Genomic DNA, 71,557 nt, shown 5'->3' with positions numbered 1-71,557 from the left:
AGTCTCAGGATGTGTGAGGACTGTTTGCTCTAAGCTGTGGGTAGTGAAGGATAAGGATGGACAGGGTTTCTGGCCTGTGTTTTAAAACCATTCAGGGAGAGCATATTGTTTCCTCCTTTTTCCTGTTTAGGAACCCTAACCTAGTCAATCCTACCTAGTGAAAATAGGCCCAGCTAGAGAAAAAGTCCCACAAAGCACTCATGGATGAACAGGCTGGAGCCAGGTTCTTCTGGCTCTGAGTCCGGAGTTTTCCCCTCCACCAGGCTGCCTTTCCTTCTCACACGGGGCTCCCCATACCCTGGCCCCTTCCATGTGCCCCATATATGGCCTACCCCCTCATTCTTTGGGCTCTCATCTGCCCTCCAATGTACTCCATGCACGTACAGACTCAGTACTCTAAGGCAGCAATTCTCCTATTGAAACGTGCATCATATTACAGGATAAAATACAAAAGCACCCAGGCCCATCCCAGAGAAAGAGAGGATGGGTCTGGAGTAGGGCCTGCAAATCCACATGTAGCTCGTAACCCCGAGTGATTTGGATGCTGGCAGTAGTCAAGAATCATAGTCAGAAGGCAGGCTGCTCCACAGTTATGCAGTGGGTCCTGCTCAGCCCCAGCAGTTTCTGAAGCTTCCATGAAGATTTTCCAGGCTGAAGATCAAGGAATTCCCACTGTCCAATGCTGGGCACTTAGAGCCTCTCCTGACATTTATCCTCCAACTTCTCTCTTTGGTGCTGTTCATTTTGGAATTGTTATCCTACAACTACATCATTCCAGAAGGGTTAAAGCTACCATATACCAAGTGACATAGTATCATGTGGATTCCATTCTTGGCAGAGCTCTAGGGTCAGAGGTGTCAGAATGTTTTACTAAGCACTGATGCTAGTGCCTGAGGATGGGGAGCTGGCGTTCTGTCTCCTCAGAGTATGCCAAGAGGGCTGAAGGAAAGCTGCAGTGAAATCATGTCAGGGTGGCCAGGAGGCCTTTGTGACTCAAAGGTTGCAGAAGCCCTGGAGCCAGCACAAAGAGCTAAGCTCACGCTGTGGCCAGGTCAGAAGGCATGGAGAACGTTCCCAGGGCCCAGACCCGCCTGTTTGGGAGGACTTGAATGGAAGAAAGGTGGGGAAGATGGCTCTGAATCTTTCTTCCCAGGCCTCAGTTTCACTGACTGCAGGATAAATAAACCCTTATATATATCTTGGTCAGAATCCCCATCATCCACCTCTCTTTCCTCAACTCTGTTACGTTTTCCCAGTCTGACCCCAAAACCCCTCCAAAAAGTCACCTTTGATCAACAGAGGCTGAGCATTCACACCCCTGGGGGCAGTGTGTCTCCCTCCGTGGTGCAGACTCCTCACGATCGCTGTATGTCTTACTGTGCCATTGGCCTATGTGAACTCCCCAAGAGCCCAGAGCCGGTCTTCTGGGTTCATCTGTACCTCCTCCCAGAGCCCAGTGGCACACCTCATACGAACACCACACACACACACACACACACACACACACACCCCATCTGCAAAGAACAGTGATGGGAAGGAAGGGAGGTGACAGAATGGCTGATTCCCAGCATCCTCCCTGGAACCATACTTCTACCCAATGGTGAGAATGCTCTTCTCCGGCTGCATGAAGCCATGCAGATGTAGGGCTGGCAACTGTCTTCCCTAGCAGTGTTCTGGGTCCTTTACATCTATTGACTCAATCCATAGAGTAACTCAATAAAGTTAATTCTATTATTGGCTCCATATTGCAGTTGCTAACATTGAGGCACCAGAAGCTAAGTGACCTGCCCAAGGGCAATAGTAAGTGATAGAACTGGACAGGGTCTGAGCCTGGGCACTCACATTCCTAGGTATGTCCTCTGACCCCTACCACCTCCTGCTGAGATGCTGTAAGAGCAGTGAGGGCCACAGAGTTGTTCAAACAGAAAGACAGAACTTGAAGAGGAGGGGCTCATTAAAAACAAGAATACCAATGCTGCTGATTTCTCCTCTTGACAGAACTACTAGCGTCAGTAATGAGAAAGATGTCCAGGATCTAGAAAAAGCTTGGTTAGAGCTGCCCCAACCGAAACAGGTTGCCCTCAGGGAGGAATGGGTTCCCCAGGACTGTGAGTGTTTCACCAGAGGCCAGAACTCCACAACGTCCCACACACCGCCCCTCATGGTGTCTTGGGGAGTAATGCATAAACACTAGCTGGATGTTAGCACAGTTGGGGTCAGTGGTCGAGTTAGTCTCCCAAAAGGCTGGATGAGTCCAAAAGAACAGATCAGGAGATTGACATCGAAGCAACAGAAGAGCTAAAACAGGTTCCCGCTCTGTCTTCTTGTGTAGGCTAAAATTTAAGAACATCTAAAAGTACAAACAACGGGTTCAGGATTCAAAATTATCTTGACAACTATAGGCACGACCCTGGAAGAAAACGTGATAATTAAGTATGAAATTCTGCACCAAGACTCCTAAGACCAGGAAGGGAGAGGCCCCACTTAAGTAGAAACTTGTGAAAAATCGGGCTGAGCCACCCTCAGGCTCATGGGGTGCACAGTGTGCCGCGTCTAGGAAAGCCCCAACACTGCGCTTGGGCCCTGTGGCATCTACACCGGTATGGGTGGCAGTGCCGTGGTGCTGGGCAACCCCAGTCCTGGGCGGGGCCGCGGGGGTGGCAAGTGCAGGCAGATGGGGAGGGCTCTAGGGTGGGAAGCGTCAGGACACTTTGTCATATAAAGCCCAACACATTTAGGAAGTGAGAAGGCAGCCTTGGAACTTGGCCAGCCACACTCAAATAGCTACAGAGCTGTCAAATGTGAGAAGGAGGGAGAGGTTATTTCTGTGTCATTTCGGGAGTCAGAACTAGGAAAATGCCCGAGAGCATTCCAGAGATGCGGCTTTCTGGGTGAGCTTACAAGCTAGAGCCCCAGGCAGGTTTCCCACGACAATCCTGCAGAAGGAGCGGAGCGGTTCGTCTTAGCAGGGTGGGTGGCCTCCGGCCCAGTACCTGAGGCCAGAGCCGGGCCTGCACGGCCGGTCCCCACACCGTGTGTCTCCCAACCCCACAGATGACGGCAGCGACCCCCGGCGCGATGCGCCCCCGGGCGCCGACCCCAGGGAGTACTGCATGTCGGACCGCGACATCGTGGAGGTGGTGCGCACGGAGTACGTGTACACGCGGCCCCCGCCGTGGTCGGACACGCTGCCCACCATCCACGTGGTGACGCCCACCTACAGCCGCCCGGTGCAGAAGGCCGAGCTGACGCGCATGGCCAACACGCTGCTGCACGTGCCCAACCTGCACTGGCTGGTGGTGGAGGACGCGCCGCGCCGGACGCCGCTCACCGCGCGCCTGCTGCGCGACACCGGCCTCAACTACACGCATCTGCACGTGGAGACGCCCCGCAACTACAAGCTGCGCGGCGACGCCCGCGACCCGCGCATCCCGCGGGGCACCATGCAGCGCAACCTGGCCCTGCGCTGGCTGCGCGAGACTTTCCCGCGCAACTCCAGCCAACCCGGCGTGGTGTACTTCGCCGACGACGACAACACCTACAGTCTGGAGCTCTTTGAGGAGGTGTGGGACCAGGCAGAAGGCGGGGAAGGGGCGGGAGGATGCCGGCGCAGGGCCTCTGGTGTGGGGCCCCTTGGAATGGGCACATAGAGAAACCATAGGGTTGGGGTGGGGGTGGGTGGGTGCCAACTGGGGTCAGTGTAGACTGCAGGGAACCAGGAAAGGGATGGAAAAGAACTCGCTGCAAGTTTCAGCAGTCATCCCTGGTTAAAGGGAAGAAAGTGGGTGGTGGAGCTCTTAGACCAAAGTCTTTGCCTTAGAGGTACTGTCTCAGCGAAGGCCTCGAGGGGGTCTAGATTCTATGTGGAACACGCTTTCTCCGTTCTTGGGGTTTGTGAGTCATGGGAGCCTGGGGCAGGGGAAGGAGTCATTTTAGATTCTAAATTGGGAAGATGGAGGTTTTGCAGGAGAGAAAGCTGGGCTGCCAAGTCTTGTGGAGAAGCAGCATGTCAGCTGGGTGAGAGGTCAGGCCTTGTCCACAGTGAGGCAGGTTACCCTGTAGATGCCCACCATGGAGAATGCATCTGGAGACAGGGCTGGGCTGGATCCCCTGGCTGGATCAGATGGCCTGTCTGCATAGAGCTCATCGATTTCCCCTTCTCTGGGGCCAGACTCCATTCCCCATCAGCAGTCCCACGTGTCCTGACTCTGGATCCCCTCTTGTAGATGCGCAGCACCAGGAGGGTGTCTGTGTGGCCCGTTGCCTTCGTTGGTGGCCTTCGGTACGAGGCCCCACGGGTCAATGGGGCAGGGAAGGTGGTCGGCTGGAAGACAGTGTTCGACCCGCACCGACCATTTGCAATAGACATGGCTGGATTTGCCGTCAACCTGAGGCTCATTCTACAGCGTAGCCAGGCCTACTTCAAGCTGCGTGGCGTGAAAGGAGGCTACCAGGAAAGCAGCCTCCTCCGAGAACTTGTTACCCTCAATGACCTGGAGCCCAAGGCAGCGAACTGCACCAAGGTAAGCCCTCCCAGAACTGACTATAATGCAAGCTTTTTCCAGCCCATCCAAATCCTCCTACAGATCAGAGGGAAGGAAATAAAGACCTCAAAACAGCCCTGCAAAGGACCAGCCTAGAGCCATGCCTTCCTCAGGAAGGTAGTTTATCCTGTCAGAGGCCATCACACTAAAGTCAGGCAGGGAAATACAGAGGGTGGTGGTCAGTGAGCAGGGCCAAGGGTTGCCTTCCCTCCCAAACCTCAAAAGAGCTAGGCTCCACGACCACCCTACCAGACAAGTGTTCACGTATGTACAAACACATGCTTGCCTGGGTGCATGCACACACAGCCGGGCACACACATGCATGCATGCACGCAGACACACACACACTGCTTCTAGTTTGGATTTCTCCAGCTAGGGCCTGAATTATCACTTGGCTGAGCCAAAGCCTCCTGAAAATTCCTCCCTCTCTAGAGAGACCTATGAAGAAACAGGGGAAGACGAAAAGCAAGAGGAGATCTTGGAACTGACTTGTCTATCTTCTGTAGCTACGCACTTTTTGTTTCCAACAGATATTTTGAATGCATCATTTATGTATAAACAGCAAGAATGGGGGGTTAGGTAAAAATAAAGAACAATGGAGAAAATCTTGATGGAACAAGGACAGGAGGGGCAGGAAAAATACTTGCGGAGCGTGGGAGTGAACAGGGAGGTGGCAGGCTGAGGTCAGGAGGGCCTGCCCCATGTTGTTTCATGTCTCTGGACACACAGATCCTGGTCTGGCACACACGGACGGAGAAGCCGGTGCTGGTGAATGAGGGGAAGAAAGGCTTCACTGACCCCACTGTGGAGATCTGAGCTCCAGGATACAGGTATGGCAGGGATGAGGGTAAATCATACACGAGGCAAGGGCACATCAAGTTGGGATGCAGAATAAATCTGCCGAGGCTTTTCCTCTTGGCTTTTAATTGTGGGAGGTCAGGGCAAAGGGGGGCAAGAGCGGAAAGGGCATAGCTGAAGTCCCCGTCCCATTGTGCCACCTGGAAGTTAACGGGAGCCAACTTGCCCCACATAGCTGGGTCCTTCTGCCACCAGCAACTTTGAAGGCCTCACCTTCTAGACATGGCCTCATGACAACCTCCTGTCATTACTGCTATTATCTTGGCCATGACACCGGTCCTGTTGCAAGGCATTGCCATGTGCACGCTTTCTCCTAGGCTCTGTCTTCCCATGGTCTTCCGCCATGCTGCTGTGACAGGGACCCCTCACTCACTGCTTCTACCTCATCAAGCACGTCCATGTGTCTCTTAGTTGTAACCGTGTAGTGCAGGGGTGAAAGCACGGACCCCAGAGCCTAGTTCAGCCTCCAGGCCTACCACTTTTCACCCTTTAACTTTACTTTCTTCCTCTAGGTCTCAGTTTCTTGGTCTGTAAAACGGGCTGTTGGGGGCACCAGGAACAATCTTTGGTACACAAGGAGTCTTATATAAGTGTTGCTATTTTTAATTGAGTCTTTAATAAAAACTTTTGTAGTGTTCCATGATTCATACGCAAACAATGAATCATGGATCACTACATCAAAAACTAATGACGTACTGTATGGTGATTTACATAACATAATAAAAAATAAATAACTAAATAACTAAATAAATAAAACTTTCTATTGAAGTAGGCCACAGGACCTATCTACATTTTAGAGGTAAAGAAATGGTGTTCAGAAAAGCTAAACAAAGTGAATTGTGCCAGCTGGTTTTCCAAGTCAGGAATTGTCTATGGGCTTTTCTATGATGTCGTCACAGAGGTGGGAGCTCAAGACAGTGGAATACGTATCTGTCCTCCGGCCCCAGAGTTAAGCTTCAGTGTCCCTATCATGTCTGCCACTGTCCTGCCCACAGGAGACCACAGGGTGTCCGTCGGCCTGCTTTGTGCCCTGAACCAGAAAATCAGCTTGACCAGTGCTGCTGAAAATACACCAGTACAGAGCCCCGTTCCCTGCCTCCTCACCTGGTCACTGGAAGAACCCAGCCGCCTCGCAATAAGGGATCCACAGAGGACCCTAGGGGTTGGGCTCTGCGGAGCTCCTGGGTGAACTCTGATGGGGGCTCAGGATTGGGCAGTTTGGCCAGACTGGCTGCCCCTCACCTGCCTCCCCTCTTCATGCCTCACCCATATTCCTCCTCTCCCCTTCACAGGAGCCTCCTTCTCAGACCCTGTTCCTGGCCTTCCATCCTCTTCCCATGGCTGATGGTCCCTCCGAGGCAAACTCCTAAGGAATCACCATCACCCTCCTTTCTATCCTGAGGGCTTCAGAGAGAGCCCAGCTTGATGCCAGGACAAAGGACGGAGAACCTAAAGCACAGAAATCCCAGACCTGTTGTTCTCTTCCATCCAGCACGACCAGGGGCCCAGCTGCTAGTCGAGCCATGCCAGCCAGCAAGCCGGTGCCCCAGCATGCCTCCCCAGAGCTTCCCACGCTGACAGGGCCTGCGGGAGCAGACGCAGTGGGCACCGAAGCCCTGGAGTGATGCCAGGCTGGGAGAGAGGTGAAAAGACCCCGGATGTCCAGTGCAGTGTGGCCTTCCCTGGCTCCCTGCTCCTGGGGCCCAGCATGACCGCAAAGGCCATCCGGCCAGGGAATTCTGAAGACCAGAGAGCAGCCCCCTGCCCAGGCATCAGGAACACCCCCTCCCCTCCTCAGAGAGCTGTTCTCAAGTAGACATACCTCTCTGGCTTTCCTCTGGTTCCTATTTCCAGAGCATAAGGCTGTCTTTGATCCCAACAGGCGACCACCCTGCATGAGGGGAGCCTGGGCCTGCCATCAGGCTCCCCCATACCCCAGGCTGTGGTAGGAGTAGAGCCCCTTACTCTGGCCACACATCCCTCAAACCTGCTCCTTCCAGCACAGAGAAGGAGGTGGGCCCTCGAGCCAGCACAGGTCATGGACTGACCTGGACTAAGACCATGCAGGCCCCAGTCTACACACTGCCTCCCCCCTGCCCACTGGGCCCCAGGGCCCTTTGCCTGGGCTGGGACTGGGGCGGCCAGGAGCCCTCTTTCCAGAGCTCTTGACAACCACAGACCTCAGGGGCTGAAGTGAGCCCGGGGGGGCAAGGTGGAAAGAGGAGGGAGGCAGGGGCAGTTCCATACTCCTTTCTGCCCCTGGTTGCAGGGGATGGGGGCTTTGGGTTAACAGAGGGATTTGTGGAAAAGGGGCAGAGATCATTTGGACCCTGAGGGGAAAGGAGACCTGAGCACACACTACTTTGGAAATCATTCTATTTTAAACATAAAATGGGAATGAAAACCTCGGTTGTCCCTGAGTTGGGAGCACGAGGAACAAGGCTGCTGCTTGTCCCCTCTCCGCCTCCGCCCCCCCAGAGAAAGAACAGTGTGCATGTACTGCTTCCTGCACCAGGACAGGCCACTGACAGAGACAGCCCTCTTCTGATTCTCTCACTCATGCTCCTGAAAGTTGGAAGCACAATTTCCCTCCCAGGAAAAGGAAAGGCCCGAGCCTACTGAAGAGGTGTTTATTTTTTAACGCTAACAGCCCCCACTCCGTTTAAACTCACAGAACCGGTCTGAGGACCGCTGAGAACCCATTCCTGGGTGGGTGGGTAGGATTCAGTCCAGCAACCTAACATTCAAAAAATAGCATTGGCTGCCAATTTTGAAATGGATTTAACTTCCCACGGCATTCGTGAAACCACCCGACGGGATCGCATCCCTGAGAACCCTGAGCCACCTTGCAGGACGTTCCCCAGCCTCTTACACTTTCAATGGTGGCTCTGGAATCAACCCCTCAGAACCAAGTGGGGTGGCGTGGGAGGGGAGGGAGGAGGTGTGCACAGGGCACCCCCCAAACGAGTGAATTTATGCCCAGGCACGGCACTGCCTCACTCACCAAAACCAGCCCTGAATGCTCAGGTCAGCCTGGCTGGTCTTAGGCCACCTTCTTAGCCAAAAACCCAGGGCTCATTTTTCAGGAAATCGATAATGAACAACAAAATGGGATATCCTCCCTCTCTCTGTTTTTGTTTTTGTTTTTTTGGCGGATGCTATTTCCGTTGTTTTCACCTAATAGCCTCTCTTAGCTGCATGTGTATTTATTTATAATTATAACCCTGGTGGACTGCAGCTTTCATCTTTGTTGGGAAAGAGTTTTTTCCAAATCAGAGTTGGGTCCATGACTACAAGTTGTTTCCCAGACCCAGTCTGTTCCTGCCCCCCACCGCAAAGGAGTGAGGCTGGGGGCTCAGAGCCCCGAGAACGGAGCCGAAGGAGCTGCACCATCTGGTCGGTTTTAATTTAACTGTATTTAATTTGTTTCCAAAATTAAAAGTCAGACATGGTTTTTAACAGCCCTAACCCTCCGTAGCCATGCCTTATTCTCATATACTGTTTTAACCATCCAACAAGTAGTTATTTGGCAGGCATGATTCTAGGAGCGAGGACAGAGCAGCAAAAAACCAGAGCACTGGCTTCATGGAACTTCCCTCCTTGGGAAACGAGACACACGGACACTAGGCAAATCTACAGTATTTCAGATGCGATCTGGTCTAAGGAGAAGTATGAAGCTGGATGCCGGTGTCAGAGTGGAGCTGAGGAGGAGCTGATCCCTGCCCCAGGACCGTAAGAAGAGCTTCCCTGATAAGGGGACAGAGTAGTGCAGCAGTTACTTTGGTCAGAGCTTTCCAGAAAAGAACTCGCTCCCATGCAGAGAGTACTTAGCATGTTTAAAGATCAGCAAAAAGGCCAGTGTGCCTGCAAGTGACTGGCAAGGTGGGGGGGGTAGGATGGGAGGGGGGATGGACGCAGTTGGTGGAGGGTGTGGAATACGTTGGCCCTGGGAACCAGGGCAAAGCTTTCGGCTTCTCCCCCGAGGGAAAAGGGAATTGGAACCATGGGAGGGTTTGGAGCAAAGGACCAACACGATCTAACTGGCCTGTAAAGAAATCACTCCCCTTCCTGTGCTGACGATAAACAGAGGGCAGGGTAGGCTAGGGGAGGCCGCTCCTGCCATGATCCAGGCAGGAGAGGACAGTGAGTCAGAAGAGCAAACCTTGGGGCAGAGACAAGTGGTCAGGTTCTGGACGTGTCTGAGGTACAGCCAGGAGAAGCACCTGATGGAGTGGCTATGCAATATGAAAGAGAGGAGCCAAAACGAATCTGAGACACAGAATAGAACTGCCATTTTGTGCTACAGGGCGGAGTGCAGGAGGGATCACGGGGGAGTCATCGGAGTTTGGTGTCACACGCAGGAGAGAAGGTGAGTGGACTGTGAGTGGGCCTGGAGCTTGGATGGAGAAAAACATCAGAGAGCATGAATGTTGAGGCTATTTACAAACCCCCCAGTCAGTGAGGCCCCCCCCACAGTGAGTGTGGACAGAGGGAAGAAAAGGCCCAAGGAGCAGGCCTGGAGACCTTCAGCGTTTAGAGGTAAGGGTTATGAGGAGTCTTCTAAAGACTCTGTTATGAGGCCATCCAGTAGGAAGGTCTGGACAAACCATGAATAAACTCTGGAAGACGAGCTCTGCCAAGGGGCTTTGACAGAAGCTGCAGGGTCAGCTGGCAGATAAGAAGGTCAAGAACAGTGAGTTGGTGCAAGAGGACCAATGCAGCCCTGCACAGATGTGGATGAAAGCAATTCAAGGGGATTCTTCACTTTGCAAAAGGATCACCGTAAGATTCATTTAAACACCAGTGCCCTATCACATTTTCCAACAGAAGCCAGCTTTTACGTACACCTTTGTAAAATCATGCTCAGGTGTAAAGTAGGGTGCGATGACACACTCCCCAGTGCCGGCCATGCCCGAGCCCTGGTCTCATCCGAGTGTCAGCTGTGTGCCTTCCGTTCCAAGGCAATTCAGGAACAGCAGAGGAGTTTGAGCAAGACTGGGGACTTACCTGTATCTGGCTCCCCAGCCCCCGTCCATGAAACTCCCTTTCCTAAGCTCCATTTCTCTGCCCCTAGTGGACCCTTGGGCCCAGCTGTCTGTCCTTGACCCAGGCTCAGCTCTTGGGCCCAGTGGCCACACACTACAAACGCCCCCTTCCTTAGGCAGGCCCTAGATGGGAGCCATAGGGCTGCTGGGAGCCTCCAAGGCCTGCTATTCCCCAAAGGTCTTTATGGGCTCCTAGCACAGGCAGTGTTCCGAGGAGGCGTTGGCTATCTAACTTTGATTACTACTGAAGAGAGTCTGTGGCAGTGCAATCCAGATGTTACATTGAGGAAAACTCACCCGCTACCTCACATGGAGAGCTCCTGGCTGTCCAGCAGATTCTTACCACCTGCCTACCAGCACCAGAACAGATCTGTATAGGACTTCTCCTCCCCAAGGGCACTGCTGATTCACGATGACATTTCAGGCAGAATGAAGGTCGGGAGGGAGGTGGTAAGGAGACAGGGGCTGGATCATCCACTAACTGGATCAAGTCTGTCTAGACTCTGAGTGCCGGATGGGCTAAGTGGGTACCTGACCCCACGATGCCTTTGCCTGTGATAAACAGGGGCACAGACGGGACCAGGAAAGTATCACCAAAAAGGGTTTGATTCAACTCTGTTGCTTTATTGCAATTCAGGACAGGGAACCAGAGCTAACCCAGTGGATTCAATCCCCAGAACAAGCGCCTCAAATTTGGACAGACAACTGCAAAGGAAGGCTGCTTCTCCTCCCTGCTGCTTAGTTACAGGGAGTTGAGGGAGAGAGACTGAGCTGGAGGCAAGATCTGGACTAGGCCTGTGGGCCCCGTGGCTACACCAACATTCCGGGGAGACTACCTGCCCGTGCCCCCAGAGCTGGGCCTTCAGACCAGGGTGTGGTTCTTACTAGGGTCTGCATTCCCTCCTCAGCTGATGCTTCTTCTCATTGAGTTAAACTGGGAATACTCTCTAATTCAGGAAACTAAGTGGCTGAGTATTTCTGTTTCTCCTAAGCTTGGGTTGTCATCCTGTCAGATGCAATTAGAGTGGAAAATGAGAAGGAGAAAATGTGTGTGTCTCTCAGAGTTTCTTCCAGAATCCCAGAGAAGGCTTGGGGAGGGTTGAGAGGAACAAAGATGATTCAGGTGAGACACCCACCCGCTTCCCTATCCTCTACAAATGGTGACAAACCTTCTATTTCAGATGAAAAGGGGCCAGGAGGGGCGTGGTTGAGCACAGGCGAGAACATCATAGGAGCAAACCTGTGTCTAGAAGTTATGCCCAACTGAGGGCCCCAGGCATCATCACGTGGACATCTGATTAGACATTCCTACCCTAGAGAGGCATCCCTCTGTCCTCTCCCAGAAGAGAAGGGAAGTAGGACAGGTGCCAGCAACAAAGCCCAGTCAAGAAGCCACTTAGGACATCAAAAACTAATGATGTATGGTGATTAACATAACAATAATTTTTTTTTTAAAAGCCACTTAGGTAAGGAGGGCGTCCCACCCTCCTATCCCACTTTTCTTCTTCAGTTCTTCCAAGTTTAGGGTCTTGAACTGAACGAGTGGGCCTTGCTGTAGCCACATGGCTGCCTGAGGATGCTACTTAAGGAAACTCTCCTGCGTGGGAGGGTGTGAGGGAGCAGAGCACCAGGCTCCGGTCAGCTGAGGGGGACAGTGGTGCTCTCCTGCTTCCCGCCACCAGGGGGTGCGGGGCGGTGCTGCTCAATCAAGGTACTGGCTCCTGCCTAGGTGGGGTGTTTCAGTGAACTGTATCACAGGGCCTGCCATCTTCTCCTCGAAAACAATAACCTGGGGGAGAGAAGGGCTGGTGTATGACAGCAGCAAAGGTTGGTCTTGGAGCCAGATGAGGGTGCCTTAGGGGAAGGGATTGAGAGCCACACTGGAAGGAACAGGGACCCACAACTCCTCATCACCAAGGAGGAATGCAGAAGGGGCTGGCTAAGCCTTCTGCCCCATCTCCTACCGTAATGAGCCTAAATAGACTGTTACCTGAACCCCGCCCCCAGGAAAACATTGTGATACCAGGGAGGGCTGAGTCGAGGGAAGAAGCTGCAAGTGCTCCCACCTGGTTGGTGCCTTGGTCCAACCAGGCACCTGGGAGGTAGAGGGTCTCCTGGGGTCCAATGTTCCAGTAGCGTCCAAGGTTTTGGCCATTGATGAATACAACCCCCTTCTCCCAGCCCTTTAAGCAGAGTGGGAAAAGGATTAGTTGACCATGACAGCCACCGAATATAAAGTCACATCGGAAGACAGAGACAGACACATGCCATGAGTGCTTCTCTCAGCTTCCAAGATACCAGTGTGAATGAGTATTTCAACAGCCATGAGGTTAACACAAGGGTGTTCTATCTCCTGAATCCACTAGCTCTGAGCTCCCCAGCAAGGTACCCAAGAGCAGACCTGGACCCTGAGAATTACCACCAGGTGGTTCTTCTGATCTGAATCCACTCCCCCACCCCAGGGAGGCCCCAGGGAGGCCCCAGGTGCCCTTCAGAGAGGGCAAAAGAGAGAATCTCTGGGTGCAAGTGGTATAGAGGGCTCCAGCAAGGACAGGTACAGGGCTTGGGCTCAGAGCTCTCTGAGGGAAGACCGGAGAGCCCAGGCAGGGAGGGGACTACAAACCTCCAGCTTCATGAAGGTGTCAAAAGGGGAAAGGGAAATAGACAAGGCACCCAAAAAGAAAGCAGGGAACGTAGGTACTTCAGGGATAGGGCTCCATTTGTCGACGCTGAACCTATGAACAGAATGGAACACAAGAAAGAAAGGAGGGCACTTTCTCAGATTTGGACCTGTCCTGAATCTAATTACAAAGGCATTCCAAATACCCTCACCCACCCCCACCTGTTAACCAGGGTATCATGGAAATTCCCTAGTCTCTAGTGCTGGTACTGCCCCTCCTAACTTGGGCAAGTTTCTCTGGGTTCTGGGTCTGTTTACACTAGAGTGGGAGGGGCTAGGGCAGAGCAGTTCTCTGGGCCTTCCTGCCTCTTACTGCACCTTATCCATGGGTTCAAACACTTCATGCGGTGGGGACTCACCTCTGAAAGAAGCTCTTTTTCATATCCAGGCTGTAGATTCTGAATTTTTTCAGGGGAGAATCATTCAGATAGATATTTCCAATTAAACCTGTGGGAAGGAGTCAAGGAAAGATGAATGAGGTCAGAGGCAGGGGCAGAGCTGACCCAGCTAAGGCCCTGCACATACATGGAGAATTTCTGAAAAGTTTCAGTGAGGGTTCCTCCAGAAGTATATACTCCCTACAGAGCTCTTCATATGGCATAAAACCTTCTCTAGAAATCCCAAAGGAGAAAAGAATTAGTAACAGCAGTGTTTGCCAGGACCTCCCTAGGATTTGCATAGAAGACTACATCTGAGGGTAATGGGAGCTGAGAATGTCATTGGGTGAGAATAATCTCTGGCCTTTCTCTGAAGGGGAAGCTCCATTTTGGGGCCTAAAATGAGTCCCAAAGGGCAGATAATCAAGAGGTCACAGCAGTTCTAACTTAGCTTCAAGATCAGATTCAGTAGGGTCCCAGACTGAACAGAGCTATAATTCAGCCAGAAATCTTCTACATGACCTAGGAATAAAGATATATTAAGTATTTAAATTGTGAACAGATGGCAATATGACTTGGGTATGCAAGTCTGAGGACCCACACGCACTTGCATAGTGATTAGCTAGTGCCTTGGGGAAGGGGCCAGCAATGTTAGTCCTGGAGCAGCTCCCATGGCCCTCACAATCATGGAGCTGCTGAATTGCTAGAGAGGGAATCTGAATAGGCTGGGAAGTGCAAACAGGTTTCATAGAGCCTACAGACTCTTAAATTACAGGTACAGGTGTGGGGCGGGGGGAGCTCTTTGACTTATAAACACTGAACTGTTCTAGGGGATAAGTACTCCACAGTGAGAGTCCAGGGCACATCTTACTCAGGAACCTGGAGAGGCAAAGACTGAGAACGGGGTGAGCCTGGCAATCCCTTCCTGCCCACAAGAGAGCAAAGGAAGTGAAGATGGGCCTGGAGATGGAGCTCCTAGGGGAAGAAGCCAATATCCAGAGAGGAACACTGAGGGATTCTTTAGGAGAAAAGGAAGATAAGCCTGGACAGTACTAGAAGCTACCATGAGGCCTATCTGGAGAGGGCCAAACCCCAAGACCCAAGAAACCCCCAATGGCTGGGCTACAGCGTTTCCCAGGCAGGAAAGGAAGGGATGCACAAATTTCCTCATTACAAAGGCAAACACCCATGAGAGAGTTGGGAGGTCACCAGTATCCCTTACCATAGTAGGATTTATTTGTCTGAATTCTTATGTTATAACTTACATGAAACCACCGACATTTTGATAGATGAAAAGGAAGAGGCAAATTTAAGCAGAGAAGTTTTAGAAGGCCAGGAAAAATAAAATGAGTTGGTAGGATATTCCTAGGGGAGCATTCCATCAAGAGCATTTTGTTTACTGCAGGTACTACCTCTTCCTCCCCACCACAACTGAGATCATCAGTGGGTTTCCACAGTGGATCAAGAAAAGAAATTCTGGGACACTGGGGTGGCTCAGTCAGTTATGTGTCTAACTCTTGGTTTCGGCTCATGTCATAATCTCAGGGTTGTGAGATCAAGCCCTGTGTCAGGCTCCATGCTCAGCGCATAATCTGCTCAAGATTCTCTCCCTTTCTGCCCCTCCCCCTACTCACATGTGTACATGCTCTCTTTCTCTCCCTCTAAAATAAATAAATAAAAACTCTAAAAAAAAGAAAAGAAAACTTCAGTGTGGAGACCCAAGAAGGCAGGGGTCCTATGTATGCCCTTTTTGGCTTCCTGGGAATCCCCTTCCTTAAGCCTCACCACCCCAGCCCAGCCCCAGCAGATAGTCCCCTACTAAAGCAGACTACAACCCAGGGAGATCTGGAGAGGCTGGCTCAGTGTTCCCTGTGTGTTCACCATGGCCATGTGGACAACATGCATAACCATGTGGTCAGAACCCACATGGGCCTTTCAGGAAGGCCCACTTCCACCTCTCTTCAATAGGCTTCCATGAATTAGCTCCCTCCAATGGGCCTCTGCAATCCACCACTCTCCAGTGGGCCTCCATTACCCACCTCCCTCCAATGGGTTTCCATTACCCACCTCCCTCCAATGGGCCTCCACAAACCACCTCCCTCCAGTGGGCCTCCATGACCCACCTCCCTTCAATGGGTTCCCACAACCCAATTCCCTCCAATGGGCCACCATGACTCCACCTCACTACAGTCAGCCTCCATGACCAGCTGGTGCGCTGGTTTGAAGAAAAAATAGCCAGGCATTGCTGAGCACTAGAAGCTCTTCTCTCAGCACATGCTATGACCCACCTTTGCGCTGGTCATCAATGTTATCCCCGTAGTTGACTCGCCCGCGATTCTCCACCAAGATCCTCAGCCTGGTGTAACCCTGCCAGGAACATAGTGGTCGATGATGACCACCTGATTCCCCAGCCATAAGATCACAGCTGCACCTCACAGTTTCTTTGTGGAACCCCAGTTCTTCCCTGAACTCTGAGAATAGGGGTGAAAGAGTACCCACTGATCAGATAGCAATGTTTTGCCCCTCTTTCCATCAGCAGCTCTGTGGTTAAGGAGCTTCCTGTCTTCCAGGTCTTCCTCTTTGACTCCCACCAAACCTGCTCGGGAAGCAGCTTGGTGCTAGCCATCACCCAGCTCCCCAGGATAACAAACCTGGATCAAGGGAATAACAATCTTCTTCCTTTCATAGTCCAAGAATCCTACAGACACTGTGTTCACAAATACCTGCCAAATGAACAGACAGAAAGCATCCATGGGTCGACAGGAGGGAGGCATAAGAGGGATCTCTCATAAGCAAAGAAAGGGATAACATTATGTGTGTGCAGTGAAAATGAGGGTTAGCCAGGCATAGAGGAAAAATGAATGCCCATGACTGTAGCTGAAAAGGACAGCAGAGCTGATGGTGATGGGCCATTTCTACACACTGGTAACAGGCAGATATGTGAGCACTGAGGAGAGAGAGCCAGATGCATATGGTAGGGCCTGATGACCACAAAGTCACAGGAGATAAGATGCCCCAAGATTAGAGCACAAATCAACTGTATAGAAATCAAAAAAATAGTAGAACAGATCAAGGAAAATAGGAGCTGGTTTGTTGAAAGAATCAGTAAGATCAATAAACCCCTAGCCAGATTTATCAAAAATAAAAGAGAAAGGACCCAAATAAATAAAATCATGAATGAAAGACAAAAGATCACAACTAACACTGAAGAAATACACACAATTCTAAGACATATTATGAGCAATTATATGCCAACAAATTAAGGAATCTGGAAGAAATGGATGCATTCCTAGAAACATATAAACTACCAAAACTGCAACGGGAAGAAACAGAAAACCTGAACAGACCCATAACCAGCAAAGATATTGAATCAGTAATCAAAAATCTCCCAACAAACAAGAGTCCAGGGCCAGATGGCTTCCCAGTGGAATTCTACCAAACATTTAAAGAAGAACTAATACCTATTCTTCTGAAACTGTTCCAAAAATAGAAATGGAATGAAAATTTCCAGACTCAATTCTCTGAGGCCAGCATTACCTTGTTTCCAAAACCAGACAAAGATCCCACAAAAAAAGGAAATTACAAATCAATATCCCTGATGAACATGGATAAAAAAATTTTCACCAAGATACTAGCTAATAGGATCCAACAGTATATTCAAAGGATTATTCACCACGACCAAGTGGGATTTATTCCTGGGCTGCAAGGTTGGTTCAACATCCACGAATCAATCAGTGTGATACACAGCATTAATAAAAGGACAGACAACAATCATATGATCCTTTCAACTGATGCAGAAAAAGCCTTTGACAAAATAAAGCATCCTTTCTTGATTAAAATGCTCCACAGTGTAGGGATAGAGGGAACATACCGAATATCAAAAAGCCATATACGAAAAACCCACAGTGAATATCATCCTCAATGGGGAAAAACTGAGAGCTTTTCTCCTAAGGTTAGGAACATGACAGGGATGTCCACTATCACCACTATTATTCAACATAGTACTGGAAGTCCTAGCCTCAGCAATCAGACAACAAAAAGAAAGAAAAGGCATCCAAATCAGCAAAGAAGTCAAACTTTCACTCTTCACAGACAACATGATATTCTATGTAAAGAACACAAAAGACTCCACCCCAAAATTGCTAGAACTGATACAGGAATTCGGCAAAGTGACAGGATATAAAATAAATGCACAGAAGTCAGTTGCATTTCTATATACTAACAATGAAGCACAAGAAAGAGAAATCAAAGAATTCATCCCATTTACAATTACACCAAAAACAATAGATATCTAGGAATAAACCTAACCAAAGAGATGCAGGATCTATACTCTGAAAACTATAGAACACTTATGAAAGAAATTGAGGAAGACACAAAAAAATGGAAAAACATTCCATGCTCATGGCTTGGAAGAACAAATATTGTTAAAATGTATATGCTACCCAAAGCAATATAATTCCTATCAAAACACCATTAACATTTTTCACAGACCTGGAACAAATAATCCTAAAATTTGTATGGAACCAGAAAAGACCCCAAATAACCAAAGTAATGTTGAAGAAGAAAACCAAAGCTGATGACATCACAATTCTAGACTTCAAGCTGTATTACAAAGCTGTCATCATCAAGACAGTATGGTACTGGCACAAAAACAGACACACAGATCAACGGAACAGAATAGAGAACCCAGAAATGGACTCTCAACTCTAAGGCCAACTAATCTTTGACAAAGCAGGAAAGAATATTCAATGGAAAAAAAAGACAAGTCTCTTCAATAAATGGGGTTGGGAAAATTCGACAACCACATGCAGAAGAATGAAATAGGACCACTTTCTTACACCATACACAAAAATAAACTTAAAATGGATAAAAGACCTAATGTAAGACAGGAATCCATCAAAACCCTAGAGATGAATGCAGGCAGCAACCTCTTGACCTTGGCCACAGCAACTTCTTGCTAGACACATCCCCAAAAGCAAAAGAAACAAAACCAAAAATGAACTATTGGGACTTCATCATAATAAAAAGCTCTTGGACAGCAAACAGTCAACAAAACTAAAAGGCAACTATGAAATGGGAGAAGATATTTGCAAATGTCTTATCAGATAAAGGGCTAGTATCCAAAATCTATAAAGAACTTATCAAATTCAACACCCAAAAAACAAAAAAATCTGGTCAAGAAATGGGCAGAAGACATGAACAGACATTTCTCCAAATAAGACATACAAGTGGCCAACAGACTCATGAAAAAATGCTCAACATCAGGGAAATACAGATCAAAACCACAATGAGACACGACCTCACACTGGTCAGAATGGCTACAATTAACAACTCAAGAAACAACAGATGTTGGCGGGGATACAGAGAAAGGGGAACCCTCCTACACTGTTGGTGGGAATGCAAACTGGTGCAGCCACTCTGGAAAACAGTATGGAGGGTCTTCAAAAAGTTAAAAATAGAGCTACCCTATGACCCAGCAATTGCACTAGTAGGTATTTTCCAAAGATACAAATGTAGTGATCTGAAGGGGCACATGCACCGCAATGTTTATAGCCGCAATGTCCACAATAGCCTATGAAAAGAGCCCAGATGTCCATCAGCAGATGAGTGGATAAAGATGTGGTATATATGTACAATGGAATATTACTCAGCCATCAACTTGCCATTTGCAATGACATGGATGGAGCTGGAGTGTATTATGCTAAGCAAAACAAGTTAGAGTAAGACAAATACCATATGATTTCACTCATATGTGGAATTTAAGAAACAAAACATGAACATAAGGGAAGGGAAGGGAAGGGAAGGGAAGGGAAGGGAAGGGAAAGAAAAATAAAGTAAGATGAAAACAGAGAGGGAGACAAACCATAAGAGATGCTGAACTCTAGGAAACAAACTGAGGGCTGCTGGAGGGGAGGTGGGGGGTGGGGGTGGGGGAGGGATAATTGGGTGATGGGCATAAAGGAGGGCACTTGATGTAGTGAGTACTGGGTGTTATATGCAACTAATGAATCACTAAATTCTACCTCTGAAACTAATAATATAGTATATGTTAATTAATTTGAATTTAAATAATTTTTGTAAAAAAGAGAAATCGCCCCTACCTGTCCCCGGTCACGCACAAGACCACTGAGGATGCCCGATGAATCAATGGTGGTCTCGTACAGAGTGTACCCAAAGGACTGTCCATTTCCATTGTTTATTGGCAGGTTCTCCATATTGACTGGTTTTTCAGAATTAACTGGCTGTATAGAGAAGAGTAGGGGGAGATACAGGCTAGGAAGAGGAGAAAACAGGCAGCAACCTCATCTTGAGCCTTCTGGGGGAGTGCAAGGTAGCAGACAGATCCCCACCTGGGACTGGGGATTTGGGGGAAGAGGCCCTCTAACCTTTTCTTCTAGTTTGACTTCTCACTATACAAACATAGGGAGCCAATCCAGCTGATTGGCTCTTCAAGCTCCAAAATTCTGATTTTGACTTCTCATCTTATTAGCCCTATGCTGTCCAGGGTCACAGGGAAGGCAGATGTGTGATAGCAATGGAATGAAGCCCAGAGATGTACCAGACCTGTAGACTTTCAATCCACCATCATTTCTGCATCACGGCACCCCACTAGGTCAGCTCCAGGGGGGCACCCTCTTCTCAGAGGGGGGATACATCCCATTCACGTGCCTCTTCACCTTCCTCCCTGTCCACCAAGGCTGGAGAGAGAGACTACCTACTGTGTTAACCAGTTTTTCCTCAAATTCTTTTTGTTCCTTCCCAGTTCATACTCTAGCACAAGTTTATGCTCTTTCCTCTGAGCTCTAAAGTCAGGGAATGGACCTCAAAGCTATCAAGCGTTGGTTTTTCTCCGTCTACAGCCCCACTGGCCCACCTAGCTACTGCTCCCGCTTCCCTGCCCCAAGGCACTCACCTCCTCCATGTACTGCAGGGCGTCCCATAGTGACAGGTATAAATTCGGTCTCAAGGGCTCATACGCAGTCTTGGGAAGGAGGTCAGGTTGGGGAGGAAGAGGGACACCTGCAACACAGACAACAGGGCCAACCCAAGAGGACCCAAAAAGTCACTGCCACCTCCAGCCTCCCCAGCCCCTGGCTCCTGTCCACGGCCCAATGTGCTCCTTTATCCTAGAGCCAAGAGGGAAACATTCTTAGACCGCCTGGCCCTGCTAGGAAGGCAACATGGGGGCGGGGGGGTGCAGGGGACTTTACTTTCTCATATCTTCAGGAGTCTTAATGCCCATAGAAAGGCAAAGCTGATGACACACAAACCATGATGAAAACAGTCTCCCAAACTTGCCTGTCCTTGTCTAGGGACATTCTTGTACATAGGTCAACTAGGGTTGAGATGGGGTAGTGAAGAAGTAATTCTTCAGGGGTCTCAGAGCAAAAGCAAGGGCCCAAGTTGGTGCTTGAGTCGGCTGTCTGTCAGGTACCTGAGATAGAGCCAAAGAAACCTCGGAGCTTGAAGTACTTGGCTGTGTAATCCCCAGCCTCTGTCAGCACAGCATCATAGTCTGCAAGACACCAGGATGCTGTCATTGGTCACCTGTGTCACAGGACAGTGTCCACAGCAGCAAAAAGAGAAGGGAGAAGCTGGGGTATGGCAACAAGGTCCTCATCCCAGCAATTTGGGAGGCAGAACACTTCTGGTATGAGCCATCAATCAGAATACAATAAATACTAAATACTATAAAGTTCCACCAAAAGTGCCATGGCCATGGCATGACCCTCAATTTCCTGCACCTTGCCTACCTTCAGGGGACTCTCAACCTAAAGGGTTCAGGAGTTACACATCTCAAGGACCTGTGTAGGGAGGAGAGGCTGCCCTCATCAAAGGACCTTCCCTCATCCTGGCTGTACCTCTCACTTCCTCCAAAGACTTCCAAAGACTCACAGGCATGTGAGTGGGCTTCAGTCTCCTACTGCTCTAAAAGTTTAAAAGTAATAATCCGGGCAAAACCATCCCTTCCCCAGGCACCCTAGAACCAAATGCATTGAAGGTGCCAAACACTGCCCCTAAAGGACTCTGCATAAAAAGCCACAGACATGCTAATGTGGGATGTTCCAGGGAGGGTCAGCGTTGGGGAATACTTGCCGTAGCTGGTGACATCAGATTTATATTCATGAAAATGCATGGCTCCATTTATGAAGCCAAAGTTGGTACCTCCATGGAACATGTAGAGGTTGATGGAGGAGCCAGCATCAAGGATGGCAGACACTGTTTTTAGAACTTCTGCAGGAGGAGGGGAGAAAGGGGATGTGCAGAGCGAGTCAGAGCTTGGGACAAGTCACAACCTTGTTGGCCTCTCAGCTTTCCTGACCACCCCCCCCAATCCCATCAAATTCAACTCCATAGCTCTGCCCTTCAGCTTCCACTAGAACTGCAATCACAGAAGATGAGGTGTATGAAGAGAAAAGGGCCAGCACCACAGCCCCCGAGCTGCAGTCTTCCAGCTGTTGGTTCCATCATGGCCAAGTCTCCAATGACTATGATCTGAACAATGGCAGCCTTCCACCTCCACTGTTCTCAACACTTACACTTGGTAAGATGCAAAGAGTCACTGGACTCCTAATTGGAGATGTAATTTCTAACCACCTCCCCAGTCCCACCTCTATTAAAGAATTAGCCAAAGATGTGAAAAGATAACATCAAAAGAGAAATATAAAGTATTAATACATATACACACATACATACATATTGGCAATCAGATTGACAAATATTAAAAATTATTTTAATACTCAGTGTTGATGAATCTATGGAAAGTAGGTATTCTCATTTAATAATAAGAAGAATTGTTATAATCTTCCCAGAGAGCAGTTTAGTACATATATATCAAAATTGAATTAATGTAGCAATTCTGTTGCTAGGAACTTATCCTAGGACAATAATATGCCAGATTTGCAAAACTGGATGTTCAAGAATGTTCACTGCAATGGTGTTCAATTAACAAAAACCACTGGAAACATCCAATTGTTCATCAGTAAGAGAGTGGCTAAATAAATTGTGGTTTCATCACCAATACAACAGGGTTCTTTGCACTCTTTAAAACAGTGATGGATGGTGGGCGCCTGGGTGGCTCAGTTGGTTGGGCAACTGCCTTCGGCTCAGGTCATGATCCTGGAGTCCCGGGATCGAGTCCCACATTGGGCTCCCTGCTCAGCAGGGGGTCTGCTTCTCCCTCTGCCCTCTTCCCTCTCGTGCTCTCTGTCTCTCATTCTCTCTCTCAAATAAATAAATAAAATCTTTAAAAAAAAAAAAAACAGTGATGGAATCTCTAATAGTATAGAAGGCTGTTCATTCGTGTCAATCAGGGCACAGGCAGGTAACAAAGAGCAGCCGTGACTACGAGCATCCATATCTCTGTGTGCATGCAGGGCTGCAGACAGACACAGAACTGCCTGCACAATATACAGCTGACCCTCGAATGACATGGGTTTGAGCTGCACGGCTCCATTTACACATGATTTCTTACAGTGCAGTGCTGTAAAGTATTTTCTCCTCCTTACAGTTTTCTTCATTAACATTGTCTTTTCTCTAGCTGGTTTTATCGTAATAATACAGTACATGACACAGACAATATACAGAATATGTGTTAACCAGTTGCATGTTATCAGTAGGTTTCTGGTCAATAGTAGACTATTAATCATTAAGTTTGGGGGGAGTCAAAAGTTATACCCAGACTTCAAGCGTGCAGGGGGGTCAGCACCCCTAACTGCTGCATTGTTCAAAAGTCAACTGTTGGGGCACCTGGGTGGCTCAGTCGTTAAGCGTCTGCCTTCGGCTCAGGTCATGATCACAGGGTCCTGGGATCGAGCCCCGCATCGGGCTCCCTGCTCGGTGGGGGGCCTGCTTCTCCCTCTCCCACTCCCCCTGCTTGTGTTCCCTCTCTCGCTGTGTCTCTCTCTGTCAAATAAATAAATAAAATCTTAAAAAAAAAAAAAAGTCAACTGTATGTGTTTTCTCTGGGCTCTGGTGTTTTTATTTCTTCTTCCTACATTTTCTGTATTTGCTGGATATTTGCAATAGGTGTGCATTGCCTATATAATTATCAAAACATAATAAAGCAGTGTTAAGAGTCCTACCATTCACTTCAAATGTCAAGACACATGAGTCTGGAATATCAAGAGCTGACTATGACATGCAGATAATCCCAGAAGCCTTGCACCCTACAGCTCATTTACATCAATTAGCACGTTATTTGGAACTGATTTTTACTTCATAGGTCACATGCTGGGTGTAGGTACTGCAAAGCACTTACCAGAAGAATCCAGGATGTTGTGTGGGCCTCCCCACGAGTCAAACCACCCTGTCCAGTACTCCATCACCATCTTCGGCTGAACCCTCTGGGCACCACAAAATGAGAAGTTAGCTGGCCAAAAGAGGCAGAGAGGAGTTCTTCTTTCAGGGAAATCCCAGCCCTTCTACCCTCTCAACTCCTCCCTGGCCACACACTCCTTGCTGTAAGGGCCATCAAAAGCAGAGCGCAGGTGAGGACCAAATGCACCTGCACCAGCTTATCCTCCACATGTGCCTCCCCCTGCAGGTAGAAAGTGGAATGAACCACCAAAGCTGATGCAGGAGACCCTCATGCCTTAACGTGGCTTTAATGTTGCATACGGAGCTAGCAAGAAAACACAGGGATGTGTTCAAAGTCAGTCTGCATCAGAAGGCAGCATGTGCTCTGGGAGTCTTTTCCTACGTGGGTTTGCTTTCTGGGTCAAGCCAAGCTTTGCCTATCCCCTCTCAGGGAAGGAGAATGTTCTATCAGGATAATTCCATTTCTGATGGGCACCCCATGGATGCAGACCCCTCAGTTGCTGTTTCCCTTTAGCTGCAAGAGTCAGAGGGCTGTAGAGTAGGCCCCTCTTTGAGGTCTAGTTTAAACATTAGTTTACAAAACTGGACGAGAAAATCAGGGAGTTATTTAGCACAGCTATTCCAGTGCAGGCCCTGCAGCCGCAATATCTGGCTTCATACCTTGGCTAGGACGTTCGATAACAATTAAGTCTTTAATATTACTTCAGAATGCTGACTTTGGTGTGGGATTGCCCCAGGGATGCAGAAACCATTCCCAGAACCATGTTCTACTGTGCTGTGTTTGAAGAAGCACCAGAGCATCGAGGGGAGATAGAAGGACTAACACGCTGGTGTTTCAGGTTCCACACCAGAGAGCCGTCCTCATTCATCAAGTACTTTCTCTGTTAGCGGTGGCCTTACATTTAGAGGGCAACACATACAGAGCAACCAAATCTAGTCCACAGTGATGGGACAGATTTATTATCTGTTGAATAGAAGATACCAACCACGCCAGAGGAAAAGCCAAAGTAGTCACAATAATTTTTTTAGCAAGACTTGTGGCTTGGTTTTTGTTTTTTTTTTTTTACACCTGTCCACCTCCCAAGAAGGGGATACACTGTGCCATGTTTAAGTCACTAAGGGTGAAGTAGATTCTATGTGCCACATGTCAATAGTCTCCAGGGCTAGGAGGGGGCTCCCTGACTTAAGGGCGCCAGGGCCAAGGTACAGGGATGCCCACCAGTGGCCCAGGTCACTGCGCCGCACGATGTGGGTAAGAGCTGGAGCTCTGCCTCAGTCAGACGGTGCCGTACCCCCTCACCCGCCACTTACTGGGTGCTCTATTTGTTCTCCAATCGGTCTCCTTGACTGTACAACAGTAACCATGGTAGCCAGCTGACCTGGTTACTGGGAGAATTAAATGAGATAATGCACATAATGCCTTTCGCACACGGTGCCTAGCACTTGGGAAGTGCTCAAGAAACACCCACGTTAATTATCTTCATCACTGGACATGCACATGAGGGCCCAGCAGGGTGCTGTTGGACAGCCCAAAGTTGAGCAGAGCTGGGCCTGTCCTGTTTGAGCATTCAAAGCAGACTCTGATCTAAGTCCCCTTCCTTGAGGAAAACATCACTGAACGGAACTGCGGACAGAAAGGCCGTTAACGGTGCCAGTCTGTCAGCAGGATGACCCGGCCTGGGTGCACAGCTGTGGGGCCCCTATCTAAGGATGACCATAAAGGAGCCAACATGAAGCCTTGCTTTCCTGGGTGCTTTCCAAATATTACTTCATTTGATCCTCAAACAACCCCCTGAGCAGGACCTATCATTATCCCCACTTCACAGGAGAGGAAAGAGAAGCAGAGGGGTCACACTACCTAGTGGGCAAAGAGACAGCTCACGATATCCTATACCTGCCTTAGACAGCACTCAGGTACAATCCTCTTTAGTTGCTGGGCTATTGTTTATTTTTGTTTATTCCCCAGGTTGGTCACAAACCCATAAGGCAAAGACCTGCCATCTTAGTCACCACAGGGTAACAGGGCCTAGCCACATTCCACACACAGAGCAGGCACTCAGTCAACACTGGAAGGAAGGAAGGGAGAAAGGGGCTGGACCTGGGCCCACTGTCTCTCCCCTGCTCGGCCTAACAAATTCTGCCTGGTGTCAGGTCCCATCCTGCCCCATTTCTTCCTGGTCACCTTCCCTGAGCATTCCGCCTGTCCCTCTAAACTCAGATAGTAGCCACATCATACACACAGGTGGCCCTCATCCTCCACAGCTTCACACTCCCCTGGGGACTTCATATGGATGTGCCTTTGGACCTACTTCTGCTCTCAGAAATTAACAGGTGGAATGGAGAACAGCCCCCACATCTCTGAAGGCATGTACTCACGGGGGATACTAATGTTCCAGTGGCTCCCCACTAGGCCCGGGAAATCAATGCCTACACCTAATAGGTGGTGACAGTCTGGGGCATTCACACCCTTCAGCAGGACACGGTGAGGGATGGGGCCCCAGCTCTGCGAATGGGCTGCCACTACCGTGGCCAGATCCCATCTGCCTCCTTAGGAGAGGCATGTGAACTCAAGAGAAAAGAATCAATCAGAATAGGATTTAACTGTAAATTCCCATCAACCTGAAGGATGTGAACTTATACTCGGAAACTCCTCTCCTCTCTCCTCTGACCAGGGATGGCCCAGGCTTCCCATCTTGCTGATGACAATAATCTTTCTAGGCCCAGAGGGACCTTACGGGTTAAAGTCAGACACACAGTACAGGTCAGGAAAGCATTACTCCTCTCAATCCCAAGATGGGCATATCTGGGGCTAATGGAGTCCACAGAATTCTAGTCCAGAGCCTCTGTGAACAGCAGAAGTATGGCTGGGAGGTGAAAGGCTGAGCGAGCCCAGAGCCGTCCTCTCCCCATCCTGGAGCCCTGGGCAGAGCTGCAGGTACCTCACAGCAGTTCACACTTCCTGACAGAGGCTCCACTTGACTCTAGGACTTTCGACACTCACCCCAAGCAGAGCCGGAAGCTGCCCCTGGGCCAGACTTACCTGCACACTTAAGAGAAAGTTGGTTAATAACTGCAGTTCATGTTGTGACTGCAGGTTGATGGTGGCCAGCACTGTGAATGAAAAAGAGAAAGAGAAACAAAGCATTGTTTTAAAAGCCAGGGAGACTTTCTGAACTAACGCAGACCTTTCCCAATTTACCAGCAAAATAAATTAATCTTGACATTGTTTCCCACCTCCAATTAGAGTTTAGTTGCTCTGATGTCAGGAGATTTATCTTGTTCCTCTCAGAAACTCCACCACTCAGCTCAGAGCTTACAGGGCAATCACTCACTAGGCATCTGTTCTTGATTAATGTAATTTTTACAAGCAGAGTGTACATTTCTGGTAATTATTCTTTCATAGGAGCCCAGAGTCTGATCTTTGTTTTGCACCTCAAGCATTTAGTGCAAAGTAATGATCTAAATGAAGACTTCCCTTTTATTTCTTAAATGAGGGCTAATTTTCTATTTCATTCCATAATGTGTCCATTTTTTAGTTTAAAATTATATTTTAAATGGCATCAGTGAAAAGTATGCCCAAGAAAAATGTGCTACATTTGGCCTATATGGTCATGGACCTTTTAGCCTACCCCAGCTGCAGAACTTGGCTCTGAGGCTCCTTGCCTGCCTGTTGTCTGCTTGGACAGTAGGCCTCATATGCACTGGGCTTGGCCTGAGCTCCCGAAGGTCTGGGAATGCATGACAGAGACCAACCAGCCCGCCAAGCTGGCCACCCTGACACTCTCCTGGTAGACATAAGCCACTGATTACCAGTGATTAAAAATAAACAATAGCTGAGGCTCTATGAGGTTAAATAACTTGCTTCAAGGTCACACAACTGGTGAGCAGCAGAGTAATGCTGCAACCCAGGCCCATCGGACACTGACCCATTGTCCTGTGATGTCACCATCCCCTAGCAAGCCACTGGATAAGACCCTACACATCCAGACACCTCCTCACCTAAAGGAGAAACCTTGAAGACAGGATGCCTGTCTGAAACTGAGCAGGTAGAAATCTCAGAAGTGAACAGGATTAGAATGGCTAAAAACATGGCATCTATTCCTAGCCTTCCTGACTCCTCACTAATATAAAAATAAAGGAATCCAAAGGTGGAAGTCCATAAAGAACAAGACCTAGAGAGTAGACAAAACAGAGAGGAAGTTTCAAGAAAATCTCAGGAGGCTGCAAAGGGCAGTGGGTCAGTAAACAGCCTAGAAGAGTGGAAGAAGCTTCAACCGACTCCCCACCCTCCAGCCCCAGTCCTTGTCTCACGTCCCAGGCACTGTGCAGCAGGGAACACACTTCCGTCCCCTGCCTCACACACTCCTCAAGCCTCTTCCCCACTGGTGCCCCACCCTGGAGGACCACATTCTCTAGGTAAGCTGAGTGTCTCCAGGCTGGGAGGGATCAGCGCAGCAGACTGTGAAGTAAGAGATCTGCAGCTGGTCAGTAAGGGCCATCTCAGCCAAAGGATTACTGCCCATTACTCCTGTCTGCTCCCAGGATATCTGCAGCAACAGACCAAAGGATTCGTCTCTGGAAACACTTAATAGAACTAAAGACAGTATCTCCAAACACCGACATTTGGGCTTCCCTCCTGGAAATAGCACACCCCAGCCCAATCACCCTACAGGTGAGCTCCTCCTACACCTGCCCCAGCCCCTCCTGGCACTCAGCTCCCAGCTGGCCGTTTAGTGCCTCCTCTCTAAACTGCTCAGTCCTCTTTAAACTGCTCATTCCAGAGCCAAACAATTGAGGAAATCCCCTCACATGAAGATTGAGCAGAACTGGTAAATCTTTAAAAAAAAAAAAAAAGTAAAATATCCTCAGAGCAAAGTAAGAAAGATAGTGTCCATTTAAAAAGTATGCCATGTGGGGCGCCTGGGTGGCTCAGTCGTTAAGCGTCTGCCTTCGGCTCAGGTCATGATCCCAGGGTCCTGGGATCGAGCCCCGCATCGGGCTCCCTGCTCCGCGGGAAGCCTGTTTCTCCCTCTCCCACTCCCTCTGCTTGTGTTCCCTCTCTCGCTGTGTCTCTCTGTCAAATAAATAAAATCTTTAAAAAATAAATAAATAAATAAAAAATAAAAAGTATGCCATGAGAAAAGAAATATATTCAAGAAAACAAGACCCAGGAAATATGAGGATTACAAGACAAATTGAGGATGTCACCCAGAAAGTGGAACTAATGGGCAGGGATACATCAAGAAGATAAGCAACTTAGAGAATAGATAGATAGTCCAACCTACAAATAACAGGAGTGACCAAAAGATCAGAAAAAAGGAAAGCATATAAAAAAAAAAAATCCACTGACTGGATGTTCCACTGTTTCAATTCAAATGATGCCCGAAAGTTCCACAAAAGGAAAAAAATCCCACACCAAAGAACATCATTGTGAAATACCAGAATACCGAGGACAAAGGGAAAATCCTGTAGTTTTCTAGAAATGGGAAGGAAAAAAAACAGGAAGAACATATAAAAGGATCAGGAACCAGAGTGTCCTTGTACCTCAGCAGTGAGGTGGGTGCTAGAAAATCTGGGCACAGCGCAGAGAAGGGGGATTGGGCAGGAGACCCAGAGTTCACCTCGGGTAAAGCCGGGTAGCCGGCTTCCATCAGGTCAGGGGCGGTGGGGTCTCAGGCCCATCGGACTTGACATAGAGTCTGATATGTGCAGGTATTTGAAACACACGTGACAGGAGTTTGGAAAACCTTTGGTAAAGCGTTTGTTTAAAAGAGAAGGGGGGCACACCTTAAACTAACGTAACGTGTGTCAACTATGTGCGTGTCAAGTCAAATTCAAACAAAAAATAACGATGAAAAGAGAAAGGGGAGAGAAAAGAGAATTGAAAGACAAGAAAAGGAAACGGGACAGTTACACTGAAAGTGAAAACCAAGCCCAGCGAAAGCGAGTCAGCTCAGCAGCAGCGCCCCGAATACCGCTCGTAGGGCAGGGCGGCGGGCAGGAGAGGCATCTCCACGCGCACAAGGCCGGCCCGTAAAGCCAGTCAGAATCACCGAGGAGCTACGGTGCCGCCGGGATGCCGCGGGCCAGTGTCACGTCTGGGGACCGGGAGGAGGCAGCAGCATTTCTGCGACCTTATGCTACACCTGTGGATGCCTTAACTCTAGTTACGCTTTTAGGTAATGGCGAAAAGTCCTTCCGACAGCAGGCAGAGCTCCGGAGGTAAGGGTTGCAGGGCACCGGCAGGGGCGGCGCGGGGGGCGGCGCGGAGGCGGGGGCAGAGAGGAGGGGGTAGGGAGGGGGGCACAGGGGACGACGGCGGGGGAGAGGGGCACGGCGGGGCGGGGCGGGGCATGGCGAGGGGCGGAGCGGGCCGTGGAGGAGGACCTGGAGTCCCGCGGCCGGCCTCGTCGACTCCCTCCGTGCGTCGGCGGCGTTGCTCAGCGCGGTGCTCACGCGCTAACCCTGTGCACCCGCCTCCAAAGGGTCTTGCCTGGGGGCACTGGCAAGTGATGGGCCGGCGGAGGCCGTGGAAGCAGCCACAAGAAGACAGTGCCATCGCGTGGAAGGAGCGGGAATCGCGGCTGGTCCCTGAGGAGCTCAGTGGGTCTGGGGAAAGGGCCTTCTCTTGCCCGTTCATCCAACGAGACACCCCCGAGTGCCCCCCGCAGGCCGGCGCTGGCCTAGGGCTGCGGAGATGAAAGGCCCTATCTGTTCAGTCTAGTAGAGGGGAGGGCGACGCAGAAGGAACGGGAAGCCCGGCGTGCTGCCGCAGAGGCAAGCGGGTGGTGGGAGCCCTTAGGAAGTATCTGGCAGCTGATAGGAGGCCCTTCAACGACCATCATCCTTGCGGAGCATGAACCGTGTCCAGGCACAGGGGCACCGCCAAGCAAGACGGAACCCAGGCCCTGGTGGATCTTACCGCCGCAGTCAAACAGGTGAATAAAACAAAGAAACTACCCAGAATGTTAGAAGGCAAAAATAAAGCAGGGCCCAAGGGCTGGGGGAGCTCCAGAAGGAGCTGCATTTCAAATGGGTGCTCAGAGGAAGCCTCACTTCGAGGTGACCTGGGAGAAAAGTGGGAGGAGAGGTCTCTGCAGGAAGGCTGGGGGTGTCCAGTATGTTCCAGAAACAGATAGGAGGCCAGGAGGAGGGGGGAACAGGATGGCAGGGGGAGGGGGGCCAGGAGACACCTAGCCAGGTCACAGAGGTCACAGGTCAAAGGAGGCCCTTCGAGGCCTTTCTCATAACTTGTGCTTCAGTGTGAGGAAGGCTGGGTGTACCTGGAGTTAAGGTGAGGCCTGAGGCAATCCAAATGACATTTGCAAATGCTGCTATGTTGAGAAAAAGTTGTGTCGGAGGCAGCAGTGAAGAAAGGAGATCAGTTCAGGGCCGCTGCAACAGCCCACATAAGAATGATGGTAATAGCGGACAGGGTAAAACTTACTTGGATCGGGATAAATTTGAAGATAAAGCTAAAGATAAAAAGGATTTGCTGTGTGTCCGGCATACACAAGGAGAGGCCTGAAAGTGCCTACAAAGTTTAGGTCTGGGCAACTGGGGGAAATGGAGTTGCAATTTACTGAGAAAAAGAAGACGGAAGGTGGGACAGGCTCTAGGAGGGAAACAGACAAGTTCAGTTCCCCGCGGCTTCCACTGAGATCAGCAGCCTTCCCGGGGTGCTGTGCCCAGTAGGCAGATGCACACGTGAGGCAGGAGTTCAGGAAGGTCGCTCATGGAGACGTGCACCTCACACTCATCAACACACAGGTCAGACCTAAAGGCACCTGGATGACATCACCAGGGTGGTGAGTGTGTGGAGAGGAACATTCATTCCAAGCAGTGAGAAGTAAAGAATTTAAACATCAGAACTCAGGAACAGAGAAGTGACCAGCAGGAGATACCAAGTAGGAGCAGCCTGTGAGGTCAGAGAAAAAACAGGAAATTGGGTCTCAGACACCAAGGGACGAAAGAGATTGATGGTTGCTGACAAAATCTGAGAGGTCAGAGGCGACAAGGACGAGCATTTAAATTTGTAGCACGGAGGTCACTGGCAACCCTGAAAAGAGCAGTGACAGTGGAATGGTGAGGGTGGTAACGTGACCCCGATGGTTTGAGAGAGATGGAGAGGAAATGGACTGGGGCGGCCATTGAGCATGGACATGGGGAGATTTCTTGAAGGGGAGCAGAGAAACACAGCAGCCTCTAGATAGGGAAATGAATCAAGAGATTTGTTTTACAAGCAAGAAATAACAACATGTTTACATGCCGATGGGAATGACCCATTAGAGAAAATCTGATGACCCAGGGCAGAAGCAGGAGTTGCTGGAGCAATGCCCTTGAGTAGCTGAGGGACAAGGGGCTTGGTGCGCAAGGGTGAAGCTGGCCAGAGCCTCTACAGTAACAGGAAGAGACGCAGAGTAAGGGAAACAGATGGCGCTGATGGAGGGCCGCCACGGTGATCTTCTGTTCACTTGCTGCCCAGCCAGCTGCCATCACCACAGGGGCTACATACCCCCTGGGTGGTGGTCACCCATCTCCATGATTTTGGCAGCGTTTGAGTAAGCCACCCTCCCAGGACAGCCCATAACGCTTCATCTGCTCTGCCCTCTCTGCAGACATTCAGAGAACTTCCGTCTAGGATGACCAACTCACCATTCCTGTCCTGCAGTCTGCAGAGCACTATTAGTGTCCTGAGTGAGTGCTCAGCCCAAGTGGGAGACCAGAGATCCGTCTGCCACAGATCCTCCAACCCTCTGAGGCCCAGAGCTTCGGGCCCAATGCCATGCAAATAGGAGAAGCCCAGACATCAGGGAAACTCCACTTGCGACCCAGGCCATTTGGGGAAGCATGCAGAGTGAGGCCAGGGTGCTGTCTCCCCCCCCCACCCCACCCCGCCCCCGCACAGCATCCAGGCAGGCACCTCCATCCATGACTCCCTTTTGCAGGCCGTCCTTGTTGTCTGAAGTCAAGAGCAATTCCACAATACCTCGGTCCTCCAAGGCCTATGGGGGAAAAGAAAACAAGTCAATCTGTCGTTCCTCAGAGCTGGGAAGGTGGCAGCTAGAAGAGAAAGAGGGCAAGATTCAAAATAAAGCATTTACTTCCCCGCAAAAAGTGAACAGAAACCTATCCTGTCTGTGCCCAACGTGGTCAACAAAGCTCCTATCGGCTGAAGTCCAGCTGTGGCAGGGGTAGGGCTGTCAGGCTCTGGCATCCCTTGGCTGCCTCAGATGTGGTGAGGTGCCAGATCTGGCTAGTGCGTGCGCTCTTCTTAGACAGCCCCACTCAGGCCGGCTTGCAGGGTCTCCACAAGCAGGCCAGGCCCTCCTGACCCTCCAGCTCCCCCTGCACCAGAAGCAAGCTGCCCATCCTTCCCCCACACTAGGCCAGGGAGGGCTCTGTCCAACACAGTCACATGCCCATGACACACTGCACGTGCCCAGTAGAACAGGAAGAGCTCCTTGAAAGTTGTCAAATGAAGAAGTGGAAGGAGCACACGCTGTGCTAAGAGGCAATAACCATTTTACTACTCAGAATAACTGCTACCATTTATGAACCACTTACAATCATGCTAGGCCTTCTGCTAAACACTATACATAGACTGTCCTATTCACTCTTCACAATAACTGTACAGAGGAAGAGTCTCAGAGAGGTTGGATAAAGGGTTAAGGGATACAAAGCAAATTAGATAGTATGGACCTGAATCAAGAGTCTGTCCACCTTGGAAAGTCTGCTCTGGGGCTGTGGGCTCTAAAGGATCAGAAACCCCGGCAAGGGGGACTCTCCTCTAATTTTCCCTGCAGATATTTTGACAAGACTGCTTATTTCAACCAAATTCTTTGGGAAATAGGTGAGACAGAGAGAGAATCCAGTGGGTACATAATGTTCATGTCTAAAGCCTGATGCCAGTAAGGAAAGAGCAGAGGGGGCCCTAATTCTCAGAGACAACAGAAGCTGCAGAAGTTCAATCCATTAAGCAAGGTGAGATGTTTATTAAAAGCCCTGGACCCAGCACCTCGCAACTCTCTAGCCAGTCACTCGCCGATACGTAACAGGCTTTGCCTCAGTTCCTACCTTATGCAAATAACATCGTGGGGGTTGGGAGGGTATAAGCTTCTTTTACAGCTGTACTATTACACTTGACTTTTTACAGGCATTAATTTATTGACTGCACACTGGAAGGGGTAATTACTATTTCCTGAGCACCAGCGATCTGCCAAGCAGAGTTAGGGGTCTTGTGTCTATAATCTCACTTCATTCCCAGAGCAGCCTTAGAGAAAGGCATTCCTGTCTCCATTAAGCACATGATGAAGCTAAGGCTCAAAAAGGTGAGGTGATTTACCCAAGGTCATCCTGTGCTGATGATGTCCATATGTCTGCAACACCCAGGACAAGCTGCAAGACAGCTTAAGAGGGGATCCTCCCAAGAGGTCAGGATGACAGCGGGTGGGTGCTGCAGCTTCCCTTTGTCCATCTGTCTCACATATGGATACCTTTCCCAGACACAAAGGAAGTGTTGACTGAGCTGGAGAAGCCCCTTGAAGGGGTTGCCCTCTCCTCCCCACCCATTAGCAGAACTCTCCTTCTCTACAGCTCAGGACTCAGTAAACACCTGCTGGAGAAGCCCTAGCATTTGAGAGACAGTCCAAGGGAAGGAGTTATAGTGGGAGAAGCTCTCCTATCATGAGCCCTGGATGGGATCTTTCTAGCTAATTCAAAGGCAAAGATGGAGCTGGAGGTATGGTCTAAACAGGCTGCAGTTGGGCTTGACTATCAGGATGCCTGGGAATGCCTCTTCCTAGATAAAGGCTTATTCCCTACACAGGGCTTTCTGCAGGTGATAAGAAGGGGGCAAGAGTAGATAAGAACCTATAAGCTAGAGTGCTTGAACTTGGTCTGCCTGTGTGCAGGGAATGAGGTAATTTCCAGATGGAAAATGAATCTGCCTATGACAGCAGAAGAGATGCTGACATCAAGGGCCAAAGCTAAAGCAGCTTTAATTAGGTGGATTCCCTGAGGCCACTTAACATTTCCTCAACCCACACCATGGCCCGTCCTTCTAAGTACCCTAAAACCACTGCCAATAATCTATCAAAGTGTTATTTATTCACTACTTACTACATGCCTAGAACAGTCCTGAGCCAAGTGATCTCACACACATGCACAATTCAGAGAGGCAAATTCTCTCACTAGTCCCACTTCAAAGAAGAGAAAATGGAGGTTTAGAAAAATTAAGGCATTTGCTCAAGGACTTAGCTACAAAAGGATAGAAACCAGATCTAAAAAAACAGGCCTGTTTTTTTAAGTATCATCTAGCCCTGCCATATACTGGTCTGCCATACATTCAATCAGTGGTTCTCAAACTAACCTACACATTGGAATCAGATGTCTGAGGACCACCCCAGCGATTCTTATTTGATTGGTATGGTATATGGCCTGGGCATAGGGATTTTTAAAGTGTATGTTCAGATGAAGCTGGGAACCCTTGCTTTAGATGCTAGAATGAGAGCAGCCTCTACAGAGAGACTTCACTAATCATCACACTCAATGAAGCCCATCCCTTTATTCTCAGCCATTGCAATTCCATGTATGTACTGCAATCCCCAATTAGACTCAATCTATAGAGGGTAAATAAGTGATGACCCCACTGAAATAAAAGTATGGTGAAAGGATTCACTAATTAATAAATGATGCTAGGAAATGTGGTATTAATATGAGAAAAGAATTAGGCCAACATGTCACATCATAGCCCATACTACATTTCAGAGGAAGGAATATGAAGAAATAAACCAAGCTGACTCTTACTTTCTTGATGTAAGGCATATAGGCAGGGTCTCTGTTATAGGAACCATATTCATTCTCCACCTGCACAGCAATGATGGGGCCTCCGTGCTTGTACTGGGGAAAGAGACAAACAAAAGCTGAGTTTGTAGTGGAAACTGTACTAATTTCACCACATTTATCACCAATTACCAGCAAAATATTCCATTTGAAAGCAAAAGTCTCAAAAGATTTGGTTATATAATTGAGAATGATGTCAGTAAGACAGAGTAGGTAGGGAGCTCCAGGTCCTTGCTCTCTTATGGAAACATCAAATAAACAGTTACAAACTGACTAAAATAACTTATAAGAGCTCTGGAAACCAGTTAAATGTTTAAGCAAATCAAGGAAAACACATGTTTAAAATGGTAAGAAATCAGGCGCCTGGGTGGCTCAGTTGGTTAAGTGACTGCCTTCAGCTCAGGTCATGATCCTGGAGTCCTGGGATCGAGTCCCACATCGGGCTCCCTGCTCAGCAGGGAGTCTGCTTCTCCCTCTGACCCTCCTCCCTCTCATGCTCTCTGTCTCTCATTCTCTCTCTCGCAAATAAATAAAATCTTAAAAAAAATTTAAAAAAATAAAATAAAAAAATGATAAGAAATCTCATGGTGTCTTTGCTCACTCTCGCCCTACCCCCTCTCCGGCATAGCATGGCATAGTCAGAAAAAAGCAACCCAATTCCCAGTTCCCTCCCTCAAGACAGAAGGAGCAAAATGGAACTTGTTTGCAATATTCTGGGCTGTCTGTAGGCTGCCCAGTAGACTAGTTTCAGTCTCATCTTACTTGGAACTCAGACAGGAAATGGCATAGCTTGGACCTCAGGTTGGAAGCTACATAAGGCAATTAAGATCACAGCATGTGAAAATTTCAGGGGGTCTACAGACCCATGTATGCCAGGGTGCAAGGGATTATAGGCAGAGGAATATGATAGAACATCTAAGGCCACAAAAAGAAGCTGGCGTGAGACTCTTTCGGAAATTAAGACATGTAAAACCAGCCAGGGAAAGTGGGAGGAAAAAAAAGGTGGTGCACACACAGGACAGACTAGATGTGTGCCCAGAAAACATCTGAGAAGATCTAAAGCCATCACCCCATGCTGATCTTAATGCTTAGGTGCCCACCAAATAATGAAGGTGTTCCCCACCAGTCTGCAAAGACTGAGAGAGGTGACTGTTGTTTCAAATGCCCAATTTTCTTTTTCTTTTTTTTTAAAGATTTTATTTATTTATTTGAGAGAGAATGAGATAGAGAGAGAGCATGAGAGGGGGGAGGGTCAGAGGGAGAAGCAGACTCCCTGCTGAGCAAGGAGCCCGATGCGGGACTCGATCCTGGGACTCCAGGATCATGACCTGAGCCGAAGGCAGTCGCTTAACCAACTGAGCCACCCAGGCGCCCATCAAATGCCCAATATTCAACAACAACAACAACAAACACAAGGCAAAGAAACAGGGTAACACAGCTCATTCAAAAGGATAAACTAAATCTCTAGAAAAAGTCTCTAAAGAACACATGCTGGATTTACTAGACAAAGATTTTAAAACAACTGCCATATATATGCTCAAAGAGCTAAAGAAAACATGGACAAAGAAACCAGGAAGAGGCTATATCAGCAAAGTGAAAATATCAATAAAGAGAAAGTATAAAAAAACTAAACAGGATTTCTGGAGCTGAAAAATATAATATCTGAATAGAAAAATTCACCATAGAAGATCAACAGCAGATTCAAACAGAAAGAAGAAAGAATGGGATAACTTGAAGACAAGTCATTTTAATTATTCAGTCTGTAGAGCAAAAAGAGACCGAGAACGGGGAAAAGTGAATAGAACCTGAGGGACATACACAACATCAGTAAGCAGACAAATACACTCATTGCAGAAATCCCAAAAAGAAGAAAGAAAAGGGGCAGAGAGATTATTTGAAGAATTAATTGGCTGGAAACCTCTCAAATTTGAGGAGACATGGATATACAAATCCAAGAATCTTCAGTGAACTCCAAGTAGCATTAACCAAGAGCCTAAACCAAGACACATTACAATCAAACTGTCAGAGCCAAAGACAAAAAGAGATTCTTGACAGGAGCAAGAGAAAAGCAACTTGACATGTATGAATGATCCCCAATAAGACCATCAGTGGCTATCTCACCATGAATTTGCAGGGCAGTGACAGAAGGATGATACATTCAAAGTGCTGAAGGAAAAAAAAAAAAACAAAAAACGAACTATCAACCAAAAATTCTACATCCAGCATAACTGTCCTTCAAAAAATGAGGGAGAAATTAAGACATTCTCAGACAAATAAAAGTTGAGGGAGTTTGATACCACTAGACTTGACTTATGAGAAATACTATATGGAGTCCCTCAAGTTAAAATGAAAAGATGCTAGACAGTGACTTGAAACCATAGGAAAATACAAAGTTCTCCAGTAAAGGTAAATGTCAAAAAGAATGAAATCTTGCCATTCTCAACAATGTGGATATAACTAGAGGGTATTATGCTGAGCAAAATAAGTCAGTCAGAGAAAGACAAATACCATATGATTCACTGATATGTGGTATTTAAGAAACAAAACAAATGAACATAGGGAAAGGGAAGGAAAAATAAAATAAGATGAAAATTGAGAGAGAAGCAAACCATAAGAGATGCTGTACTCTAGGAAACAAAGTGAGAGTTGCTGGAGGGGAGGTGGGTGGGGGTAAGGGGTAATTGGGTGATGGGCATTAAGGAGGACACTTGATGTAATGAGCACTGGGTATTATATGCAAGTGATGAATCATTAAATACTACCTCTTGAAACTAATTTTAAAAAAAAAGAAAATTGTAGGGGTGCCTGGGTGGCTCAGATGGTTGAGTGTCTGCCTTCGGCTCAGGTCGTGATCCCAGAGTCCTGGGATCGAGCCCCATGTAGGCTCCCTGCTCAGTGGGGAGCCTGCTTCTCCCTCTCCCTCTGCCATTCCCTCCACTTGTGTTCTCTGGCTCTATTTCTCTGTCAAATAAATAAGTAAAATCTTTTTTAAAAATATAAAAACCAGTATTATTCTAATTTTAATTTATAAATCTACTTCTTTTTTACAGGACTCAAAAGACAAATGCATGAAAATAATTACTAATCTATATTAATGAGGACACAACATATAAAGATTTGACTTGTGACATCAATAACATACAGAGAGGTGGAGCTATAAAGGAGTAGTTTTTGTGTGTGATTGAAGTTTAGTTGGCACCAATATAAAATAGAATGTCATAACTTTAGGACAGTATTTGTAATCTCCATGGTAACCACAATGAAAATATTTATAGAATATACACACAAAAAAATGAAAAGGGAATTAAAACTTGTCACTATAAAAAATCAACTAAATACAAAGGAAAATAGTAACGGAGGAAATATGGGAGAAAAAAGCTACAAAACATAGAGAAAATAACAAAATGACCAAAGTAAATGTTTCCCCATCAGTAATTCCTTTAAATGTAAATGGATTAAACTCCCCAATGAAAAGACCTAGATTTAGAATTGAACAACACTATAGATCAAATGAACCTAACAAATATATAGAGAACAGTCCATCCAATAACACAATACACATTTTTCTCAAATGTATACACATGGGATATTCTCCAGGACAGATCATATGTTAAGCCACAACACAAATTTTAATAATTTTAAAGACGGAAATCATACAATGTATCTTTTCCAATCACAATAGAATGAAACTAGAAACCAACAGCAGAAAGAACACTGAAAAATTCACATTTCAAATTCCAGAAATATGTGAAAATTAACACACTCTTAAAAACAACTAATGATTAAAAGAAGAAATAACAGGGAAATCAGGAAATATCTTGAGACAAATGAAAATAAAAATTCAACATAAACTTATGGGATGCAGCAAAAGCAATGCTAAGAGGGAAATTTATAGCTGTAAACACATTAAAAAGGAAGAAAGGTCTTAAGTCAACACCTAACTTTTCACCTTAGGGAACTAGAAAAAAGAAACAAACTAAACTGAAGGGTAGAAGGAAGGAAATATTAAAGATTAGAATGGAAATAAAAAGAGATAATAAAAAAATAGAGAAAAAGCAACAAAACCAAGAGTTAGTTCTTTGGAAAGATTAACAAAATTGACAAACCTTTAGTAAGATTAATTAGCATAGCAGCATTATTCACAACAGGCAGAAGCAACCTAGGTGTCCTTGATGAATGAATGGATGAACAAAATATGATACATACAAAGGATTATTATTCAGTCTTAGAAAGGAAGGAAATTCTGACACCTGCTACACGTGCTACAATGCGGATGAACCTTGAAGACATGCTAAGTGAAAGAAGCCAGTCATAACAGGACAAATACTGTATGATTCCACTTATATGAAGTACCTAAAATGGTCTATTTCATAGCAACAGAAAGTAAAATGGTGGTGGCCAGAGATTATGGAGAGGGGAGATAGGAAGTTAATGTTTAATAGATATAGAGTTTCAGTTTGGGAAGACGAAAAAGTTCAGGAAATGGATGGTAGTAATGTTTGCACAATGATGTGAATGGATGTAAGGCCAGTGAAATCTACACTTAAAAATGGTAAGAGTAGTAAATTTTATGTTATGTATATTTTGCCACAACGAAAAACAAAATAATTATGTTATACCCAGATTTTTTTTTAAATATTTAAGAATGCTTCTGAGCCATATTCCTGGCATGACCATCCCTACAACCCCACCTCTACCTCCAGCACCCAATCTACTACAACCTGCTGGATCATCTCAGTAATCCCAGCTTCCTTACAAAAATCTAGGCTAATAATTTCCTGGCTTCTTACTTCTTTCATGATTAGGGCTTCTAGGCTTAAGAAATAAAAATACAAGATAGCCAGTTAAACTTGAATTTACCAGGTGGAGGAGCAAGATGGTGGAGGAGTAGGAGACCTAAATTTCGTCTGGTCCCAGGAATTCAGCTAGATAGGGATCAAACCATTCTGAACACCTACGAATTCAACAAGAGATCGAAGAAAAGAATAGCAACAACTCTCTGAACAGAAAAGCGACCACTTTCTGGAAGGTGTCTTCTGATTTGTTTAGTGTATATTTTCTGGGGACATTGTTACCCTGTTAGCATTTTGTTCTCTCATTCATCTATTCTCCTCTGGACAAAATGAAAAGATGGAAAAAATCACCTCAACAAAAAGAACAAGAGGCAGTACCAACTGCCAGGGACCTAATCAATACGGACATTAGTAAGATGTCAGAACTAGAGTTCAGAATGATGGTTTTAAAGATACTAGCTGGGCTTGAAAAAAGCATGGAAGTTATTAGAGAAACCCTTTCTGGAGAAATAAAAGAACTAAATCTAACCAAGTCAAAATCAAAAAGGCTATTAATGAGGTGCAATAAAAAATGGAGGCTCTAATTGCTATGATAAATGAGGCAGAAGAGAGAATTCGTGATATACAAGACCAAATGATGGAAAATAAAGAATCTGAGAAAAAAAGAGATAAACAACTACTGGATCATGAGGGCAGAATTTGAGAGATAAGTGATACCATAAGATGAAACAATATTAGAATAATTGGGATCCCAGAAGAAGAAGAAAAAGAGAGAGGGGCAGAAGGTATAATGGAGCAAATTATAGCAGAGAACTTCCCTAATTTGGGGAGGGAAACAGGCATCAAAATCCAGGAGGCACAGAGAACCCCTCTCAAAATCAATAAAAATAGGTCAACACCCCGACATCTAATAGTAAAATTTAGGAGTCTCAGAGACAAAGAGAAAATCCTGAAAGCAGCTCGGGACAAGAGATCTGTAACCTACAATGGTAGAAACATTAGACTGGCAACAGACCTATCCACAGAGACCTGGCAGGCCAAAAAGGACTGGCATGATATAATCAGAGCACTGAATGAGAAAAATATGCAGCCAAGAATACTATATCCAGCTAGGCTGTCATTGAAAATGGAAGGAGAGATAAAAAGCTTCCAGGACAAACAAAAACTAAAGGAACTTGCAAACACGAAACCAGCCCTACAAGAAATATTGAAAGGGGTACTCTAAGCAAAGAGAGAGCCTAAAAGCAACATAAACCAGAAAGGAACACAGACAATATACAGTAACAGTCACCTTACAGGCAATACAATGGCACTAAATTCATATCTTTCAATAGTTACCCTGAATGTAAATGGGCTAAATGTCCCAATCAAAAGACACAGGCTATCAGATTGGATTAAAAAACAAGACCCATCAATATGCTGTCTGCAAGAGACTCATTTTAGACCCAAAGAAACCCCCAGATTGAAAGTGAGGGGGTGGAAAACCATTTACCATGCTAATGGACACCAAAAGAAAGCTGGGGTGGCAATCCTTATATCAGACAAATTAGATTTTAAACCAAAGACTGTAATAAGAGATGAGGAAGGACACTATATCCTACTTAAAGGGTCTATCCAACGAGAAGGTCTAACAATCGTAAATATCTATGTCCCTAACATGGGAGCAGCCAATCATATAAGCCAATTAATAACAAAAGCAAAGAAACACATCGACAGCAATACAATAATATTGGGGGACTTTAACACACCCCTCACTGAAATGGACAGATCATCTAAGCAAATGATCAACAAGGAAATAAAGACCTTAAATGACACACTGGACCAAATAGACTTCACAGATATACTCAGAACATTCCATCCCAAAGCAACAGAATACACATTTTTCTCTTGTGCCCATGGAACATTCTCCAGAATAGATCACATCCTAGGTCACAAATCAGGTCTCAACAGGTACCAAAAGACTGGGATCATTCCCTGCATATTTTCAGACCACAGTGCTTTGAAACTAGAACTCAATCACAAGAGGAAAGTCAGAAAGAACTCAAATAAATGGAAGCTAAAGAGCATCCTACTAAAGAATGAATGGGCCAACCAGGAAATTAAAGAAGAATTAAAAAATTCATGGGAACAAATGAAAATGAAAACACAACTGTTCAAAATCTTTGGGATGCAGCAAAGGCAGTCCTAAGAGAAAAGTATATAGCAATACAAACCTTTCTCAAGAAACAAGAAAGGTCTCAAATACACAACCTAACCCTACACGTAAAGGAGCTGGAGAAAGAACAGCAAATAAAGCCTAAATCCAGCAGGAGAAGAGAAATAATAAAGATCAGAGCAGAAATCAATGAAATAGAAACCAAAAGAACAGTGGAACAGATCAATGAAACTAGGAGCTGGTTCTTTGAAAGAATTAACAGGATTGATAAACCCCTGGCCAGACTTATCAAAAAGAAAAGAGAAATGACCCAAATAAATAAAATCACAAATGAAAGAGGAGAGATCACAACAAACACCAAAGAAATACAAACAATTAGAAGAACATATTATGAGCAACTCTATGCCAGCAAATTAGATAACCTGGAAGAGATGGATGCATTCCTAGAGATGTATCAACTACCAAAACTGAACCAGGAAGAAATAGAAAACCTAAACAGACCTATAACCACTAAGGAAATTGAAGCAGTCACCAAAAATCTCCCAACAAACAAAAGCCCAGGGCCAGATGGCTTCCCAGGGGAATTCTACCAAACATTTAAAGAAGAATTTATACCTATTCTTCTGAAACTCTTCGACAAAATAGAAATGGAAGGAAAACTTCCAAGCTCGTTTTATGAGGCCACCATTAGCTTGATCCCAAAACCAGACAAAGACCCCATCAAAAAGGAGAATGACAGACCAATATCCTTGATGAACACGGATGCAAAAATTCTTACCAAAATACTAGCCAATAGGATCCAACAGTCCATTAAAAGGATTATTCACCACGACCAAGTGGGATTTATCCCTGGGCTGCAAGTTTGGTTCAACATCCGCAAATCAATCAGTATGATACAATACATTAATAAAAGAAAGAACAAGAACCATATGATCCTCTCAATAGATGCAGAAAAAGCATTTGACAAAGTACAGCATCCTTTCTTGATCAAAACTTTTCAGAGTATAGGGATAGAGGGTACATACCTCAATATTATAAAAGTCATCTATGAAAAACCCACAGCGAATATCATTCTCAATGGGGAAAAACTGAAAGCTTTCCCCCTAAGGTCAGGAACGCGGCAGGGATGTCCACTATCACCACTGCTATTCAACACAGCATTAGAAGTCTTAGCCACAGCAATCCGACAACAAAAAGAAATAAAAGGCATCCAAATCGGCAAGGAAGAAGTCAAACTCTCACTCTTTGCAGATGATATGATACTTTATGTGGAAAACCCAAAGCACTCCACCCCAAAACTGCTAGAACTCATACAGGAATTCAGTCAAGTGGCAGGATATAAAATCAATGCACAGAAGTCAGTGGCATTCCTATACACCAACAACAAGACAGAAGAAAGTGAAATTAGGGAGTCGATCCCATTTACAATTGCACCCAAAATTATAAGATACCTAGCAATAAATCTAACCAAAGAGGCAAAGAATCTGTACTCAGAAAACTATAAAATACTCACGAAAGAAATTGAGGAAGACACAAAGAAATGGAAAAACATTCCATGCTCATGGATTGGAAGAACAAATATTGTGAAGATGTCTATGCCACCTAGAGCAATCTACACATTCAATGCAATCCCTATCAAAATACCATCCACTTTTTTCAAAGAAATGGAACAAATAATCCTAAAATTTGTATGGAACCAGAGAAGACCCCAAATAGCCAGAGGAATGTTGAAAAAGAAAAGCAAAGCTGGTGGCATCACAATTCCAGACTTCAAGCTCTATTACAAAGCTGTCATCATCAAGACAGTATGGGACTGGCACAAAAACAGACACATAGATCAACAGAACAGAATAGAAAGCCCAGAAATGGACCCTCAACTCTATGGTCAACTAATCTTCGACAAAGCTGGAAAGAATGTCCAATGGAAAAAAGACAGTCTCTTCAACAAATGGTGTTGGGAAAATTGGACAGCCACATGCAGAAGAATGAAACTGGACCATTTCCTTACACCACACACAAAAATAGACTCAAAGTTGTTGAAAGACCTCAATGTGAGACAGGAGTCCATCAAAATCCTAAAGGAGAACACAGGCAGCAACCTCTTCGACCTCAGCTGCAGCAACTTCTTCCTAGAAACATCACCAAAGGCAAGGGAAGGGCAAAAATGACCTATTGGGACTTCAGCAAGACTAAAAGCTTTGGCACAGCAAAGGAAACAGTCAACAAAACCAAAAGACAACCGACAGAATGGGAGAAGATATTTGCAAATGACATATCAGATAAAGGGCTAGTATCCAAAATCTCTAAAGAACTTCTTAAACTCAACACGCAAAGAACAAATGATCCAATCAAGAAATGGGCAGAAAACAAGAACAGACATTTTTCCAAAGAAGACATCCAAATGGCCAACAGACACATGAAAAAGTGTTCAACATCACTTGGCATCAGGGAAATCCAAATCAAAACCTCAATGAGACACCACCTCACACCAGTCAGAATGGCTAAAATTAACAAGTCAGGAAATGACAGCTGTTGCGCGGATATGGAGAAAGAGGAACCCTCCTACACTGTTGGTGGGAATGCAAGCTGGTGCAGCCACTCTGGAAAACAGTATGGAGGTTCCTCAAAAAGTTGAAAATAGAGCTACCATATGATCCAGCAATTGCACTACTGGGTATTTACCCCAAAGATACAAATGTACGGATCCGAAGGGGTATGTTCACCCCAATGTTTATCGCAGCAATGTCCACAATAGCCAAACTGTGGAAAGAGCCAAGATGTCCATCGGCAGATGACTGGATAAAGAAGAGGTGGTATATATATACAATGGAATATTATGCAGCCATCAAAAGGAATGAAATCTTGCCATTTGCAACGACGTGGATGGAACCGGAGGGTATTATGCTGAGTGAAATAAGTCAATCAGAGAAAGACATGTATCATATGACCTCACTGATATGAGGTATTCTTAATCTCAGGAAACAAACTGAGGGTTGCTGGAGTGGTGGGGGGTGGGAGGGATGGGGTGGCTGGGTGATAGACATTGGGGAGGGTATGTGCTATGGTGAGTGCTGTGAATTGTGTAAGACTGTTGAATCACAGACCTGTGCCTCTGAAACAAAGTATATATTGTATGTTTTAAAAAAAAAAGAAGAAGAAGATAGCAGGAAGGGAAGAATGAAGGGGGGAAATTGGAGGGGGAAACGAACCATAAGAGACTATGGACTCTCAGAAACAAACTGAGGGTTCTAGAGGGGAGGGTGGTGGGGGGATGGGTTAGCCTGGTGATGGGTATTAAAGAGGGCACGTACTGCATGGAGCACTGCGTGTTATACTCAAACAATGAATCATGGAACACTATATCAAAAACAAATGATGTAATGTATGGTGATTAACATAACATAATAATAAAAAAAAATCTGGGGGCGCCTGGGTGGCTCAGTTGGTTAAGCGACTGCCTTCGGCTCAGGTCATGATCCTGGAGTCCCAGGATCAAGTCCCGCATCGGGCTCCCTGCTCAGCAGGGAGTCTGCTTCTCCCTCTGACCCTCCCCCTCTCATGCTGTCTCTCTATCTCATTCTCTCTCTCAAATAAATAAATAAAATCTTTAAAAAAAATCTGAAAAAACCTTGAATTTACAATGAATAAATTTTTATATAAATTATGAATATTTTTAATGTAGGTATGTTCCATGCAATATTTAAGACATATTTATACTAAAAAACATATTCCTTGTTTATCTGAAATTCAAATTTAACTGAATACCCTGTGTTTTATTTGCCTACCCTACAAATGGTCAAGTAATTCCTTTGATCTATATGTGCTGTGAACATTCCAAACCACTGACTCAAGAGCAATTTTTATAGAGGTACTAATTTTTTATAAATGTACTAATTTCTCAGCATGACTCTTCTAATTTTTATATAAGCTATTGGATTGATTATTCCTATTCCTGCCTTTTTATTGCTTCCAAATATTACATGCAATGATAAGATACTTTCTCCCCAAAATTCATTTTTATCACCTATGTTTTGAATAAAATGTATACCATACACAGCCCCTTTTTGGTAGGTAGCAAAAGATGTACCATGAAAAATCATCAACTGTTATAACTACAAAAAGTCCTGCTGTCTTACAGGTAAGGGCCCATCCACTTACGCTCCTCTCCATGTAGGACTGAGCCGGTTAGTACACTATTGGGACACCAGTTGGTGGGTTTTTCAGTTACCAACACACCACATGTGGCAGCTCTGACACTGTCTGGATAAACGTAGGTCCTTGCGCCTGTCTATCCCTTCAGCACTATACCACCTAAGACAACACCGAAATACATCTTTTAAAAGACAACTATTACAAACCCGTCCAATTATAGATCTCAGGCAGTGGGGAAGAATGCACTCCTGTGTTGGAAGGAACTGTGAGCCCCTGGTCTGAGAGCTCCCCTAGGACTATTTACTCCCAGTAGGAAGACAGTTGAAGATCAAAGAGGATGCTCCTCGCTTTTACCTGGAGTGGCACCACCCTGGACATCAGGTGATCAAAATAAAGGTCCACTGCTTCGGTGAAGCCCTTGTAAGTTGTTCTCAGCCTCATGCCAGAGTCTTGGAGTAACCAGCTTGAATAAAAGGGGGGGTGGGAATTAGTTGCACTGTTTGTGGGTTTGTCCTGGGCAGGATGATGGTGGGGAGAAAAGAAGCAGCTTCAGAGTCCTGGGGGGAGCGGGACCATTCCCACGCCACTACCTCCTCAGCCAGGAAGGCAGGAGATTGTGCAAATAGATCCAGAGGCAAACTCTGCCACAGCTCCAGCCCCACACTCTGCACTGCTTCCCTACGAAAAGACAACCCGCATTGCAAGGGATTTTATTTCCAGCTTTGTGGCTATTGGTCTGGCTGCCAGTCAGAGTGAGAAAAGCTTTCCACTGAACTGAAGCCCAGTGTTGAAGCATTTATTCTAACATCTCATTACAAAGGGGTGAAGCCAAAGGGGTTAAGGAATCACTGGGGCCAGATGTAACCTTCCAGTGTCACCCAGAAAACCAGGCCTGACACAGAGGCCATGAGAGGCTAATCCCACTTCTCCCCACTTCTCTCTAGGCTGACCCGGGGGGCTCATTAGCATCAGCCTCCTCAGCTCTTCAGAGCTCAGCTCAGGGGAGTTGCTGATGAGCAAGAAAAGGTGAATGCTTCCCACAACCTGTCCATTGTGATCGTATTCCCCAGGTGTACACAGATCATTCCTCCAGAGCTGGAGTCAGGAACTTTTCCTTCTCACTTGAAATTCTGAGAAAACACTTATATTTTCTTATAAAGGCTCTGATGTTTCTTGTCCTAATTTGGAAGTCCTGAACAGGGTCAGGAAATTATCAGTTTATGTTAGGTAAAAATGTTTAAGGAGAGAGCAGCTTCCTCTAGATACCTCCACCCTCTATGTCACCTAAAAGGGTCTAGCTTCTCATCAACACTGGGCCTCTGCTAGTTTGGGCCTCCCTGGGGTGTGCCCTAGTGCCAGGACCTGAATGGATAGTGCTGCCCAGGAGGAGGGCTGAGTGCTGGAGCTCCCGCTGCTTCTGAGCTAACACTTAAATCCTGTCCTCCTCCTGGCAGCTCCGGCTGAGCCAGAGGACATCGCTGACACACAGATTTCTAATCCCTAGGTGCAGGGGGAGGGCACTCTGGCTGTGTGCACAGCCTTGTCAAGGGCACAGAGACAGAGAAGTGATCCTAGAGAGCGAAGGAGATGGAGGTAGAGCCTGCTTGGGATCCCTAGGGAAGGGATGGGTCATGCTGGAGACGAGAGAGAAAACAAGGCCTGGCCTGGTGGCTGTGCTGTGGGGAGAGGCCATTCCCGAAGGAGACCACAAGGCAAACAGGACCAGCCTTCTCCCCCCTTGGGGCTGCATGGGGTAGGGAGAAAGTGGATCTAACCATCTGGAACACCCTGAGGATGGGAAAGATTATGCCTATTAAAAGAAAGTCTTTTTGCTGAAAATTAACGGCAGTAATGATGAGGACAAGGAATGAATGTGGTACCAGGTGATTACCGTCCATATTTCTACTCCATAATTCATTAAAGCCTGAGATTTGAAGATAAGACAAAACAAAAACAATAATTTGTTTCTCTTATACTTTATCAAATAAAGTGACATCATTTAAAATGGGCTCCTTTGGGCATCACTTATTCTGAAAAGGAATTTCAGTACAGAATGAAGAATATACTTTAGTAGCAAAATTAAACCTCCATTTGTGATTACAGTTTTTCAGAAGCACAGAGGTCCAACTCAAGCCACAGCTGAAGCCCCTCACAGCCCCACTCACCTGGGCAAGCCCCCGAGGTCAATCTCACTGCAGATGTAGGGGCCTGGACGCAGAATCACCCACAACCCGATCTCCGCAGCCATCAGCACAAAGGCCCTAGGGAGGTCAGTGTCAGCAGCTCTCAAGACACAGAGGGGATGGTGGGGACAAGCCCAGCATCACAAGGTGGTGGAGCTGCCCAGCTCCTCTCCTCCCTCCCTTCACAGGCCCTGGGAGCTGGGTTCACACTTGCTCCCAGCCCAGGACCTTCTGCACAGCCCCACTGGGGGCATAAGGAGGAAGGGCATCAAACAGGGTATGGGGGGGTCCTAACAGTGAACCTGACCCCAACAGCCTTGCTACCATAGAGGGGCAACCCCTGTCCCAGCACAGATGGCTGGCCCACACTGCAAAGCAGGGCAGACACTGGGGATTAGGCACCTCTGGGCTGCAGTGAAGAGGTCTGGGCTCAGAGGAGGCAGACCCAGACCCCCAGGAGTAACAGGTTCATGGAGAGCATGTGGGTCCCATGAATAAGGCTCCCGACCTGCCTCTCTCTGGTTCTCAAAGCAGAACCAAGATGGTCCCATGGTTCCTGATCAACCCCAAGGGGCCACCTCTCTGTCTCCCCACCCCAGGCCAGGCCATAGAAGAAGCAAGAGCACTTACTCCAGGTCCAGGTTCCCAGAGAAGTCAAATTTGCCTCTTTCTGGCTCATGGAGATTCCATGGAACATAGCTGTAATATAAGATAATTACAGGAATGAGCTTTCATTTATTCCACTTTGTCTTCTAGATTACCTTCTTTACCCCTAAAACCCATTATGATGGTTGAAGATGTATTTCTTAGATACATGTCTTAATGGTGTCAGGATTGGAACCAAGAACTAAGTGAAGAGACTTAGGGACCTTAGAGTATCCAGAGCTGGTCCCTGGGGAGCTAATACCTCATCTCCTTAGGAGAAGGAAGAGAAGGCCAGTAAGATTTGGGTGAAGCATAAGATGTGACCACAGGTGAGCTTGAGCATGCACTCCCCCCACTTCCTCCCTCCCTCCCCATCTCTCCCACTTTTTCTTCATCAGAGGAAAAAAAAAGTAACTTCTTAAGAGAAAAAGTTAAAAGTAAGATAAGAGGAAACCTCAGTGGTCAGTCCTATTTTTACTGAAGCAACCAAAATTCTGAAGAATTCTTTCCTTATCTTCTCTTTAGAAGATAAGGAAATAAAATAAATTCTTTAAGGGGCCCAACTCAAGAGGCAGAGGTAACACAGCAGCTCCTCCCCTGGACTCCCACCCACCCTTAGCTTCCAGTGGAGCCCTTTCCAACTGTAAAGAATGTGCACAGGTAAAGGGGGAGGAGGTTTGCTTGCTTCCAATTCAGACTCAGGAGTTCCCTGTTTAAGAAAATACAGATTACCTAGCTTTTATAAGGTAAAATGCTTAGCCTGCAATATTCCCACAAGCTTTAGGAGTCCTGTGATGTGTGAATGTACCCCCAGGACCAGAATTTACATATGCAAATAAATGGATCCTTTTAAGTAAACCTTCTGGAAAATCATACATTTGTTTCATCTATGCTGTGATGGCCCAGAACATTCTTATAATTCTTCTTAGAAATTGTCTTCAAAGCTAGCTCATGAACCACTCAAGAAAATCCACATGCTTGATCTGTAATCATATATTTTTGCCTGAAAACAGCTTTCCCAAGGAAGCTATTTTGAAAAAGATCACATTCATTTGCTGAATAAATTGGGGGCTGGAGTGCTTGTTTTAAAAAAAAAAAATTGGAGGGCGCCTGGGTGGCTCAGTTGGTTAAGCGACTGCCTTCGGCTCAGGTCATGATCCTGGAGTCCCGGGATCGAGTCCCGCATCGGGCTCCCTGCTCAATGGGGAGTCTGCTTTGTCCTCCGACCCTCCCCCCTCTCATGTGCTCTCTCTCTCATTCTCTCTCTCTCAAATAAATAAATAATAAAATCTTTAAAAAAAAAAAATTGGATAATTTAATCACCTCCTACACCTACACTCACCTCCTTCACTGTATTCCTTTGTACGCCATTGCTCTTCCTATTCCTCTAAAGCTTATACATCCATCCTGTCTTCTCATCCGCACTAATGGGGAGTGCTGTGCAGGTGAGGGAAGGAGGCTGTCGAACCCGGCAGACTTATCCAGAGGGGTGGGCTCCTCCTATATTTTTCCCCACAAAGGTCAGCCTAAAGATTCTCTTCAGGGACAGCTCACGTGCAGGATCTGGCAGGGCTCCCCCCATCCTGACACAATGGAGACCTACAGTCTGGGGTGCCTTGAAGAAGCCCAGGACACAGATGCGACAGATGCCAATGCTTGGTGGTGGGGTGAGCCAGCACTCACGTGGTGAGGGTATTCAAGCCACAAGCTTTCATCTTCAGCAAACGGTCCTTCCAGTATTCCTTGGGCACCCGGAAATAGTGCATGGAGCCCCCGAAGATCCAGAAAGTGGAGTCCTCCAGCATGAAGTATTGGCCGTTGGCCTGCAGCCCTGACTGCCGGTGTCTTAGCCACGCAGGGAGCAGATTATACCAATCCAATCTGCAAAGAGAAAAGGCAGCCGAGAAGCTTGGCTCATCCTCACCAGTAAGCAGGGGTACAGAGTCTTAGGAGAGAGGCTTTTTCTCCTCCTCCACAGGCCCTCTGCGTTTCTAAGAGCTCCTGCTTCTGAGTCCTTCAGAAAAGGTTCCCCACCCTCCGATTTAGCCACACCTTAGAAGGAGTCTTTCTTCAGTACACTCATCTGCATCCCACTGCAGGGGAAGAGCAAGCTGAGGCCATAGTCAGGAACAAGACAAACACAAAGGTCAACATGAAAACTGTGCTAACAGGAGAGAGGACAAGGTGGGGGCACACAGCACGGAAAGGGTATTCTCAGGGGCGTGCGGGGTGCCTAGGGCAGGTTCCTACAATGGCCAGCTTGTCCAGGCCATTTGACTAAGCATCAAAGAAGCAGCTATTTCAAATAGTACCTCTGAGCCGCCTCATGGTCATAGCTGCCCAGCCTGAGATGCAAATACCTAGAAGGAGGTATCTGGGTTAGAAACAGCATCTGTTCATTGACCAACATTCCAAGTATTAATTATTATCTAAAGATCAAGTTCAAGAGATAATCCAGCACAACAGAGAGCCCCACCTGGGAGGGCTGTTGGAAAGTGCTAGTCCCTAAAAAAGTAGGTCTTGGGGAGTCCCCTCAAACTGATCCCCATGACTAGAATTCCTTCCCTCTCTTTCCTCCCCCGTCTCCAAAGACCATGAGAGAAACCCAGCAAGAGATGCTGGGGGAGCCAAAAAATTTAGGAGTTTGGAGTCAGAAAACGGTGAGTAGCTCTGAGGGGAAAGCAAATTTCCGTTGGTGCCTTTTCTGCACCCACTTTTCATTACAGTTCCTGACACTAGAGGGCGTATTGCCCCTCAGGGCTCTTCTGCATCAGAAAGCTCCCTAAACTGCTGCCTATCGGTCTTTCCATTCATTTTGTAACACTAGCTAAAACTGTGCCACTGAGAGACATGCTCTGCTTAAGGCCCAAATTGCTCCACGCAATCCATATCGATACACACTGACGGTGGACTGTCATCTCTTAGAAGAAACAGAGATGCAGGAGCCAAAATTAGGCTAAGAGCTTCAATCTTGATTCTGGATTCAACAGTTCTGTGTCCTTCAAAGGGGCAGCTCCTTCACAGAGCTTTGGCCTCCATGGGGTCCAGGAGTGGAGATCATGGGGGCAGAGGGCACATGCAGGTCGCACATCCCATTGCTGACTCTCCTAGTATGCTTATGGGATGAGCCATCCCTTCCACTCTCTCTCCATCTCCGCACAGCCCTGTCTTCCTGCTGCGTCCTTTTCCTACATGCCAACCAGCTTCTCCTCTGCTTACAGTGCCAAGTGCTTCAGCTCGGAACATAAACGTGCATACCCTACACTGTAAAGGAGCCAGAGCCCTGCTATTGGTGGGAAAATTTTTAATGGCATTTAGTGAAAATCCACTGCAGGTGTGCATGCTCCTCAGGAAGCCGGCTCCCATCCTACCAAAGTTCCTCCAAGCCACAGACTTCACGGTCCCTATAAGGCATCCTGACACATACAGTCTTCTCCACCTCCATGCACACTCAGATAATTACAAGTCGGTGTCATGCTGTGCTGTAAGGCAAGCACAAAGATAAGGCCAGGGCTGGCCTCTGGGGCATGTGATCCATGCAGTCCACACAGGGCCCCAAGCTCAGAAGGCTCCCTTGCAACAAGTAGTTAAATAAGCCACAGAGATCTAATCCACAGTATATTGAATATAGACTATATACTATAATTATGTCATGTGATAAATTGTTACAGTGGCAATCACATTACGATATATAAATGTATCAGAGCACACACTACACATGATTTCAGACACACTATCCCCATCCTGAAATTCTCAATGTTTTTTAGACAAAGGCCCCACATTTTCATTATGCACCGGGCTCCACAAATTAGGTAGTCCTAGCAATGGCAGAGGACAGTAGCTGAAACACACACACACACACACACACACACACACACGTAATTGTCAAATGAAGAAATTATCTGTATCATCCAGGTGGAGTCAGAGAAAGCTTCATCCAGAAGATGACATATTCACAGGTTTGAAGGCAGAGAATATAAGAAACCAGAGGGAACTAGGGGCAAAAGCATTAAAAAGTGAAAGCGTATCTACTCAGGGAATGGCAAGCAGACAGGTGAAGAGGCTGTGTGAGCAGGCACCCCAGCCCGGGGCCCCTCCGCAGCGTGGGCCTGGCGTGGGCACGCACCGCTGCCAACCACCTGCTAGTCTACAACTGGTACAGAAACGGAGATAATTTTAGAGCAATGAGGGTCATGTCTGTTGAAGCTCATCATAAAAGACTGGGGCATGTACTTTGTGGATCTCTTCATTTCCTTTTTCTAGTAATGCGTTTTCAATGTCTTTGATAAAGTAACATTGGGGGGAAAAAAACTTTTAAAGAAGAAAAGGAAAATGATTCTTCAGCACCGAGAGATTGAGAAATATTGCTCGAGACCAGAAACAACAGTCTGGCCTCGGGCAGTTGTGATCAGAGCTGGGAGGACAAACATATTGACCAGTTCGGTTTAACAGGCTTAGTAACCAAATGGGATGCAGGACGCGTGAGACGAAAACAGCGTGAAATTGCTTCATCAGCAGCCTTCCCAGCACTTGGCTGAAGTCGGCCAACCGACTAGAAGGGAGGTTTGGGTTTAGCCACCACGGTGGTTCTCAAAGCTGGCCCCCTATCTGAATCACCTGGGAAGCTTAAAACTAAGGAATGTGCAGGCCCCACCCCTGACCAATTAATGACGGTGGAGATGGACCACAGGGATTGGTAGTTTTTACAAGCTCCTCCACAGATCTGGGTGAGACTGAGCTCCTGGAAGGTGTTACAGGAGGGCTTGGTGGCACATCAGGGACCCTGATGGCCAGAGATGGGAGAGCAGGAGGCCAAGAAGACAGAAGTGCCACAGACATCACTGACCGCTTGGAAATTTTGTCAACGGCCACTCATGGGCAAAAAAAATTAATTTGACCCCTCCTTCCTACTTCTCACAGCCCCCAGGACCCAGAACTCCTGGTGCTCTGCGGACTGCAGTTGTATTATAGTACGGTTGAAATGGTCATTTGTGGATAACCTGGGGACCTAATTATTGTTTTCTTTCTCTAAAGAGAAAAGTTCCATGTTCCAAGTGACTTAGAAAGGATATTTCAGAATATAGTTCTAGGGGCACCTGAGTGGCTCAGTCGGTTAGGCCCTGGGATCAAGATCTCAGGGTCATGAGGTCAAGCCCCGTGTTGGGCTCCACACTGGGCATGGCACCTACTTAAAAAATAGTAATAATACAGTTCTTCCAAAGGACCATCTATATGGGAAAGCAAAAACAAGAACAGTATCTGTAAGAGGAGGATCTGGACATGAATCCCGGCCCCACCCTTGTAGCACGGCCACCTTGGGTCAGTGACCCTAGCTCTGTGGACATGAGTTTCTTCCTCTGTGAAATGGGGTGCATGCCTGTCCTAACTGCTGTGAAGGTCAGATATTAACGGAATACTCTGTAATGTGCTATAAAAGAATTTTGTCACTATTTGAAATAAGTTTATTTTTGCATGTTTTGCATATTAGAAAGAACAACCTCAGTGGGGTTTTTTTATGTCCTTAATATGGAATCACCCCAATTTTTCCATTCTTAACCATTTAATTTATTGTCTAATCATATTTTATATGCAAGATTTTGTGCCATCTTATTACAATTTCTAAAATTTTGCAGTGAAAGGTCTATCCACCAGGATGCTGTCAAACCAATCCAGCAAACCCCAGGTGTGGGCCAAAGCCACCCTGCCTCCTGTCTTTGTGCAGCCAGCAAGCTATGGATGTCTTCCACATTTTTAAGTGGTTGGAAAGAAACCCAAAAAACAAGATTTGGGGGCACAAAAAATTATATCAACTTCACATTTCACATTTCAATGTCCATAAATGGTTTTACTGACACCCCTCCATGCCCACTCCTTTCAGTCCTGACTGTGGCTACTTTGGGGCACAGTGACGTTGCTGGGATAGACACTGCAAAGCTGAACACATTTACTATGTGGCCCTTTACAGGAAACTTTGCCAACCCTGCCCTAAAGGATGAGGCCTGGGATACTCAAAGGAGGCTGCAGGCCCCCCATGACCACTGTCGGGGCCTCCTAGCCACCTCCTTGGTCTGGCTCTTCTCACTACCCCCCCACCTCCCCACCCCCACTCTTTCCTTTGGCCACAGGCTCCTGGTATTCCGGCTGTGTCTGAAGTCTCTCATACTGCAGGCACAGGAGAGTTTGGTCTCCCTTAGTTTTCACCATATCTGCTCCAAAGAACACACTCTGCCTTCTTGCCTCATGGACTCACTAGGCTTTACATACTCTCCCCACCTGACACCCCCAGGCATTCCCTCAGGTGCCCCACCCTCCAGGCTAGCCCCAGGCTAGAATGAGGAAGAACTGATGGACAGATTCTCTTCTTAAACACAGGGGTATATACTGACAGTCCAGTGGTAAAAATACACACATGCACACACAAAATCTCATTATTTTTAAAGACAGTGAAAATACAATTTAGCAATCACTCCACTGGGCAGCACTCCTTATTCACTGGCCAGAACTTCAAAACAACAATCTCCAACTCACCAAGCTCATATCACGGACCTTAGCTTTTGTTTAAGGTGTCTCCCAAATGCTGTGAGAGCCTCCCTCTCCGCACCCACTCAGTGAAGAGGTGTAGACACGGTTGGAAGCGCACTCTGCGACCCCTTGTTCCAACATACTCCCTGCTAGTAACACACTCTCCCTAATCTGTCCCCTAGCAGGTACCTAGTCATTAGGAAACCTCCTTCTGGGTTTATGTCTCCAGCTGTGGTCTGCACCTGCAAAGTATCTTCATCTGGAGTTTGCTACAAATGCAGAAACTCGGGCCTTAACTGAGACCTGAATCAGAATCTGCATTTCAACCAGAACCCAAGGTAAAGTTTGAGAAGCACTAATCTGTATCTTGTCCTTTGATATATGTGTATATATAATCTCTTCCTGGATAGAGCTTCTATTTGCTACTGTCTTTATGTGCTCTTATTTTCTAGATTTTTTAAAAAATATTTCCTCTCAGTGCTTATTACGAAGCATGAAGCTAACACTGCAAACAACAAAAGCTAGCCCATATCAAATTCTAAATTCTGGAGAATTCAACTGTTTTCTTTCTGAAAATCTTCTGGTAGGTTACTGAGTTTTTAATATATTAATGAAAAGGATGAATTCACTGAGAAAATGGGGATGATAAACGTGGGGTTTCTCCAAGGAATTCACTGTGAGAAAATGAGATAATTACACATTAGAGCTTCATAAATGAGAAAGCACCATGCAAATAGTTGTTAATACTGATAACAGTCATTAGTACTAGTGATCATAAATTAATAATAACCCCATGCTTCCTCAGTAATTAACTCAGTAATAACAAAATAAAGAAAGTGGAAACTAGGTGGTTACACCAGGTCAGAGAGACTTTCCTTCTAAATTAGGAGCTGTGATAACCAAATCCTTAGGAAACCCTCGTTTCTGTTGCTTTTCCCAGTGAGCAAGCAATTCATGTTGAAACTTTTTTTTCTTTAGATTGTAGAAAGCTTTAATTGGAAAGCTTTTATTTATTTATTTAGACTGTGGAAAGCTTTTTTTTTTTTTAAGTAATGTCCGCCCAATGTGAGACTCGAACTCAAAACCCCGAGATCAAGAGTCCCATGTTCCACCAGCCAGCGAGGCGCCCCTTGTTGAAACATTTTTTGTTGAGACCAGGGCATCTGCCTTCTTTCTGGCTGGAGCATATATTACTTTTTCCTGGAAATTTTGTTGCCTTTGTATCTTTGCTTCATTGTAGGCTAAGTAAATTTTCAGTCTGAGAATAAACTGAAGAGCAGGCCTTGGTCACTGACCTGACCCATCCTCAGGTTTGCTCTGCTCAGAGCCACACTCTGTCCACAGTCCACAGTGAGGTTCCTGGAAGAAGGCACATGTGTCACAACTTCTGACAGGGCCTCACACCATGTAACAAGACCTCTGTATTCTGGTCACTACCATCCTTTTCGGCAGATGATATTAGGTTGTGCAAGCCAGAGACACAACAACAGGTGACAGCGGAAACCATAGGCAGAGGACTTGGGGCCTGAGTTCCCTATGGTCAGGAGTTGCCATCAGGCAGTGACTGGGAGGATGCTGAGGGTAGAGGAACGAATCCTTCTTATACTTTATCACTGTCGTGGATCATGATGACAAAGGACACAGTGCAGGCTCCACACAGGCCGGATGTCATTAGACATGGTCAAAAGTGCTGGGTTAGTATGCTTGAATATGGAAAAAAGGCAGATGAGCTGGTGACAAGCTTACAACCTCTTTCATGTGAAATGGGCTCCTGAATTGATTCTCAGCTCTAGAGACGGTCTTCCAGGTGCGGTGGGAGAAGAGCCAGATCCAGTCACCTACTTGAACGATCTCCTTGAACAGAGTGTGCTAAAGATCAAGGCAGGTCTGAAATGACTCTTGCCATGCCAGAAGTCATCCCTGTGTCACCTGTAAATCCTGCAAATATTGATCAGTAATGGGGGCCATTGCAGGACTGGGAGGCTTCACTTGGAGTCACAGCCGTCTCCTTCAGCCTTCTGTCATACCACACAATCTGACCAGATTCAGACAAGGTAGTATCCACCCAACCAGATGGGGCAGAGAGAGCATCATCAACTTCTGAGGCATATTGGCCCCCAGCAGAGACCAGGCAATGCCCATGCAATTTTAGGCTGGCCAAGGGTGTGGACAAGCTCAGTACATAAGGTAGGAATCTGCAGAAATAGTCCTCCAGTTCACAGAGCATAAGTCTTCGCTGATCCTAGGGATTGGTTATTTTGTCACTATACATAATGTATACTTGAGAGATAACTTACAAATCCAATTTCCAGGTGCACTATGATCCTACTAGGGCTACCCTAAGCAGAGGTTCACCTGCATCTGAGTCCAATGCATCATATTAAAGACCAAGAAAACACTCACCTCTTCATTCATTCAAGTGGTCATGCCCAGAGACAATTACTTAGATGGCAGTTATGTTAAACTGCCCAAAAGACACCATTATGCATAGAAATCTCCTTACTTGGATCTAAAATACAAATTTCTAGTCATCACTCCAAGATTCTGATATGGTTACAGGTTCCCATGAGGTCCCATTGCCTTGGGCATTCCATTCCCTTCAACTGCCCACTTGAGGATATTTCGGCCTTACCAGTCTTTAGCTGTACACTCCTCCCTCAGCAGGGGAGCTTGAGGGCCTAAGGAAGGCGCTGCCCACTCTGCGGCCCAGGCCAGTGCCCTTAATGCCTCTAATCCAGAATAACGGCTCTTGGATCAATCCTGGAACCCCAAGGACTTCAGCCCCAGCAAAATGGAACTCTGTCTTTGTAGCTGATCCAGCTTCCTGAATGTGATCCTTGGCCTGGGCTCAATGCTTTAGGCTCCTGCTTTGCTGGAACAGCATTAAATATTTCCAAAGGGCTTGAATCTTCCATTCCAAAAGCTAGTATACTCATTTTGCAGAGATGCGAGGTCATTTTGCAGCATTTTGCAGGTCAACGGCACTACTGCAACCTTAGTACCTCTGTCCTTCCCTCTGAAAAGGCTTCTTGGTAAGCCAGGAAATGGCCTAGCACCCAGGCTCCAGCAAGTCAGGCCAAGTGGCTGTCTACATGATCCAGGGACATGCTGCTGGTTCAGAGGGCAATGTCTACCAAATACTGCAGGAAGTTTAATGAACACTTATTAGACCAAAACCTTGAGACCCATTGGTGAAGCAACAAATATGCTCAACTACATATTAACAATAGTAATCAACCACATATTAATAATAAAAAGTATCCTGATGTTATATGACAGAAACTTTTCATTTGGGGGAAAATTTCCATTATGGCATCATAAATAAAAAAGGGTTATATCCCAACCTAGAAAGGGGTGAAAATTCTGTTAGATAGCCTAAAAGACTCTATTGATAGCAAGACTCTGCTCTTAGACTATGGACTCTGAGAAACAAACTGACGGTTCTAGAGGGGAGGGGGGTGGGGGGATGGGCTGGTGATGGGTATTAAAGAGGGCACATTCTGCATGGAGCACTGGGTGTTATACGCAAAAAAATGAATCATGGAACGCTACATCAAAAACTAATGATGTAATGTATGGTGATTAACATAACATAAAAAGACTCTGCTCTTAGAGATGCTTGTGGAATCAGAATAGAATGATTTGTGAAACAGAGGAAACATAAATATGTGCAATATTTTTTAAAATCCACCACATGAGGCTTATGTACATAGATATATAAGAGATGGACTAGTTCTTAAAGATACAAAGAACCTATACACATGAAAAATAAACAGAATTTCCCCTTCCGACTATAGAGCTCAGAATCTCCCTCACATTGATCCAACAGAAATAGAATGTGCTATTTTACTTATTTTAACTTATTTTTACTTACTTATTTTAAATGTCTATCAGGATTAGGGGCACCTGGGTGGCTCAGTCGGTTAAGTGTCCGCCTTCAGCTCAGGTCATGATCCAGGGTCCTGGGATCAAGCCCTGCATTGGGCTTCCTGCTTAGCGAGGAGTCTGCTTCGCCCTCTGTCCTTCCCCCCTCACTCGTGGGCTCTAGCTCTCTCTCTCTCTCTCCAATAAATAAATAAAAATCTTTAAAAAAAAAAAAAAGTCTACCAGGATTTAAAATGAATACCTCGTATGGTCAGCAATGCTAGGGACAGAAATATACCCAACAGATATTCATTGCAATTTGGGGGTTTTGTTGTTGTTGTTTTTACTTTATAGTATTTTAATTCCAGTGTAGTTAACATACATTGCAACTTTGCAGTAGCTAAAAAAATTGCAAACAATCAATGCCCATCCACAGGGAACTGTTTGAATAAATTATACCCCTAACGGACAAATAGGGTAATACATATAGCTGCCTTCTTATATGCACAGAATATCCCTGGGAGAAACCATTATTAGTAATCACCTCTGGTGGGGCGGAGAGGAGTGCCTAAGGGCCAGGAGTGGGGGCTTTATTCTCCTCCTTATATTATTTGAATATTTAATCCTTTACATAGATTACTTACTCGCAAAATAAACTTTGCAGGAAAACATGTTTTTGAAAGGAAAAATGCCACTATCTGTCTTGCTGAGTGTGTGACTATGAAAGCAGCATCACCAACTAAGAGTCTCTACCTAGTAGACCCCGTCAAGAGTTATTTGCTTCATTACCATTAGCCTCTAAAAATACCCTTGCCCTTCTTTCCCAGGAGAAGTCTCACACAATGGGAACTCTTTTTCAACATGGCCTTTAATATCCAGAGCAAAAGACTTAAGCAACAAATAAAACTGAGTGGGGAGGAAGCAGCAAACGTCCCTATACCAGAAGAACTGTGCTGGATGATGGGGGAGGGACCAGGGAGATGGGGGCTGGCCTCCAGAGTCTTTTTCAGGTGCTAAATGCTCTGAAAAGACCTCTCTAAACTCCAGCATCTCCTGAATCTTCATTAGAAGAGCATTCAAGGTGATATAATGGAACTCTGAGTCATTTCATCAAAGATTAAGTGCTTTTATTTCACTTGCTACTTCCTTGACCCAAGGTACAGAGAACTCTTTGGCCAACCTTCTGATACTTCTTCTGCCAAGGCTGTGCAGCTTTTTCCCTGAATCTCCTGGGTATCCCAGTCCCTTTAATCACAAATACAGTAATAATGTCCATGCTCTTGCTCTAAGACACTCTAGTCCCCTTCAGTTGGCTAGTATGGCAGTGAAAGAATCCCAATGCCAACTCTATCTTCCCAGAACAGGGTGGTTCAGACATCCTACCTCTCTCTCTCTTTTTCTCTCTCTCTGACTGAGCCACTGCCCAGGTAGCCATGTTTCTCCACTTGTGTCAGATAAATGACTACCTGCTGAAAGAGACACTTCCCAGATGCTGAAAACTTCACTATTAGAAGATGAAAGGAACAGTGTTCAAAGAGTTCCAACATTCCAGGGAATATGACTCAGGCTTCACAGGGTAGAGTCCTAGAACAGGCAAAGCTCATAAAATCAGTGACCGCACAGAAGCCCAGGAAAGGAGGCACAATTTGCCCACACATCCTTGGAAGGCAGGACTGGCCATGATTTGGATCAAAGGTGACCAGGTCATGTTGCTAAGTCATCCACCTTCTCTAAAAAGAAGATTTTGATAGGCTCTTCTTCTTTCCTTCAGGAAGAGTTTGGGGTCTAGAATCCAGATAATGCCACTGTAGGAGCACTGAGTGAGGTAGAGCTGGGCAAACAGATGAACTTGCCTTTAAGAAGGCATGATGCAGGGTACCTACCTGGCCAATTTCCTCTCCTGACTTTTGCCAGCTAATATATCAGGTATAAGAGATGCAGAGTTCATTGTATTATTGCTCAGTGATGTATTTATATTAAGGAAAAGAGTCATGAGTGGGAACCATGCCTTGATCATATCAAGCAGGCATTCTTGCGTCCATGGAGTGGGAGGAGGAAAGACAAGGAAAGGCAACTAACTCAGACATGGTTCCCACTGATATGCATCAAAGATTTCCAAATAATATACTGAGTGAAAGAAGCCAAATCAAAACAGAGTGCATACTTTAGGACTACATTTCCATAAAACTCTAGAAAATGCAAACTAATATATGGTGGCAGAAAGCAACAGATCAGTGTCCTTAGGAGTGGGGGAGCAGAGACGGGCAGGAGAGAAAGATGCACAAGGGCACAAGGAAATTTCTAGGGCTGATGGATATTTTCACTCTCTTAATTGTGGTGGTATTTTCACAGATGGATATGTGCACCAACACTTATCAAACTGTACAAGCTAAACATGTACAGCTTATTGCATGAAAATTATACTGCAATAAAGGTAAATTTCAGAACATCATTCAAGCTAAAAAATATCAAAGGTTGAAATCATCCTCAAAAGTCATCTTGGTCCTCCGATTTCTTGGATGTGATATAGTCAAACAGCTATGAAACCCAGCCCAAGGTAAAGTTCATGGGAAAAAACAAAAGCTGGAGCCCAGCAGACACCCGCTACCCAAATACCTGCCTTCTGAGGTACAGGAAAAGGCTGATCCTGACAGCTCAGTTCCACAAAGCTGCCAGCTGAGTAGCCAATTCCCATGTGACCTATATTCCACTGGCCATATCCACATTACCAGCAACAGCTGGGAGGGGTCCCCACCTCCCACTCAGTTAATGATCCAGTCAAAGCTAGAGCAAGGCAAAAAGGGGAAGCAACAAAGAGTGTATTCTCCTCTGCCCTCCAGAGGTAATCCTTGGTGTCCAGCCCATGGCAAAAAGCCCAATACCATGAGGGTAATAAAATTAAAAAGATGCCCAAAAGACATATTCTGAAGGACCCTAAGAGATGGCCCTGAATTTGGGTCAGAGCTTCTCTGGCCTCTGTCTTACCTGCTGAGAAAGGAGGGATATCAGGAATAACAATGACTTTACTGAGCATTTCAAATTATTTCCTCAGGCTTGAGTTGTAGCCATTCCCAGGTACCTCCATCAGCCCCTGACTGACTCCTGCTATGGCCACTCCAACCCAGGTAGGGACATGGTTAACTCACCTATGAGAAGCTCAGGCTTCTTCACCGCCAGTCAGCTACCTGACACCTCATCTTCTTTCCTGCCAGACACCAACAAACACCCAGCCTCCTTCCCACACCTTTTCCTGTGGACTATTAGGATGCACTACCTGGCCCAACTCAAGCCCCTCAGAGCTGCCCCTCAATGCCCCTGCATGGATTGCCATATCCTTGACCTCCAACAATGGGCAAACCACATGCTACTTGCACACCTCTGGCCTTTCTCTCTGGGGTGTGGGCTCCTTGATACCCTGCTGCATGCTGGAGGCTCCTGTTGCCTCTGCTTTGAGTAATCCTTCTGGGCTTTGCATCAGCCTTGCGTCAGGAGGAAGGCTGAGCATCCTACAAGAGCCAGGATCAGCCTTCAGAGAGGAATGGATTATAGATCACTGACAAGATGGAAAAAAGTCTTGGGAACAACTCGGAAAACAAAATGCCTCTTAAGTTTTCTGGGCCCCAGAGTGAGAAGAGCACCATTTCTTTCTCTCAAACAATATTATGACATCCTCACCAACTCCAAAGCCAAGAAGATGTAAAACAAAGACACATGTCTTAAAAAGGTGGAAATAGTTTCTGAATGTGTTCTGTGGCAGCAAAAACATTCAAATATTCATCTCCATCGAAAACTTCCCTATCTCCCAGAGGAGAGTCAGAGAAACTAACAAAGGGGATTGGAAGAAGCAAAAGATAAAGCTGAAGGGGTGGTGTGTCTGCCCCCACATCACCTGCTTCAAACTTAACTTTCAGTGCCAAAGCATTTGATACTGCTGGTCTGCTTTCCCAGCAACACTGGAGGTTTTGAATATGGAAAGTGCCAGCCATCGATCTGAAAGACATGGTCAGGACTGTAGAATCCTATAAATAGATAACAGTTTACAAAAGTTCTGGGCTAGGGCACCCACACAGGCTGTGGGTAGGTCCTTCTACCACTAAACACAACCACCTGTCAAACATAACACTTTGTAAAAGGGGGTTGGGAAAGAGTGAGCTGATGACTGACCAACGTGGGCAAGTGGAGAGAGAAGACATCAATCCTAAAGTGGGGCTAGTAAATCCAGGGTTGAGGATCTTGATGGACCCAAAGGACAGCGATCTCATGACTGCGCTGGGCAGGTGAGATCGACCATAGCTGTGAGCCCTGGAGCTCTGGCTTCTGATGAATAGAGAAGCCTCTCAGCAGGCTTGGTAGGAAATGTGGGGACCCGGGAGAACAGGAGAAGCGGGCTCCCCAAGGAGGACTAGGGGCGGAGCAGTGATCGGGGGACATCTGAAAGAGACCTGATGGCTAGCTCTGCTGGCCTTCCCAGAGAGCTGGAGTATCCACGAAGAAAGCAGAGCCCGGGCATCACAAGCTTCGAGAAAGTGGGGAAGCTCGACACAGACGCTAGGGATTGAGAGAACAGCACCTAGTGTCACCCGTAAGCCTGGATCTCGAGGCAAGAAGCAGAGTGTCTAGTGGTGGAGAGGGACGCCAGACCCAACAAAGAAGAGGCCGGATACCCATTCCCGGTGGGGAATCGCGATTCGCGGGACGCGGACTCCCGGGGCTGCCTCCCTCAGGTGAGAGGGGAGACGCAAACTGCGGGTGTGGAAGGCTGAGGTGTCTGGAGTCCGGCAGGTGCCGGGCGGGGATCTCTCACCTGCAGAGCACCAGGAAACTCAAGATCACCAGCAGCAGGAGTCCGAGTGTGCGGCCCGGCTTTCGCCCGATGCTCCACTTGCCCATCGCGCGATCGCGCAGCGCGCAGGGACCGCAGCTCGCACTGTAGCCGGGACTCAGCCGCGCGCGGGAAGCTCGGGACGGGGGGGCGGGGCCGCACTCTGGTCGCCCGGGCGACCGGACCGCGTCCCGCCCGGCTCGCAGGCGCTCATTGGCTGAGGCCTTAGGCCCCGCCCCATTCGTCACCGCCTAGCGTAGCGGGGGCGGAGCCTGCAACGGAGGCGGGGCGGGCTGCCTCCCGGAGCAGTTTCCAGGTCCCGGAAGGTTCCCGGGAGGCTCTGGGGGTCTCCCCCGCCCACCTGCCCCTAGTCTCAGGGAGGCGCTGGCTGTTTCTATTTTACTTCACGAGATATGCAAACAGGTGCAAAAATACTGGGCCAGTGTTGCCCAGTCCTTGCGCATCGTAGAGCACACCCCCCACCTCGCTACATTAGCAAGCATGTATTAAAGGCGCCTGCAAAGCCAACACGATGTTTTAAAACAATTCAGATTTTGAAGAAAAAAAAATTTGAAGTAGTGAAGTATCATATGAAAAGTCAGAACATTGTAGAATTTCCTTTAGACATATTTTATGACTTAGTGTAGCATGAGGGGTGGTGAGGTGGCCAAGAAGGAGCACCAAAATATTTCGTGCCTTTAGTTTCTTATTCTGGTCCTGACTCCCAGCACTTTCAATTTTTTATCTTTAAAAAAAGTCCAGATAAAACCCTCAAATTTTATGCCCTCAAATTCTTACGGGTACAGAATTATGTCACAAAGGATACTGTGTAATATTTGGGCAAACTTATGCTTTCTAAAAATCATATACCCAATTCATCCCAAGAACAAAATTCAGGTTTTACTGCAAAAAATCTGAAACATTTTCTAGGAAGGCTAAAGTTTTTTCAGAGCATCCGAGTTTCTAGAAAATATCCCCTGTTGCATGTTTCAAAACCACTTCCTACACTTGTACATAGTTTTGAACTTGTAAAGCTGATAGGAACAAAATGAGATTTTACTTCTCAGAACAAAGACATGCAGAGTTTGGTGTGAAGGTTCCTTTGACTAGCATTAGGCAAATATTTAGTATGGAGCAGAAGTTAAACCAAGGAGAGGAAAAAACAACCAAACAAGTTGCGGGGGGGGGGGGGGGGGGGGGCGGATAGCAGGGCCAGAAACAATCCTGGAGACATTTAGAGAGAGAAGTAGCTCCTCTTTCACACTCTACAAAATCAGTACCTTTTCCTCATTTTTTTTTTTTTTGGTAATTAGGCAGCCATTTATTTTTTTAATAATTATTTTATTTTATTATGTATGTTAATCACCATACATTACATCATTAGTTTTTGATGTAGTGTTCCATGATTTATTGTTTGCATATAACACCCAGTGCTCCATTCAATACATACCCTCTTTAATACCCATCACCAGGCTAACCCATCCCCCCACCTCCCTCCCCTCTAGAATCCTCAGTTTGTTTCTCAGAGTCCATAGTCTCTCATGGTTCATCTCCCCCTCCAATTTCCCCCCCTTCATTTTTCCCTTCCTACTATCTTCTTCTTCTTTTTAACATATAATGTATACTTTGTTTCAGAGGTACAGGTCTGTGATTCAACAGTCTTACACAATTCACAGCGCTCACCATAGCACATACCCTCCCCAATGTCTATACCCAGCCACCCCATCCCTCCCACCCCCCCACCACTCCAGCAACCCTCAGTCCATTTTTTAAAGACATATAATTGCTTCATAGTATTTTGGACTATGATGAAAATATTCTGATATAATTGGGATAAAAGCTAGCCCATGAGACATGGAGAAAGTGTCAAAGGTTAGCCCCCTTTTTACCTTTGGAGACCTATTCCTTGCACATACCCAACACTCACCCCTCAAACCTTGTGTATTGCTGGGCAGTAGTACAATCTATTACACATGAGGGTATCCTGAAATTAATAACCAATACCAGCATCTCCATATTTTTTCAGATATTAGTAAAAACCTGTTAACATGAGCTATAAAACCTCTGAAATTCTTAGCCCATCCTTGTATCCCTCGTTTTTATTTATGAAAGAAAACATAAATAGCTCTTTTAAAAAAATCATTAGCCCTTAACTTTCTGGGAAGCTCAGAACTATAGATACAGCTACCCACAATTTAGGAACAATTTCACTTTATCTGGCTTTAATGATACCACAGAGAGTGTTACAAAGATAGCATTAATCTGAGAGGTGTTTTGCTGAGGAGTCAAGATTTTTGGTTTTTAAAATATTAGCAAGATACTCCTTCAAAATACTCCTTTCCAAAATGTGTAATGAGTTTAACCCAAAGCAGACAATGAAATACTCAAATCCTGGGAACAGAAGCTACAGTTAAATGAACTGACCTGGTGGAGATGTAAAAACGTGGTCTGGCAAGGCTCATGGATGGAAACAAATCCCTGATGCTCAGGAATCAATCTTCATAGGCTACCTTTCTGGTGTCAGGGTTTTGGTTTAGAAAACATACAAAACATTTTTTTTTTTTTAAATAAAATCCTGTTGACATCCTCAGCCCACGACTCTGAGTTAGAGCTCCAACAGACCCAGAGAGCACAGTTCCTTCTTTGAGAAGTCACCTCTCCCACATAGTATACAAAGAACCCTGGGCGGGGGGGGGGGGGGGGGGGGGGGGGGGCGGTAATAAAAGCTACAGTCATTCAGAATCAGTACAGTGGGGGCTCTCAAGAAAGATAATCATATCAAACTAACCTTATTGGCTGTTTTATTTTTATTTTTAATAGGTAACAAACAGGTTTATAGATCAATTATTCATTTATTCACGTCTTATTTTTTAGTGCACTGTGCTAATGCCTTAAGTATAATGTGTCTGAATTTTAGAAAAACATTTGATGAAGTCTTTCCTAAAGTCATGAGAAAAAGATGCAAAATGTGGCTTCTGTAGAGCAGCTATTTGGGTCCCTGGCCCATGATACAACCAGCTCTTCTTCACCCTCCTCCTTATAGACAGACACCTGGACCTGCCCTCCCCACCCACCCTCTCCAGCTCTTTTGCTCCATGTTATGTGACAAGACCTGTTATGATGTCAAGTTGTGAAAGAGTCTTGAGCAAAGAAATTAAGAAGGGGCGCCTTCTTAAATTAAGAAGGGGAGGGCGCCTGGGTGGCTCAGTTGGTTAAGGGACTGCCTTTAGCTCAGGTCATGATCCCAGGGTCCTGGGATCGAGTCCCGCATCGGGCTCCCTGCTCTGCGGGGAGCCTGCTTCTCCCTCTCCCACTCCCCCTGCTTGTGTTCCCTCTCTCGCTGTGTCTCTCTCTGTCAAATAAATAAATAAAATCTTTTAAAAAATAAAGAAAGAAAGAAAGAACATGGAATTTCTGGGAATAAATGAGGGCAATTTCAACCATAGACAAAAAGAAAATAGAAAGTCCCAGGAAGGTGATTTTGGCTTTGGAAAAAGAAATAGGAAGCAGATCCAAGTTAAGATAAGTAGTCAAGGCTTCTCACTCCAAGAGATGTGTCAGTGGGACTGGAAGGGACCTGTATCCACTGGGGAGGGATGCACTGAACTTCATCATTGGCCTTTGTAATCCAAAAATATCACTTTTCAGCCTCAGCCTTTGGAAGGCAGAAAAGCCAAAGACCTAATTCAATATTTCATTCGTTAAGAAGTAAGCAACCAATGTTTAATGACTACTATGTGCTGAACAGTTTTAGGTGCTTACAGTACATCAGTGGACAAAACAGATGAGGGTCCTTCCCTTTGAAATTTATACTTTAGCTGAGGAAGAAAGACAACAAAAATTAAGAAATGAATAAGTAAATTGTAGAGTATGTCCACCAGTAATAAATTGCACTGCAAAAAGAAAGTAGATAAAAGAAGGGGATTGTGAGCGTTGGGGGGAGGGGTGTGCACAGAGGAAGCCACTGAAACAATGTTAACTGAGCAAAGATCTGAAAGAGGTAAGAGTTAACCATGCATGCAAATATCTGGAGGAAGGGCTATGCAAGCAGAGAGAACCCACAGTGCAAAGGCTCTCAAGCAGGAGCATGACAGGGTGTTCTGGGAACTGCAAGATCCCCATGGGAAGTGAAAGGGAGGTGGAGAACTACAGACAGTGAGGTCAGAGAAGTACAGGGGCCTAATGATGGAAGGCCTTTCAGAGGAGGACTCTGACTCCAAATGAAATGGGAGCCATTGCAGGCTTTGGACGTCAATTATGCTTTGAAAGACTCCTCTGGTTGCTGTGCTGAGGTTCACCAGAAGTGGGCAAGAGCAGGAGAAAGGAGACCCGCTCTGAGGCAGCAATCCCAGTGAGAGATGATGCTGGCCCGCACATGGGTGGTAGGAAGGAGGTGGTGGGAAGTGTTGGATTTCTGGAAAGAGTTTGAAAGCAGAGACTGGCGGATTGTCGTGATTCCAGGATCATTTGTCGGGTGAGAGAAATAAGGAGGATTCAAGAATGACTCCAACATATCAGAAGCACAACTTGGGCTGGTTGAGTTTGAGACATCTGTGAACGTGCTAGTAGAAATATCACGTAAGCTATTGAATGCACAAGCCTGAAGTTCAAGAGAGAGGTCTGGCATGGAGATATAAATTTACACATTGATATATAGTTGGTATTTAAAGGCATGAGCCTGGGTGAGATCACCAATGAAGTAAGTGCAGGCAGAGAAAGAGGACCAAGGATGAGCCCTGAGGCACCTGACACTGAGAAAAGAGGAGAAACCAGCAAAGTTGAACTAGAAGGAGCTGCCATAAGGCAGGAAGAACACCCAGAAAAGATGGCATCCTGAACACCAAGAAAGAGAAGTTACCAAGGAGGAAGCAGTAATGACCTATGTTACATGGTGCTGACAGGTCAAGTTAAGGAAAGGCTGATAAGAATCAGTGGATTCAGTACATGGAGGGTTTTGGTGACTAGGATGCAGGCAGCTTAGGTGGAGGTGGGAGTTAGGGTCAGAGAAGCTGACTGGAATGGGTTTAGAGAGGATGAAGAATCTAAGAGTGAAAGGGGAATCAATAATTGGAACAGTAGCTGGTGGTTTTTAACTCGGAGTCAGGGGTAGTATTCTATCTTCATTTCTATTTTAGATAGAAACTACCACATACTTGCACGCTGATAGTGATCATGATCAAAAGAGAGTGAAAACTGTGAAGTAGCAGAGCCCTTGCAGAATCTCTGGAGCAATATCCTTTATCCTTGAGTAGGTGAAGTGGATAGGGGCTGGTGACCGAGTCAGCATATATAGGATCATTTAAGGTATCACTGCATTCTCTGTGATAGAATGATCACTTAGGTTAATTTCAAATACAGACAGTGCAACATTGTCAGAAATGAGAACTGGATTCATCATATGAATTTGTTGTTAATATCTGATTATTAACTTTAAAATGTAGGTATACATTTCAGACGTGACATGAAGTAAAACATTAAAATTTTATTGATAAGTTTAAGCAAAATAAAATAATGATTAATGATTATTATGAAAACTATTACCATAATGTACAGAAGTAATTTTTTTGCATGTTCATAATTTTTTATTCAGATATAATTGACATATAACATTATATTCATTTTAGATGTATAAGATAATGCTTAAAAGTATGTACATATTGCAAAATGATCACGACAGTAAGTCTAGTTAATATCTATCACCACGTACAGTTACAAATTTGTTTTTATTGTGATGAGAACATTTAAGATTTACTATCTTAGCAACATTCAAATATACAATACAGTATTATTAGCTATAGTCAACATGCTGTACATTATATCCCCATGACATATTTATTTTATAACTGGAAGTTTGTACCTTTGACCTCCTTCACCCATTTCACCCACCACCCATTCCCTGCCTCTGGCAACTACCAATCTGTTCTCTGTAGCTGAGTTCAGTATTTGTTTGTTTTTTAGATTTCACATATAAGTGAGATCATACAGTATTTGTCTTTTTGCCTGACTTATTTCATTTAGCATAATGCCCTCAAGGTCCATCCATGTTGTTGCAAGTGGCTTAATAATATTCTGGGATATGTGTGTCCATAATGTACAGAAGTAATTATTAAGAACTTTCAAATTCTTAAGCACCTGGAGAAATACATTAATAGCCAGTAAGAATATTAAGAGAGTACATTAGCTTTATAAGTTCTAAGAAAGAATATGATATCTTCTCTGAGCCAACAAATGTATGTAAATAGATGATCTTTAAAAAATAAAGAAGATAGGGGTGCCTGGGTGGCTCATTCAGTTAAGCATCCGACTCTTGGTTTCAGCTCAGGTCATGATCTCAGGGTTATGAGATCGAGCCCCGCGTTGGGCTCCGCGATCAGCAGGGAGTCTGCTTAACATTCCCTCTCTTCCTCTTCCCTCCCCCTACATGCACTCTCTCTCTCCTCTCTCTCTCTAAAATAAATAAATAAACCTTAAAAAAATAAAGAAGATAGACATATATTTATATAGCATAAAATTTAAAATATACATAATAATTAAGAGCTATCAATATTGTTATATCATGGGGTGCCTGGGTGGCTCAGTTGGTTGAGCAACTGCCTTCGGCTCAGGTCATGATCCTGGAGTCCCGGGATCGAGTCCTGCATCGGGCTCCCTGCTCAGCGGGGGGTCTGCTTCTCCCTCTGACCCTCCCCCCTCTCCTGCTCTCTCTCTCTCAAATAAATAAATAAAATCTTTAAAAAAATATATTGTTATATC

General features: G+C 46.2%; 2 protein-coding genes across 2 annotated transcripts in view; one reads left to right on the top strand and one right to left on the bottom strand.

Annotated features, from left to right (window-relative positions):
* B3GAT1 (beta-1,3-glucuronyltransferase 1) overlaps positions 1–5,748 on the top strand; it is a 6,140-nt gene extending 392 nt beyond the window's left edge. Inside the window, exons 2-4 of the mRNA XM_035008759.1 lie at positions 3,055–3,563; positions 4,227–4,523; positions 5,274–5,748. Coding sequence (XP_034864650.1) covers positions 3,055–3,563; positions 4,227–4,523; positions 5,274–5,360 — 893 coding nt within the window. The 3' untranslated portion in view covers positions 5,361–5,748. The remainder of the gene's footprint in view (positions 1–3,054; positions 3,564–4,226; positions 4,524–5,273) is intronic.
* A 5,315-nt stretch (positions 5,749–11,063) lies between these two features.
* LOC118013517 (beta-galactosidase-1-like protein 2) lies at positions 11,064–64,872 on the bottom strand. Its single transcript, XM_035009451.1, has 19 exons — positions 64,787–64,872; positions 51,280–51,477; positions 49,582–49,650; positions 48,934–49,029; positions 47,123–47,231; positions 35,633–35,725; positions 32,748–32,829; positions 26,865–26,935; positions 23,766–23,850; positions 21,602–21,739; positions 20,940–21,020; positions 20,418–20,524; positions 19,606–19,746; positions 16,156–16,227; positions 15,793–15,871; positions 13,487–13,574; positions 13,071–13,182; positions 12,514–12,630; positions 11,064–12,236 (listed from the first exon to the last, which is right to left on the bottom strand). Exons 1-19 carry the CDS (start codon positions 64,870–64,872, stop codon positions 12,150–12,152), a joined length of 1,911 nt encoding a protein of 636 aa, XP_034865342.1. The 3' UTR covers positions 11,064–12,149.
* Between the last annotated feature and the right edge of the window lie 6,685 nt (positions 64,873–71,557).

Source organism: Mirounga leonina, unplaced genomic scaffold (assembly GCF_011800145.1).
Source record: "Mirounga leonina isolate KUSES-001 unplaced genomic scaffold, KU_Mleo_1.0 Mir_153, whole genome shotgun sequence".
NCBI lineage: Eukaryota > Metazoa > Chordata > Mammalia > Carnivora > Phocidae > Mirounga > Mirounga leonina.
Note: the sequence above shows the minus strand (reverse complement) of the source record. Positions and strands in the feature narration are given on the sequence as shown.

Bases quoted from the DNA above. Each gene is read 5' to 3' on its own strand.
- LOC118013517 (XM_035009451.1), bottom strand. From the start codon at position 64,872: ATGGGCAAGTGGAGCATCGGGCGAAAGCCGGGCCGCACACTCGGACTC. The intron at 35,726-47,122 runs GTAAAAGCGAGG...CTCTTTCCCCAG, and splicing joins CCAGGGTGGTGCCACTCCAG to TACAAGCACGGAGGCCCCAT. The intron at 13,183-13,486 runs GTGAGTCCCCAC...TTCTGTTCATAG, and splicing joins AAAAAGAGCTTCTTTCAGAG to GTTCAGCGTCGACAAATGGA.